Here is a 72,089-nt window from a genome sequence, read left to right on the forward strand (position 1 = left end):
TCTATGCTCCCTTTAACGTGATCAACGGTTTGAAACTTGATTTTGAGACGAAAAATAGATGGAGATTGATTGAGTTTTGGAGAGGGTTTGGAGAAGTTTTGGAGAAAAAATGATGAAATAGTGAAGGAGGGAAAATTGTATATGCATAAATGTTTTCGGAAATGAACTTCCGAAATATTCACGGTTTTGAATTTTTTTTCATACATTTCGGAAATGCATTTCCGAAAACACCACTTTTTTGGTGTTTTCGGAGATGCATTTCCGAAATGTATGAAAAATCTTTAATAAAAATAACTTCGGAGATGCATCTCCGAAGCAGGGGTAATTTTAGGATTTCGCTGGAGTGACCCCATAGGGAGGTGAGTAAAGAAATTTTCATTTAGAAATTGTCCTATTTTACTTTTAACAGCAAAATTAAGAGCATTTGTCTTGCCACCCTCCAAGTTGAACATGACAAGTTAATTTCTCTAAAATTAAGATACATGGTTATAATTTTTTAAGTAGACCATTATCATCTTTACAATATTATAATAAAATATTACATATTTCTCCTATTTTTATCATCATAAAGTTCACTTTTTATTTAAAGTAATATAAGTATATTTTTGTTCTATATTAAACAAGTTCATGTAATTATCTTCTATTCTTAACCAATTTTACGAATAATACTAACAACATTCTCTCTTACACACAATTCATTAACATGCTTTTTTTATTTGATAATGGTGTAATTGTTTCAATTAGTAGCAAGTAGTACATGATTGACACGACATTAATCATAATCTTTATAATAATACATAAGCCATTAAGATTTTGATCTCATCCATTAGGCTAAGTTTTAATAGCTAATTATCAAATCAAAAGGTGCTGAAATGGAAATAAAGAGAGCATGCGCAGGGATTAAAGGAAGATAGGTCTAAAGGCTGTGTTACACAAAGTGATATTAGGTTAGGATTAAAATAATATTTGTGCATTGTAAGTGCTTTCAATTATCCTTAACGACAAATTATGCACCAATTAACAATGACAGGACATTTGTGGAGAATAAAGATGAGCACTCAAGAGTTTAAATATTCTTATCTTTTATGGTTCTTTTGGCTTTAGAATGGTTATGAAGTTCATTAAGTCAAGCATTATCTTCTCATAAGATTCCTTCATGTATATGATTAGTCGACTTGCAAAGACTATTGGTTGAACTATGATGGAACAAGTCTTTGAGTGTAATTCACATATCATGGTTATAGTAAAAAAAAAAAAATCATTTATTTAAATTGATAAAATGTGTTATAATAATATAAATTCAATATCACTAAAGACTAATCTCTTAAATATATGACAAATATCTCTTTTGAAAAATTTAAAAGTGCAACATTTTTAGAGTTGGATTCAAACTCAAAACGTTATATTAAATTGAAAGAGATTTTGTCATATCATCTAAAGTTAATAGTATAGATCAGTAAAATTAAAATGTACACAAATGTGGCATCCACAGTTAGGCTCTGTTTCGTAAAACTAGCTGGTAGCTGATAGCTGATGACTGGTAGTTGATAGCTGGTGACTGATAGTTGGTAGCTGATAACTGATAGCTGATAAGTTAATTTGAGTGTTTGGTAAATTAGCTGTTATACTAGCTGATAAATATAAAATGACATAAAAAGATATTCTTATTAACAAATTTGTGATTTATTTATCTTATCATATTATATTATATCATTAAATTAATTTATATTTTATAAAAATAAATATATTAATACAAACTTACAAAGCAATTTTAATATATGTGAAAAATTTAAGAAACATCAAAATATTTTAAATTTGTATATAAATTATATAAATAAATTTAACAAATATATGAAATTTGAATTCATTTAAATTAATCAAAATTAATGATAAAAATAAGTTTATTATTTAATAATATTATACCATAAAAATATAATAAAAATTTTAATTTTTTCGTCTCGGTTAATCTCATTGATTCTTCGATTACGTTTCACTAACTTGAGAATTATCAACACTATTTCAAAATTTATTGTATACTTTAGATATTATTAAAAACATTAAAGATTAAAAAAACATTAAACATTGAATCATAATATATATCCAAGGGTAAAAATAGATTTTAGTTAAAATAATAAGGGTATAAATGGAAGAAAAAGTCACAAGTTAAAAGCTACTTCATATAGCTTTTCAAAAAAAAAAGACAAAAGGTAGTACAAAAGCGAAAAGTTAAAAGCTAAAACAATTACCAAACAGAGCTTTTTTATTTATATGAGCTGAAAAGCTAAAAGCTAAAAGCTCTTTTTATGGCCTTACCAAACATTAATAGTATAAAACAGCAAAATTTAAATGTATACAAATGTGGCATCCACATAAATGAGTTTGATATCACATTTTCATACAAAATTTTAGTAATGTATTTAGATGAGGTAATTAAAAAAAATTAAAAAAATTTAATTTTTTTAGTAATTCAAGTGATTTTATTACAATTTATTTATTTGAAATTATTTTCTCTGTATGAAATATTAAATGCTTCATTGTTAAAATTTTTAAGTTATTTTTATAAATTTTAAAAATAATTGGATCAACTTTTGTACCATTATAATTGTATTGGACCTTAAGAATGAACATCTCGCGTAAGAAAGGTAAAATAAACTGCCAAGGGGCAACATGGCCTACGAAACCATGGGCCGTCCGAAATGGGCCATGAGGTTGCCTGAATTTTAGTAGTTGCTTTTAGTTAGATTTAGTCCACTTCAACTAAATCCTACCCACTTGTCTAGTGAACGTGGGAGATGATGTGTCTCGTTATAACAGACTCGAAGAAAGAGTCAAAGAGTATAATCGTCTTCTCCATTATCAAAGAGAGAATAACTCTCTAACTCTCCATGTTTCTAGGGAGGAGTGAAGGCCATCACTCTCCATAAATTAAATCATTTTCTTCTAGAAATCACATAGACATAGCTTGTCATCACTCTGCGTGAGCTACCTCTAAACACCATCAACAAACCTAAATATCACATACAACCCTCTAAATACAAGACTAGCTTTATTATACTTTTTAACAAGTAGAATTGGCGTCCATCATAGGATCCTGCTAAAACTGGCTTGATACACCTTTTTATATAATGATCAACTTATTGTCCACCTCTTCAATCCTTTTAAAATATAATAAACAGGCGAGCAACTACTTCAACTCTAACTAAAATGTATATAAGCTTGATTCCACATTTTCACTCAAAATTTTAATGGTGTCTTTAAATGAGGTAATTGAATATTTTTAAAGAATTTTAAATTTTAAGCAGTTCAAATGATATGTTTGGAATTCATTCATTTAAAATTCTTTTGTCTGAATAGAGTATTATGATTCTTTTCAAGTTTTTTTTTTTGGATTTTGAGTTTGTTGAAGAAAAGACTTACCAAAAGGATCTCAACCAATTTTCAAAAAATAAATAGATTACTGGTGGGTATACAAACCAAATGAAGCAGATAACGTTAATAATTTTATGTGTATGCTTTGTTGATACGTTTTCTTTTGAATTTTCTTCTAGTACAAGCTTTCTTGAATATTCAACAACCATCACAAACCTTCTCCAAGAATCCAACCATCGTAAACCTATAAATAGGAAAAATAAGGCCAAAACAATACAGTGGAAAAAACTATGATTACCAAAACAGAACAGTAGCTAAAGAAAACCAACATAAGGAGAAAAAAAGCATGTTAGAGCTTGAAACTTCTCATTCACTTGAATTGTGGCATTTTATTGTGAAGTTCATTGTTCACCATGACCTCAAGAGATTTGTTATTGGTCTCTCCTAAATACATAAAACCAAATAATGTTGTCAAACTTTTCCAACTTACATAAATCCTAATAAATGTGTGTGGCATGGATATGTACCTCTAAGACCCGACAACCAACTATTTCCAGCAGCTGGACCATTTAAAGGAGAAGATCAAAAACAGTAATAAAAATAGATGGATACAAACCAAGACATGAAATACATCCAGCTAAAACAAATAAAAGGGCGTCTCCAAAACATAGAAAAATCATAACTTTATCAACGAAATACCTCTTATACAATAGCGGTTTGAGCAAAAATCAAAATTTTATGACCACTTCTGCTTCATGACCCAATTCCTTCAATATTTTCAAAGTCAGATATAGAACTTGAAACCTACATAAATTGAATCAATTTATTATAACGAATTCCTAAACATACCATTCATTTTGATAAAACAATATGTTTAGAGTCAAGTGATTGAACCATTCAAATCTACAAAAAGAATCTATACTTTTTCCTGCAACAAAAAGAGATTAAACATTATCAAAATCAGAATAAAAAAAAAAAGAGAAACTTGAAACCGAAAGATAAAATGAGATTGAACAAAAATACGTAAAGAAACATAACCCTAAAATTAGAACAGCACAGCCATCAAACCTATCATTGAATTAGCAGGTGTTGATTATTCAGAACTCCAACGGTAGATGCCGGTTCACAAAGGCGGCGGGAGTTTAAAACAGTTTAAAACAATTAAACCCAGATCTAAAATATATAAAGTGAAGCTTTTCTTACCAAACCACCGCAAATCTCCCCCTTTTTCGCTTGAGCTAACACCATTAAACCTGAAACAAAAAAAACTAAATCAAAATCTAAATCACCAAATCAAAACTATCAAAATAAACTGTAATAACAATTTATGGGTATGCAGAAGAAGATTTGTCATGTAAAATCAAATATCTGTGAGTAATAACAGAGGTTGACGACGAAGAAAAAATACCATTGAAAATCGCTTCGTCTGAAAGTAGAAACCATCACATCGAAATTGCCGAAACAGTTTGAAGAAGAAGCAGAATGATAGGATGGATGAGGAGAGAAAAATGAGGTCAAATTTTGTGATTATGGAAATTAGGGTTTGTCGTAGAAAAGAGATGAAGAAAGAGAAGAGAGAGATGAATTCAGACGGTGAGAAAAAGAGAAGAGAGTGATGGGAAAGGATGGAAGCAAAGCAGATAAAAATCAGTATAATAATACTTAGGGAAAAGGTATATGAAAAAGCAGATGAAAAGTTGAGAAAGAAATGTGATAGAAGGAAGTTTAGTTTTAGTAAAGAAAGAAGAAGCTATCCACGTGGATAGTGTTAGTGTTGAGTATTTGTAAAAAGGGCAAAAAAGTATTTGGTAGAACATCAAATTTTCTTATATAATAGATGGGATGCGTCTCACTTGCAACACATTTTTGTATGTATTAGGTGCATTCGGATATGCGCATCCAAAATATAAAAATAACAAAATTGAATTTTCTAAAATGGATAAAATAATTGTCTTTTGTTTATAGCTATGAATTTTTTTTCTCTGTCTTTTATTTTTCTATCTTTTTATCTCATATGTGTAATAATTAGGACATGTAATATATTTAGTTAATATATTTATTTGGCATATATTTTAGATATTACTTTTATGTATTTTTGGATATTAAAATTAATTATATGAATAAAAATAGATTTCCTAAGATATCAATATATTATTTATTACAAAGAATATTATTGTAAATTTTGTATTATAATATTGAATATATTAACATATTAAAAAAATTTAGTGGGAAATTGTTTATCTTATGTATTTGCCAGCAAACACAGTAGAATAGGGTAAAACATAAAAAATATCCTGTAACTCAAATATTTATTTTGTTTGTAATCTCTCTGTTTTTTATTATAAGTCGTTTTTGAAAAAAATTTATTTGTATTTAAGAGGTAAATGTGAAAAAAAATTGAAAATTATGCATTGTTTTGATTAAAAATTGATAATTAATGTGTTTATTACGTTTCTCAATATAAATATTTTATATTTAGATTTCTTAATATGTATTCTTAAGACACATATTAGTTTTATCCTTTAAATATAAATGACTTTACAATTCTAATGAATAATTAATTATATTTTTTCTATTATATCCTTAAATATTAATTATTCTCTCTTCTTTTAATTATATAAATTTATCATCCACGTGTCATTAATGAAAGATAATTTTGCAAGAACCTTTATAATTTCTCATTTTTATACAACAATTATTGTTTTTTTTTTTTTTTTTTGTGTGAAAAGTCTAAAACAACTTATAATAAAAACAGAGATAATATGACAGAATAGTTATCGTCTAATTCAATCCCAGTTTGTTATATCTGTATTTATTCTTTTGCAATTCAAATACATCCAAAGACTTATATAAATAAATAATTACGTTATATATATTTAATGGATTTTTATCCAAACATATCCTAAATTATGTGTAAATTAACACACTAAGTAATATGGATATAATAGCTCAATTGGTTGTTAAGTTAAATTGATTATATTTATGAATTAATTTAAATAAATTGTTGATATTTAAATTAATAATTTTAATAGATATAATTTTTTTGGCTATGTTTGAGAGTTTAGAAGGGAGGGGAAGGCTTCCAAAAACATATTTTTTTAAAATTTAAAAATATTTAACATTTTTTAAAAGAATAATTTTGTATAGAACGATAAAAGAGTGTTTATGACTACTAAATTTTTAATTTTTAGAATAGTATAACATAAAAGATATTTTAAAAATTTATATCAGCCCTCCAAAACTCTTCTTCGATATAAATTTTGAATTCTATCAAATTAGAGAATTTTTTATATTATGAATAAAATCAAATCCTCCAAAACTCTCTCGATCAAAATCTTTCAATTTTTTCCACTTAAACCTTCTCTTTTTTCAAAACCCTTCCCTATTTTCCCTTCAAACTCTCAAATTTAAAGTAAGGTATTTTCTAATGTTTACAAAAATTTCATATAGAGAGGAGAAAGGGGAAAGAGAAGAGGAGCCAGAGTGAGAGAGAGAGAGAACAAATAGAGAGAGGAAGATAGAGTGAAAGAGAAAAAGAGAGATTTGAAAAAATATTACGACATTTTTAAACCAATTTAAATTATTTAGTTTTAAAGTTACATACATATATTTTATTATTTTATTTTAAAAGTTATCTATTGAATTTAAAATATGTAGTTTACATTAATGAATTGGATCAAAAAAAAAATTTGTGAGAATTATTAATTTCTTTTTATAAACAGATAGATTTTTTGGCCTTAATAGATAGATTATTTAATGAATAGAAGGAATGAATAATAAGTTAGTGGATTCTATTACCATCCTCACAGTACAGTATAGACATCCAATGGTAGAGTATGAACTAATTTCCAATTTAAAATGTTAAATTAACTCATCAAATAGTACAATTTAAAATTATTTTCTATTTTCTATTAGCATTAGCCTAAAAATGAAATATAACCTATATTAAAGAAAATCTCCCATACACAAAGAATGTCCATCTATATATCATCTCCCCAATGAAATAGGAGTTTAGAATGAACAATTAAGTTACAAAAACACAAATCATTAATTGCTTTACACACTATAAGTTAGAAACTTACATGCACATTGCACAAAAATTTCCTTTTCTTATAACACAATATAAGGTTCAAATTTCATTGAGATCCAAAAGGCCATGATGAGAAAATGATCAACCAGTCCATATAACCATATTGAACAAACTGAACATGATGACTATGATGAGGGACCAGCTTCTACCCGATTCTGATTCTCGTTTTCTCGGCGCAGACTATTCTCTCTCCTAAAAGCAACCTTAGCACCCTCAGAAGTAAAATGAAGTAATCTTAGATAGAATACAAATTGATGCATATACATCAGAGTTCGATAAAAACACTTACTTGAAAGATGGTTCCTAACATTTTCAATGCTTTGGCTCGAGACTTCAGAACCTCTTTCGACACACTAGGATCTCTAAGAACCTGAGAAAAATAATAAGAATATTTTCTTGTAACTTATGAATTCTGATTTGATGGTCATAAAATAACATTGATCCAAGTTAGTATTATTTTCAAGCTATGGACAGAAAAGACTGTAACTTACTGCTTGGCAAACATGCGACAGAGTTGATTCAATATCAATCACGTTTATCCGCCATAAGGAATTAACCATGGCTTCCTTCTTATCTTCGAGAGCTTTCATTACATTTTCTTCTCTATTTTCTCCTTGATTTAGCTTCTTGAGTTCTTCTTGTATTTGAATTAGGGACACAGCTCCTACAGAAGCAGTTAAGTTCCGTTAGAATCTGTCAACTCTGAGAAACCCTTTCAACTTGATAGATTACGCAAATATAATAATTAGTCTAGTACCTGAGGCTGCTGTTACTTGTGACTTTATACGGTGTCCTTTGTCTCGAACCCACTCGGCAAAGAAGGGAACGTTCATAAACCGAATATCCTTTCCAATTTCTTTCGCTGCTTTTCGTGTGTAGATGTAACCAATTGTATGTAGCATGGCCTCTCCAAAAGCTGAAAACAATGTCAGATGTTAACAGAAATTAAGGAGTAGAAAAAACCAGGACTGGACAAACACTTGCACTTTGGTTGCCGTTAGAGATTAAAACTGTCGAGAGGAAGAGACAATTGATGGAAAATTAAAAAACACGTGTTAGCAATTTGGTTGACATTAAATTGATATTCTTGATAACAATAAATTTCAGTTATTAAAACTTCGAAATTCAGGATCATCATTCAATAATATACCATTAAAATTACAGGATAAACGGAAGGGATTTACCAGCTTTTGAAAGATTACTCGCTTCTGAATTTGCCCATGTTGTAAATTCTTCTTCTCGACCATCAACAAATGGTTGCAAACGGTCTTTCAGAACCGATACCAGCTTCTGTTCTCTTTCCTTCTGCCATGCCTACAGATAAAACAGTATGAAGTAGCTTTAGTTACCCAAGTAGGAAATTTAACAGTGCACCGAAAATAAAAGAAAAAAACTATTAGAGGATTAGGGAAAAAAAATAATACTTTCATCTTTTCCTGAATTTTTTGCATACGAACTTGAGGCTCCGGTGAGTCTTCCTCAACTTCTATAGATGCTAAAGAAGCAAGTGCAAGTTTTCCAATATATTCTTCAAAAAATTCACTTCCGAAAAGCATTCCAAATACAGTCGAAGGGTCCATCATGGAATCTCTGAAAAAACAAAGAAAAAAAGTGTTTTGATCGGTTTTCACAATAAATAAACATACTTGGACATTCTCTTACACAATGTAGGTATAGAGCAAAAAAATACAATTGGTAATACCCGAGAAATTTGACTCTTGACTATCCTATTTTTTTGGGGAAGGGAGAAATTTTTATTTATTAATGTGTCACTAATGGTCATTTTAAAACGATTCTCATCCCTTGAGGTTATCAGGTCAAATTTTTAGCCTCGAGCTGAGACCTCATTATTGAGTTTTCTACTTCCTTTGCAATGACCATAAAAAGAGAACCCCTTTAACTCCCTGTGCTGAGATGCAAATAGTAACCAACAAAGTAACAATTCCCAACTAATTAACTAACTATTGGGTTCCCTTGCCCCTACTCATCCAGCAATTCACAAAGTATGAACCTTTTACTCATAGTGAAAACCAGGGAAAGCTGTATGCAACTTCATCATCAATTGGCATGAATTCTCCCGATCCGGAAGAGCCTTCGATTTGACTTAAAATTCTGCTTCACCCAAGCAGATGAAAGCATATACATCACTCCCAACCTGCAAGTAATACCTTAAAACGGGTCTACGAGAAGTCCTTTGGTGTATAAATATGCCAAATCAAGCCCTAAAGGGATGTATGTTGTAGTTATAAGCCTGCTATCTAATTTTGGCTAATGAAATGTCGATCTATCTCTCTGTGTTTTGTCCAATAAAGTTGAATCTAGTTGTGTGTCAAGCTAATGGTTGTCGTATTGACACAGGATAGTTTCATAGGAGCTTATTTTTTATTGAAGTCATCAAGTATGATTTTCATCCATAACAACACACAAACCCCTTGAGCCATATTTCGAAATTCTGCCTTTGTACTTGACCTTGCAACAAAATTTTTCTTATTTCTCCATGACACCAAAATTTCCACCCAATAATATGCAATACTCTGTAGTGCATCTCCTACCTATAATCAAGCTTGTATAGTCTAAATTTGTGAACACGTCCATGGATAATTTCCTTTTTTTCATGAATAATAATTTGTCTCTTTCGTGGGTCGAGCATAAAGTGACTCACACTAGCTGTAGATGCCATGTCTAGTCTGGTGTGGGCTAGACAGATGAGTTTTCCCACAAGTTTTTGATGGTTGGCCGTTCCCACTTGTAGGGGCCTAGATAGATGAGATCCCATATTGACATTATACTCATTACAAGGGGTTTGAGAAATCCTACCCATTAAGTTAGCTTTTAGGGTTTAGTGGGGCCTAGATTCTAATGCATCTTACAAAAATAACGTTTAAAACGTAAAAGAAAAGTACCATATAAACAACACAATAAAATAAATATGTGCTAACTAACACTATATTATCATCAAATTGATAAACAAAAATAATATAAGTGCCGTTAAATCTATTCTGCCCTCTCCTCTTGCATATAATTTTCTGTTCCATTGCAATACAAAATGGGGTATTTCATTCTCTCAACATCTAAATAAATTGATGCTTAGTAAGACTCGTTGGTATCATTAGTATAACTCTTTACTAAAATGTGGATAGCTCTATATAACGGAAAGCATTCACGGGTCTGGCATAGCAAGGTCAAATTATAGTTTTTTTCAAGTAAACAGACATACAACTTTCTCTAAGTACATATTTGATTTTGAGATGAATTGCTTTCTTTTTTAAAAAAATTATCACTAAGATCACTATAAACTTACTGTGACACTCCTTCCTTTCCATTCTTGTTATATTCTTCACGTTTTTCAGGATCGCTTAAAACCTGGTAGGCCTCGCCAAGCAGCTGTTATAGATACCAAACTTAGAAAAGTATACCAAAAAAATAAATAAATAAAACTGAATAGAGATTCCCCAAAGGTATAAATATCCCTATGTTTAATATTTTTTTCTGAATATCTAACCTTAAGAAAGATGTAAATAATTTTGTTAGTAAAATCCAGTAATATTGCCTAGTGTTATGAAATCAAAACATGGGCTCTTAGTGCATACCTGAAAATTTTCTGCAGCTTTGGGATCCCCGGGATTTTTATCAGGGTGAACTATTCTTGCCTGTAAATAGGAAGAAAAGGAAAAAAGAAACGTAAAACACCAGCACAAACGTACTCTTCTAAAAATTAATGACAGGGCTACTAGGTCCTATAAAGCTCTGTATGGAAGAACCTATCGAAAGGTCAGACCCATTGCATATCTATTACAGGCGGTCTTATCTTGCATTTGTATGACGATGATTCCACATCTCAAACTGCTGACCTCTTAAAACCTTTTAGATCGGAGATTTAGAAGAAGACATATACGTAGAGTAGTATTCTAAGTATTGAGTGAATAGAAGTCGGTTGATTTGGTCCTTGAAATTAACGAAATTCTAGGGTTATCATTAACTGAAATTAAAAATTTTGGATCACATTAGTTAATCCAAGATAAGTTTAGGGATTAAATTGACCATTCTTAAAAGAACTAATGCGATCGAAGATATTAAGAGTCTCACATCTTATGAGATATGGGTTGAACATATGTTTATAAGTGGGGGCAACCCTCACATTTCAAGTTGAGTTAGGCTCAACCTAAAATTCTAATATGATATCAGAGTCTATCCAAGATTAGTTGGGCACCTTCTGTCAGATTCTTGTTGCCATCCACCATTTATATCCACAAACCAAGCTCAAAAATAATCACATATTCAATTAAATGTTGTCGGGAGGTGAAGAAATTTTCAGTTACACACTTACAGGCATGGCAAGATTACTAGGCCACATCAAGAGGCCATTCTTAGGGGCTTAATTGAATTCTAAACCTTACAAATAATTCTAAGAAGGGCAACATAGTATCTTAATAAAGTTTAGCATATGTCAACAAGTTGCAACACTTGATATATATTATCTATTAACCAAATCTAACACTTCATTAACCATGTGTAAACTCCATTATCCAATTAAAAAGTTACCCAAATTTTTCATCCCAAACTATAATCAAATTCCCAAATCCTCAAATCTCAGTTTATGATAAAATTGAAGGGTAATCAATCTTTGATGATTACCTTGACATAATAAGCTTTTTTGATATCTGCAGCAGATGCATCAACATTAACACCTAATGTATCATAGTAAGCAGTTTCCTTCACCATTGTTTGTTCTATCAAATCACAAATTCAAACTTCTAAAATCATGCAAATCAAAAACAATTAGTAACATGAAACATGAATAGAGAGAAATGGAACAACACGAAAGAGAAAAAGATTATGAAGATTTTGCTAACCGTGATTTTGGAAGCAATTCAGCAAGCAAAAAGGGAAAAAGTTTCGAACTTGAAATTGAGAAAAGGGGGTTCGAAGAAAACCAGATTTGATGTGGATCCGTGTGGCAGAAGAAACGATGTCGTTTGAAGTTGTAATAATGTAAACCACTTTTGTCTTTCTTTTTAAAGGTACTCCTCCTTTGTTTGTTTGTTTGTTTATAAATTGAAATGATTCTAACATATATCACAATAGTCCATAGATATTATCAATGAGTTGCATGGATTTTACCAATATCAATGTTGTTTAAAACATCCATAATACATAAATATTAAAATAAAATTTAATTAAGTAATTTATTTTACATGTTTCTTTTTCATATTTAAGAATAATAAATTTCAAATCTAAAGGTTAACGGTTGAAAATATAATAAAACACAAGACAATATTACATTAACTTCTATTAATAAAAAATTATATTATATTATATTTCTTATTCACAATATTATATTTTCTGTGTCCACGACAGACCCAAAAGGTCAAGGAACAAATCAATGTTAATTCACTTCAAATGATTCAAGGTATAAAAGTTATCTCATGAAAAACTTAAGGTACAATTTTTTATCTCTATTTTTATTATACTCATCTTAAATTCTAAATTGACTTAGACGTTGGAGTACTAACTTTGCAAGTTTATTCCCGCGTCACTATATCAAAGATTAGCACCACCGGTTCAGCATTCTTCGCCATCAACATACACCTAATTCAATTTCTAGAACAAAACAGTGGCATTGTCGGTGGAAAACGAATCCTAATTTTTGCAAAATTCTGCGAGTAGATCAGCTTTGATCCAAAATCAAATTTCTACCGAAAGCATTGGAGATGAAAGTAGTAACTCCATTCACCACGCAAAAGAGATATGTTAAATATTCTAATTTTGTCTTGCACCAATTATCATTTATACATGAGATCTATAGTGTCGCGACAACCAGTGTATATCCGCAATCAGAGTGTCTTTTGATGGACTAATTTTTTTACGTGCAAGTATACACGATCAAATTAGTAGCAAGTGATAAGAAATAGTATCGATCCCACAGAAATTGTATTAAGCATAATGATTTTCATACAAGAAGTTGTAAAGTAAAGATGAGCAAAGGTAATAAAATAATGGTGTGTCATGTGGTAAAGAAAATGGAAAAATAGAGAAGATAATTACAGAGAGAAAGAATATGTTGGACAATGTTCCATTTAATGAATTTATCTAATGTATGAGTCTGATAAGTATTGTCGTGACAGATGAGGTCAAAATGTGATTTAGAGGTGTATCTCTACAACATCATAAATATATACATAAAAGCCAGGGGACAAATCTCTAAGCCTCACTTGTAACCTTGGTGCATGTGTGGGTTCATTCTGAATGTTCTCTATGAGTATAGTTCTTCATCTCTAAAGTAACTAATCTAGGGAATATCTCTATCCTACTAGTTTCAACCACATTTATTATGAAATTCACTTGTTAAATATCTCTCAACATTAACAAGTTGTTATCTACTTTTAGCCGGCTAGACAAAGAAAACATATGGCATAAATTCACATGAACAAAATATATCAAGACAACTCATTCAAACATACAAAAGATTATTAATTCATTAAATTTCACATTAACTAACAAAGCAAGGTTAGCTCATAATGAGTAAAATAAGCACAACATAGAGAGATATTAAGTTACATATTCCTAAGTAAGTACATAATAATGATAAACCTAAGGATGACACTTCAATCGCTTGCAATTTGTTAATCAGCAAGCGACGTCTTCCGCCGCGCCTACCGTTGAGTCTTTGTCTTCCTTTATTCACTTCTAGAGAATTTTTCAAGTTTCAGAACATTTTTCTTCATTGCATTGCAGCTTTATTTATAAAGGTTTCTCAACTGTATATTGTCTCTCTTTGGTTCTTGGGCATTTACAATGACCCATTAACTTAAGCCCAAAGAATAAAGCATATTCCTTTGTGTTGCACTATGATAGTCCACTGCAAATGGGAGACAATATGACACTATGGCACAAATGCAATAGTAGCAGCAGACCAAAGATAACTTTTTCAGAGTTTTGTCTTGTAGTGTTTCATTCTTATCCATTAATTTTCTCCTTTATCTTGTAGTGTTTCATTCTCATCACTAACGTTAATTCTGCTCATGCACAAAACACATAAAATTGACAAAACAGAGAACATAGTGTGCTCTATCCTAAATTAACTAAAGTAACATAAAACATAAATAAATAACATTACTCAAGATATAAATTACCCTAAAATTCAAGTATAAAAGGATTATATATCTCACATAAAGTGAGTTGTCACACCCCTAAACTTGAATCATTACCTGTCCTCAGGTGATGCGACAAATAACGACATAGAAACTTCCCTTCCAAACAACCACCTTTCCAACAACACTAACTCACCATCAACCCATAAATCATCTCAAAGGACTAGTTTCAAAAATTGGCACAACTAAAACCTGGAGCTTAATCACAAGTGTGTGTGTGTGTGTGTGTGTGTGCGCACGCTATATGCATTATCGATGCTAGTGAAGGTGTGAAAAACACTAGAAAGGGGGGTTTGAATAGGGTTTTAGCACCAAAAGTTTCCCTTTAAAAAGAGGTTAATTCTTGATAATAAAGACAAATATGCAAGAAGGAAAGAACAAGGTATGTTTATACTAGTTCACTTGAAAAATATCAAGCTAATCTAGTCCACCCGCCAAGGTGATTTCGCCTTATCAACAAGGTCTTAATCCAATAATCTCAAGACTATTACAACGCACAAGCTAACTGCAAGTGACTAACGTACAACCTCTAAGACACACTAATCTTAGACTTCTTAAGAAATCTGACCAACTGGTCTCGTAAGGAAAATACCAAACTACCGTTTGAAAGAAAATTTGTTTACAATGAATGCTTCTACATAAGCTGGAGTAAACAGTAAATTCATATTCTAAACTTAAGAGAAATGAAAAGCTTATGAACAATACTTTGAGAGCGTAAGAATGATAGTGAATTAGCAGCTTTTCCTCTTCAGTCTTCAAGCCTATTTATAGCCAAATATAATAATATATCCGTTGAAGGACAAATGTGGAACTTCCAGAAAGTTAACAGCTTAAACTTAGTGGGGGACAAGATCGTACGACGCGTCTGTCCTTTTATGGTAGTGGAGCGAAACATTCGGTTTGTACCTGTCGCACGCTCGCGAAAAATGAACAGAGTCGCCACCAATATATTTATCCCATAAGGGAAAGGAATATCAGAAAACCTAACAAAGGAAGGAACAAGGTCTTGCGACCAGAGAATCAAGGCACGGGAGTCGGTTACGCGAGGGGAAGGTATTAGCACCCCTCACGCCCATCGTACTCGATGGTATCCACCTATGTTTGTTTCTATCTAAAGGGTGTGTCTATGTCTATATCTACATGCGAATGAATGCAAAAGAAATACGGGGAAAAGAAGGAATATTTACAAGTGTGCTCGTTCAAGCCCCGCGACTTGATGCCTACGTATCCTTTTCAGGAATCAGAGCGCCGTAGTTCGGCTAAAGATTTTCTGTTTGTTTTTGTGTTTTTTAGTTGGGCGGAGTTAACGTTCGCGCTCTTGCACAAGGGGACAGCCTAGGATGCAATGGAGCGGAAATAACGGTGCCCTTAAGAAAGCGAGAGAAGAGAGAGAGAGAGAGTTTGAGTGTTTCGAGGAAATCCCTTAAGCAAGGGAAACTCGAGTTACTCTTTGGTTTGTGTTTTTTAGAGGTTGGGAACTTACGCCTGAATGGAACCCTTAAGCAAGGGAGCCCCAAGCACTCGAACATCCCTTAAGCAAGGGAAGTTACAAGCTTCCATTCCCTTTTTATTAGTCAAAGTATTTATTAGTCATTTTTTATGAGTTTTCTTGGTGTTTTTTATGGGAAATTTATTCAAGTATTTTTAGATGTTTTATGTTGTAAAAGAGAAAGAAATGAAATGGGGGAGACTAGCCTAATCTCTAAGCCTAATTGTTATTCTAGTCTAAGTCTAATGTCATGATGGGATAGATTCTAAAAGGAGCATGAAAGTAATACCAAAATAGGCCAAAAATATGGCCAAAATTGAGCAACAAAGTCACACAAAAATTATACAAAAATAACATGGGAATGATACAAAAGCAATTCAAACATTAGTGCAAAAATTAACCTAAAAAATACTACTATTTTTTATTGATTTTTATGAAAGAATGATGAGTTCTAAATCAAGCAAAAAGAGAGACTAAAACAATAAGCCTAAAGACTAATATTTTTTATGAACATTTTTTATGTCGAAATTAGTATTTAAAGGCTAATAGAAAAAAAAAGTCACTTTTATTTAGTGAAAGAAAATAGAAAAAAAATCTAATGAAACCTAAATTTAGTAAAAAAAAAGAAACAGGGGGTGCATGTTGATTTTAATGGTGTAGTTAGTAAGCGCTGGGCCTAAGCAGATTGGCCCATCAGCAGTTTTTTTTTGCATTGAGTTTATCAGCCAAAAACGTGATGAGGTACGGGCCAGATGGGGAAGGTGTAAAGTTGAATTTCCCAATAAGGCCCAAGGTTTATTCAGATTTTGATCCAACTTTGTTTTTTAGATTTTTTATCATTTGAAAAAAAGAAATAACTATTAACTAAAAATACAAGAAAGAGGAATTAGGGTTTTGTGTCTTGTGGCGAATTAGCTTCTTAATTCAGCCTCTCTTCTCACTTCGTTTCTCTCTCTCTCTCTCTCTCTCTCTCTCTCTCTCTCTCTCTCTCTTTCACCGATGCAATTTCCGGCGGTGTCGCCACCGTCATCGCCTCCTCGCTCCGCCATCTCCTCAATAAAAACTTAGCCTAAAATTCATATCCGAACTCACAGCCTTCCTCATTTCGCACAAAAAACTTCTCACACTAATGGATCCGAGGGACAGATCCAAGAACAAAATTAAACTCTACAAGAAGTTAAAGGATTCGAAGAAAGAGGAACCTGAATCGATGACTCGAAGATGATGATAGCTCGGCTTCAGATAACCAGATGTGATATAATAATCTTCTGAAGAAGTCGGAGTGTGCGAAGACGACTAAATGCGCGAAATAAACGCGATAAGGAGGTGAATGCTTCAGGTAACAATCTTTGATTTTGACGCTATTACTCTTCGCGAATTCTTCTTCTCCTTTTCTCCTTTTTTATGATTTATTGAGCTTCTGATTGAGAACTCGTGAGAGAGCGAGTTGTTGTCGCTGATGAGTTGTTGAGTGTAGAGATAGATTCGGTGAAGGTGATGAGTGAGGTCTAGCTCTGTCGTAGCAAAGCTTCAAAGGCTGAAGCTCTGCTCAACAATGGAGATGAGCATTTTGTGAGTGTGAGGGAGAAATTGAGGAAGATTGAGAGAGAATTTGCAGAGGCGTGAAGGTGAGAGATGAAGGTGATGATGGAGGAGAATGTGAAGAAAGGATTCGGAGAGAGAGGGATGAAGGAGGTGGTTATGGTGGTGGAGAGAGTGGAGATGGAGAATGGTGATGAAGGTGGAGAATGGCGTGTGTAGCTTTGAATTGTGGAGGGAAGAGTGATTTTATAGGTTGAAGTGGGAAGTTCTGAGCCGTTGGATCCTGAGAAGTTGTTATGGATTGAAGGGTGAAGATTGAGTTGGTTACAGCTCTGAAAATCAGTTACAAATTCTGTTATAGGTTTTGTAGGTTGTTAGTTTAGAGGGAGAGGAAGTTAGTTACAAAATTCTGTTTTTGGTTAGTTTGAAATTCAGTTAGTGGTTAGGTTAGTTATGAAGATGGTTTTGATATGTTCTTTTCTGTTGGAGTGTTAGTTATGTGGATCTGTTTTGTTAGTTGAAGTTAGTTATGGTAGTTGGAGAGGTTAGAATTCAGTTGAAGGTATAGGTTAGAAGTGGTATAAAGTCAGTTCTGTTAGGATTGATGCAGGGCCAAGTTTGTATTTATCTGAACTGGTTTTTGAATGGTGCTGTCTTCTTTTCCTTTGCTTTTCTTTCTTTGGATAATAGTTTTGCAACTTGATGAGCCAATTTGATAGATTTGAATTGGCAGCCCCTGGACTTTGTAATTCTAGGACAGGTTTAGATGTTTGTTTTTTCCTTCACTGAACCTTGTCTTACTGCACTGTTTGGATGTCTTTGTGATACATGTTTTGGGTATATGAATTTTGGTAGTTTTTTATAATGTGCAGGGGAGGTGGTACTGAATAGCGCTGAGCTGTACCGGTTTTCTTTGGATTATGTAGGATTTTGTGGATTGTGTAGGGCTGCAGGCTCAGTATTTTGTTTCAATTTTCTGTTGTGGTTTCAAGGTTGCTGAAGGAAGTTGTCAGGACAAAACTTACTTGGAATGTTAGTTAGAAACTGTTGGAACTGTTAGGATAGGTTGGTTATTTCTGTTACACGCTGGCTGAAGTTAATTAGGAATGAAAAGTGGGTGTGAGGTTATTTAGAGGCTTGCTGCAAGTTACAAATGGTTGGAACTGATTATTGTATGTATTGATCTTGTGGGATTAAATCTGTTAGAACTGAAACTTGTTTGAATGTATGGAACATTTATTCTTGGTTAATGATGCAGGTTTGATGTTGATATTTGAATGATGACTTGATGTAGGTTGGTTCCTTTTTCGAATGCAGGGCGGACTGTTCATCAGAGTTTTTGGAGCACAGTGAGAGTGGAATATACGGAGTGTCTCGAACCGACTTTGTGGCTGCACCTGTTGGTTTCTCTTGGCTGCTGTTCATGCGTGTTATGTTGATTTTCAGGCAGTCCTGGTTCAAACAAACTTTACTTGGCACGCACAACTTTGGTGCGTATTGTTCAAAGCAAACTGATGGCAAAACAGAAACATGGTGGTATTGAAATCTCATTGGAAATAGGTTTTAGGATAGTGTACAACCTTGGTCAACTGCGGTCAAAATATGATTTCTTTTGTAATTTCCAATTTCGATCTTTTTGTAATGTATCTTAGAACTATATGATGGATCCTTAACCGTTGTAATGAAACTTGGTAAAGTAGCAGGATTTTGTTTGTAATGGAACACATTTTGCAAATGTTTTTTTTTTCATGAATGAGATTGTGATGACGTGAACCTTGGGGATGCATAAGTCAATTTAAATCTCTCCTCCAATGCTTCAATTTTGAATTTCAATTTTCTTTCACTGAAAGGAAACATGTGAAATGATCCACCAAGTCCCAAATGAGTAGTGTATCAATTCATGAGTAGTGTATCAATTTAAACGAAACCACTTGATTGCCTTTAATGAACTCCACGATATTTGCAATACTTCTGCCAAAGTCTTTCATTGAGAAATCCAAGCAAACATTAATTGAACTCAGACAACCTGTACCACAAGTGAGCACAACAAAACCCTTATGAAGATAATGAGATTTTGGCTCAATAGCGTCTAATTGAGAAGAGGGAAACCCGACATCTTGTATAATAAGTAGCAATAGAGGATCTTTAATCAACAAGACCTTTGATCCCAAGCCAAATTTATTTATTAATGATGCATGATATGTTGATGTCCTAATGGGAGGTATGTACATGAGACTATGAAATGCATAAGCCTAAGCCAGATAAAAATAAAGGGGTAGGACAAATTTGGGGTATGACAGCTGCCCCTATTTAATCGTCTTAAACCTGAAGGTGAGATTGGCGTTAGCCTTTCGAACATTCAAGGTTTAAGAAGATTAAATACCAAAACCATAAATTTGTCCTGAAAAGAAGGTGTAAGTGTTATCTTTATTTTGTTTTGATATCTGCTGGGGAAAGAGAAATTTTTGTTTTTTCTGGTGGATATATTTACAGTGAACAATGGATTTGGATGGAGATAGCTTATAACGTGGTAGCGGTGCCGACACGGGGTTTTCAAGGAGAATAGTTGTATGAAACAATGACTGAAAGGAAATAGATCTCGTGCGATCCACGACTCAACATCGACTCGACATCAGGAGAGGATCTCGTACGATCTTCAGGACTGAAAGAATAAGATCTCTTACGATCTATGACTCAACATCGACTCAACATCAGGAGAAGACCTAAGCATGATCTTCAGGACTGAAAGAATAAGATCTCTTACGATCTATGACTCAACATCGACTCGACACCAGGAGAAGACCTAAGCATGATCTTCAGGACTGAAAGAATAAGATCTCTTACGATCTATGACTCAACATCGACTCGACGCCAGGAGAAGACCTAAGCATGATCTTCAGGACTGAAAGAATAAGATCTCTTACGATCTATGACTCAACATCGACTCGACACCAGGAGAAGACCTAAGCATGATCTTCAGGACTGAAAGAATAAGATCTCTTACGATCTATGACTCAACATCGACTCGACACCAGGAGAAGACCTAAGCATGATCTTCAGGACTGAAAGAATAAGATCTCTTACGATCTATGACTCAACATCGACTCGACACCAGGAGAAGACCTAAGCATGATCTTCAGGACTGAAAGAATAAGATCTCTTACGATCTATGACTCAACATCGACTCGACACCAGGAGAAGACCTAAGCATGATCTTCAGGACTGAAAGAATAAGATCTCTTACGATCTATGACTCAACATCGACTCGACACCAGGAGAAGACCTAAGCATGATCTTCAGGACTGAAAGAATAAGATCTCTTACGATCTATGACTCAACATCGACTCGACACCAGGAGAAGACCTAAGCATGATCTTCAGGACTGAAAGAATAAGATCTCTTACGATCTATGACTCAACATCGACTCGACACCAGGAGAAGACCTAAGCATGATCTTCAGGACTGAAAGAATAAGATCTCTTACGATCTATGACTCAACATCGACTCGACACCAGGAGAAGACCTAAGCATGATCTTCAGGACTGAAAGAATAAGATCTCTTACGATCTATGACTCAACATCGACTCGACATCAGGACAAAAGAAGACATTGTGTCAGACACTCATCAGAGATTGAAGATACCTCGCCTCGGCACCGTGGTTGGAAGAGATTTGAAATGTAGTAGCAGATATCAATCAGAATTTGTAAGGACAACTTTTTGTGTGGGGATGTATCATTGTCTTGACTGGGTGCGGATTTGTATTATCTGGCTTATGCTTTGTATGCATGTTTGAATTTTTCTGTGGCGTAATGCTCCATCTTGATGGATATGCTACGCTTTTGAGGATGTAATGTTATATGCAATGAGTACTATATGCAGAATGCCAAATAAAGGCATTGGTGATGTAAACACCAGGGAGGATCCCCTTAGTGTTAAGGACCATGTGGAGGTGCCAATAGATATTGGAGTTTTGATTTGAAAGATGCACTTTTCTTTGACTTGAAGAATGATTTCTGACTTCTCACCATGTGCCACTGCTTGGAGGATTTTCAGTTGGAGGAGATTCCCTCGATTCACCATGTTAGGGATGAGAAATCCAGATAAGGAGCCTTGACTAGGGAAGTAGAACGACTCCTAGGAGGGATAAACCCTTATGCTTGAGGAGAGACCAAATTTCTAGGAGAAATAAACTCCTATGGTCATGGAGCGACAAAAACTCAGAATTGTCCCCCAGGCTTCGTGACTTATGGAGGGATTTGCCCCAGAGGATCCTTGGAGAGATTTGTCGAATCTCGACGTAACTGCCCCAGATTGGTTGAACTCAAGAGAGATTCCTCGACTTGATTGCCCCAGATTGATCAAGGCTCGAAGAGATTTGTCGACATGATTGCCCCAGATATGCTGAGTTTGAGAGGTCAAACCTCGACTTAATTGCCCCTGATTAGGTACATCGGACTAGAATCCTCAAGCCTTCATTGTTTTGAAGTTAAACAAACATGGAAACAACTTTACCACGCTCAACGGAGTCTTCAAACTCTTCCCCTCAAGGTAATCAAAGAAAGCATTAACTGTGCATGCCCAACGGAGTTTTTAGAGAATCTGCCCCTTGATGGTCAACCTTTGAAATGATTAGCCTTTATTCCTCGGAGTTCTCAAGTCTCTTGTACTTCGATATGATCAAGTTGCTCACTGATTCTCATCATAGTAATTTCCTTGATGTTAAGCACATATTTGTATGCAAAAGAATGTTAATTCTAAGAATGATAATTCTAATGCAAAGCTATGTTAGTCTTGAAGTTATAAACTTTTTATGAAATGAGGTTGCGACACAACCTCGATTTTTGCATGTGGAAGATAAAGCAAGCATACGATACCAACATGGATATGAGTCTCGCTTCATTGGGAGTCAGTTGAACGCTATCTCATCGGAGTGTGTTTTCAAAATAAACCCTACTTCAATTAGGACTTTTAAGGGTTGTAATTTGGCCAGGTTCACGGTTTTAGAAACAAAGGATTTTTAGGCTCAAAATTATTTGTACCCACCCCCTTCGTGATGTTCTCCAGCCCTATGTTCAATTTAGCTTGATACGAGTGTTCATCCCTCACAAGGAATTTGAAATGGTTGAGGAATCAATGAGGTTCTTTGGACTTGGCGGTCACTCACCTTTTATTCTTCTGATCACACGACTTTGTTCTTGCTTGGCAATTTCATCGTTATTTTTTTTCTTTTGCCATTTTCTTTTCATCTTTTTTTTTTTATTTTCATTATTCTTTCGCCATTTTTTTTTTGCTATTATTTTTTCTGAACAAGTCGTGCGACTTCGCATTGTCTTTGATTTGTTGGAGGTGATCGCGACCGCCTCACTCCTTTGATTTGATGAAGGATTACCATTGTGGCATCGTCATCTCTTGATCTTTTGATGAAATAAGGATAATCATTGCGGTTTTGACATTCCTCAACCTTTTGGAGGATAACCATTGTTGTATCCTTAGATGCATACCTTTTTGGTGAGTTTTGAACACTCGATCAAGTTAAATGAACACTACCCTGCCCCAAGGTTAAAATAAGGGTTTTTATGATTAGAAAAGAAACTCCTTCTCCAAGGCTCAAAGGGGTTAACGAGGGTCTATCTCCCTTATATCTCCGGTGTTTGGGGATTTGAAACAATGCCTGTACATCCTCAGTAGGGTTTTATTTAAAGGCACACAATTGGAGGTTTTGCATTTTTGTTTTTCATCATTCTCCCTCAGCTTTTTGCCTAAGCAAGTGATTAGTAAAGTTGGTATCGTAATGCCAAAAACATTTATGAGTGAAAACGAATGGATTTCTTCAAAACAAACATAAACAATGTATTTATTTTCATTCAGAAATTAACAAGTTTTTACATGCTATAAATGCTTAAACAAACAAGTGAAAAATTACAATGAGAATGCAGTAAGAAACTAAATGGGTGTCGTTGTTGAGGAGACTTGACTCCGTCTGGACTTGTTGAGCTTGAATACTTTCTGCAGTTCCTTCCAAACACTTCAGATTACTTCAAAAGAGAACTCCAACAAAGTCACCCATGAGTTGTAAACTTTTGCCTTACTTTAGGGATTCGAGCAATGCGAGGGATGCAATGCTCAAGATAAGAGTACGTCTTGCTTATCCCTCGTGCGGGAGCCCCAAGCATAGATGTTGTAGAAGTATTCATTATCAAAAGTGGAGGAACCTTGCATGGTCATCAAACTGAGAACTTGTGGTGAAGAAGACCTTGAGAATGAGGAGCATTGTGTAGAATACTCTTGATTACCACATGGAAGAAAATTCTGACGAAGTCACCCAAGAATTTGTAATGCTTTAGGGATTCGAGCAATGCGAATGATGCAATGCTCAAGATAAGAGTGCGTCTTGCTTATCCCTCGTGCGGGAGCCCCAAGCATATTCATTGAAGAAGTATTTGCCATCAAACATGGAGGAACCTTGCGTAGTCACCGAACTTAGAGAAGCTATTTGTTGCAAAGAGAACTCAAACACCAACTGAAACACCAACCCCCACGGATACAACTGAGCATAAGAACCTTGAGAATGAGAGATGCTTCTACAAGACATTCTTGATTACTACTTGAAAGAGATTCTGACAAAGTTGCTCGAGAATTTGTGGTGTTTTTATTATTATCATACCAACCAACTCAGACAAGGAAGTAGTCTTCAACAAAATAGGGAATACTGAAGTGAGAATATGGAAATGAAATGATGATTGCCAATGTTGAGGAGCCTTGACTCCATTTGGGCTTATTCTTTTTTTTTTTTGTGATACTTTCTGGAGTGCGGGCATTCACTTATGCATGAACTCTTCGTTTTATGCGCAGGCCATTTGGAGTGAATGATATTACTTTGGAGTCAATGAGATCTTGGACTTTGTGTTTCAAAATATTACAATCCTCAGTTGAATGTCCAGATGTCCCGGAATGGTACTCACACTTTGCATTTAAGTCATATCCTTGAGGAATTGGTATTGGAGGGGGCTTAAACTCCCTTAGTTGGACCAAAGAATCCTTGAGCAAACGAGAAAGCAGCTGACTATAGGTCATAGGAATTGGGTCAATCCTTCTTGGTGGTCTCCTTGGCATTTGTGGACCCTGCTGATGGCAATGATTCCAGTACCCATTCTGTTCAGGTGTCTTCCTCTTTTGATCTGGCTGTGAAACAAATGGAGCCTGATGAGGTGGGAAACCTGGAACCCAAGATGGTGCATTATGCTTCTGATTTGAAGTAGATATGACATAGAAGTATGAATCAACCTTTTCTTCCACCGCAGTTGGAACCCCATTTCCTCGAACAAACATACCCTCGGGGGTGAACAAAATTACTTTTGAATCAATGAGATCTTGAATTTGCTGCTTCAGCGCCCTACAATTCTCAATATCGTGACCAGGTGCCCCAGAATGGAACTCACATCTAGCATTGGCATCAAAGGTGGGGGGAAGCTTTTCAGGCGTAGCCAATTCTCGTAGCTCAACCAACTGAAGCTCCAGCAAACGGGGAAGTAACTGAGCGTAAGGCATCGGGATAGGATTGAGAATTCTCTGAGGTTTCTTAGGCTTTTTTCCACACATTTGGCCTCCTTGAAGAACAGATTGGCATGGAGGTAATGGCACATGGAGTTGAGGAGGGACTTCCTGAGGTATTCCATGAGTGGGAAGGGATCCTACTGAAGAGAAGGGATCAACAACTTCTATTGCAGCAGTAGGAACAACATCCCCTTCCTTTCTTAGTACTGTTTTTAGAACTTCCATGACCAAGCTCAATTGAGTCTTCAACTGATTGTTTTCCTCTTTTAGTGCATCCTGATTATGGACCAAGTCTTGCATCTCCAACATAAGATGACCCATTTGTTCCCTCATCTCATCCATTTCCTCACGGAGTTGTTCCATAGTTGATTTTGGGGTCGTGGCGGTGAGAAGTCAAATTTGTTGCTGATCTTGAAATCTGAAGAGAAAGGGTCCCATAAGTATCTGAGAGAACCATGAAATGCATGATAGTATGAATGCATGTTTCGTTTATGAGAGATCCTAAAGTCTTTTCACACTTTTTGTTCTCTTTTGGAATCAAAGTTTTGTTTTTTTGTTTTTTTTTTTATAGAATATCTTTTCTTTTCTTTCCCTTTTTTTTGCTTTTCCATTTCTTTTTTTTTTCGTTCTTTTTTCGGAAATAGACTTTAGGATCCCTCACAAATGAAGTGGATGAAACAATGATGGTATGCAATGCAAAGGCATGGGATCAAGGTCCATATAATCTTAGTAACCACTGTACAATCCTCTGAATAACTGATATGAAACCTCTGTACAGGCCAAATGTCACAGGATCAAAGGTTCGACGCCTTTTTGGAATACCAGAATATCAAGAGCCATGAGAACGGACCAAATAAAGGTCCGACCTCAGATATGATGAGCCAAAGGTATGTAGGAGTCAAGGTTTCCTGTCCCACCCCAATCTCACGGGTATGAAGTCTAGACACGGACAAGTGGTCCCTAATGGTCACTAGGGTCTACAGTTCCCATGGGGTACAAAGTGTTTGAGGCAACAAGCGTGCCAGACACAGTGTTCCATGAAAGAACCTCGCCCAGTTGTGGTACCCCATATTGAACTCATCCATAGCAAGCGCTACGGTAGTCAACATGAGCATCCACGCTAATCCTATGTGTCACTTGGCCTGGGTAGTGGGCCTTTTACCTCACACAAACCCCCCACCTGCAAAACAGAACAGAAGACCCCAAGGAACACAAAATATAATCCATATGCATGATGTGCAAGCAGAAATAAACATGATATGTAAGCAGAAAATAAACATGCAAACATATATACAAGATATAGACATAAAACAAATAAACACCCAATAAAATAAAACAAACAAAGGCTAGGATCGACTTGCTTAGGTAATCCCCAGCAGAGTCGCCAGCTGTCGCACGCTCGCGAAAAATGAACAGAGTCGCCACCAATATATTTATCCCATAAGGGAAAGGAATATCAGAAAACCTAACAAAGGAAGGAACAAGGTCTTGCGACCAGAGAATCAAGGCACGGGAGTCGGTTACGCGAGGGGAAGGTATTAGCACCCCTCACGCCCATCGTACTCGATGGTATCCACCTATGTTTGTTTCTATCTAAAGGGTGTGTCTATGTCTATATCTACATGCGAATGAATGCAAAAGAAATACGGGGAAAAGAAGGAATATTTACAAGTGTGCTCGTTCAAGCCCCGCGACTTGATGCCTACGTATCCTTTTCAGGAATCAGAGCGCCGTAGTTCGGCTAAAGATTTTCTGTTTGTTTTTGTGTTTTTTAGTTGGGCGGAGTTAACGTTCGCGCTCTTGCACAAGGGGACAGCCTAGGATGCAATGGAGCGGAAATAACGGTGCCCTTAAGAAAGCGAGAGAAGAGAGAGAGAGAGTTTGAGTGTTTCGAGGAAATCCCTTAAGCAAGGGAAACTCGAGTTACTCTTTGGTTTGTGTTTTTTAGAGGTTGGGAACTTACGCCTGAATGGAACCCTTAAGCAAGGGAGCCCCAAGCACTCGAACATCCCTTAAGCAAGGGAAGTTACAAGCTTCCATTCCCTTTTTATTAGTCAAAGTATTTATTAGTCATTTTTTATGAGTTTTCTTGGTGTTTTTTATGGGAAATTTATTCAAGTATTTTTAGATGTTTTATGTTGTAAAAGAGAAAGAAATGAAATGGGGGAGACTAGCCTAATCTCTAAGCCTAATTGTTATTCTAGTCTAAGTCTAATGTCATGATGGGATAGATTCTAAAAGGAGCATGAAAGTAATACCAAAATAGGCCAAAAATATGGCCAAAATTGAGCAACAAAGTCACACAAAAATTATACAAAAATAACATGGGAATGATACAAAAGCAATTCAAACATTAGTGCAAAAATTAACCTAAAAAATACTACTATTTTTTATTGATTTTTATGAAAGAATGATGAGTTCTAAATCAAGCAAAAAGAGAGACTAAAACAATAAGCCTAAAGACTAATATTTTTTATGAACATTTTTTATGTCGAAATTAGTATTTAAAGGCTAATAGAAAAAAAAAGTCACTTTTATTTAGTGAAAGAAAATAGAAAAAAAATCTAATGAAACCTAAATTTAGTAAAAAAAAAGAAACAGGGGGTGCATGTTGATTTTAATGGTGTAGTTAGTAAGCGCTGGGCCTAAGCAGATTGGCCCATCAGCAGTTTTTTTTTGCATTGAGTTTATCAGCCAAAAACGTGATGAGGTACGGGCCAGATGGGGAAGGTGTAAAGTTGAATTTCCCAATAAGGCCCAAGGTTTATTCAGATTTTGATCCAACTTTGTTTTTTAGATTTTTTATCATTTGAAAAAAAGAAATAACTATTAACTAAAAATACAAGAAAGAGGAATTAGGGTTTTGTGTCTTGTGGCGAATTAGCTTCTTAATTCAGCCTCTCTTCTCACTTCGTTTCTCTCTCTCTCTCTCTCTCTCTCTCTCTCTCTCTCTCTCTCTCTCTCTCTCTCTCTCTCTTTCACCGATGCAATTTCCGGCGGTGTCGCCACCGTCATCGCCTCCTCGCTCCGCCATCTCCTCAATAAAAACTTAGCCTAAAATTCATATCCGAACTCACAGCCTTCCTCATTTCGCACAAAAAACTTCTCACACTAATGGATCCGAGGGACAGATCCAAGAACAAAATTAAACTCTACAAGAAGTTAAAGGATTCGAAGAAAGAGGAACCTGAATCGATGACTCGAAGATGATGATAGCTCGGCTTCAGATAACCAGATGTGATATAATAATCTTCTGAAGAAGTCGGAGTGTGCGAAGACGACTAAATGCGCGAAATAAACGCGATAAGGAGGTGAATGCTTCAGGTAACAATCTTTGATTTTGACGCTATTACTCTTCGCGAATTCTTCTTCTCCTTTTCTCCTTTTTTATGATTTATTGAGCTTCTGATTGAGAACTCGTGAGAGAGCGAGTTGTTGTCGCTGATGAGTTGTTGAGTGTAGAGATAGATTCGGTGAAGGTGATGAGTGAGGTCTAGCTCTGTCGTAGCAAAGCTTCAAAGGCTGAAGCTCTGCTCAACAATGGAGATGAGCATTTTGTGAGTGTGAGGGAGAAATTGAGGAAGATTGAGAGAGAATTTGCAGAGGCGTGAAGGTGAGAGATGAAGGTGATGATGGAGGAGAATGTGAAGAAAGGATTCGGAGAGAGAGGGATGAAGGAGGTGGTTATGGTGGTGGAGAGAGTGGAGATGGAGAATGGTGATGAAGGTGGAGAATGGCGTGTGTAGCTTTGAATTGTGGAGGGAAGAGTGATTTTATAGGTTGAAGTGGGAAGTTCTGAGCCGTTGGATCCTGAGAAGTTGTTATGGATTGAAGGGTGAAGATTGAGTTGGTTACAGCTCTGAAAATCAGTTACAAATTCTGTTATAGGTTTTGTAGGTTGTTAGTTTAGAGGGAGAGGAAGTTAGTTACAAAATTCTGTTTTTGGTTAGTTTGAAATTCAGTTAGTGGTTAGGTTAGTTATGAAGATGGTTTTGATATGTTCTTTTCTGTTGGAGTGTTAGTTATGTGGATCTGTTTTGTTAGTTGAAGTTAGTTATGGTAGTTGGAGAGGTTAGAATTCAGTTGAAGGTATAGGTTAGAAGTGGTATAAAGTCAGTTCTGTTAGGATTGATGCAGGGCCAAGTTTGTATTTATCTGAACTGGTTTTTGAATGGTGCTGTCTTCTTTTCCTTTGCTTTTCTTTCTTTGGATAATAGTTTTGCAACTTGATGAGCCAATTTGATAGATTTGAATTGGCAGCCCCTGGACTTTGTAATTCTAGGACAGGTTTAGATGTTTGTTTTTTCCTTCACTGAACCTTGTCTTACTGCACTGTTTGGATGTCTTTGTGATACATGTTTTGGGTATATGAATTTTGGTAGTTTTTTATAATGTGCAGGGGAGGTGGTACTGAATAGCGCTGAGCTGTACCGGTTTTCTTTGGATTATGTAGGATTTTGTGGATTGTGTAGGGCTGCAGGCTCAGTATTTTGTTTCAATTTTCTGTTGTGGTTTCAAGGTTGCTGAAGGAAGTTGTCAGGACAAAACTTACTTGGAATGTTAGTTAGAAACTGTTGGAACTGTTAGGATAGGTTGGTTATTTCTGTTACACGCTGGCTGAAGTTAATTAGGAATGAAAAGTGGGTGTGAGGTTATTTAGAGGCTTGCTGCAAGTTACAAATGGTTGGAACTGATTATTGTATGTATTGATCTTGTGGGATTAAATCTGTTAGAACTGAAACTTGTTTGAATGTATGGAACATTTATTCTTGGTTAATGATGCAGGTTTGATGTTGATATTTGAATGATGACTTGATGTAGGTTGGTTCCTTTTTCGAATGCAGGGCGGACTGTTCATCAGAGTTTTTGGAGCACAGTGAGAGTGGAATATACGGAGTGTCTCGAACCGACTTTGTGGCTGCACCTGTTGGTTTCTCTTGGCTGCTGTTCATGCGTGTTATGTTGATTTTCAGGCAGTCCTGGTTCAAACAAACTTTACTTGGCACGCACAACTTTGGTGCGTATTGTTCAAAGCAAACTGATGGCAAAACAGAAACATGGTGGTATTGAAATCTCATTGGAAATAGGTTTTAGGATAGTGTACAACCTTGGTCAACTGCGGTCAAAATATGATTTCTTTTGTAATTTCCAATTTCGATCTTTTTGTAATGTATCTTAGAACTATATGATGGATCCTTAACCCTTGTAATGAAACTTGGTAAAGTAGCAGGATTTTGTTTGTAATGGAACACATTTTGCAAATGTTTTTTTTTCATGAATGAGATTGTGATGACGTGAACCTTGGGGATGCATAAGTCAATTTAAATCTCTCCTCCAATGCTTCAATTTTGAATTTCAATTTTCTTTCACTGAAAGGAAACATGTGAAATGATCCACCAAGTCCCAAATGAGTAGTGTATCAATTCATGAGTAGTGTATCAATTTAAACGAAACCACTTGATTGCCTTTAATGAACTCCACGATATTTGCAATACTTCTGCCAAAGTCTTTCATTGAGAAATCCAAGCAAACATTAATTGAACTCAGACAACCTGTACCACAAGTGAGCACAACAAAACCCTTATGAAGATAATGAGATTTTGGCTCAATAGCGTCTAATTGAGAAGAGGGAAACCCGACATCTTGTATAATAAGTAGCAATAGAGGATCTTTAATCAACAAGACCTTTGATCCCAAGCCAAATTTATTTATTAATGATGCATGATATGTTGATGTCCTAATGGGAGGTATGTACATGAGACTATGAAATGCATAAGCCTAAGCCAGATAAAAATAAAGGGGTAGGACAAATTTGGGGTATGACAGCACCACGTACTATGTACTACGTAAACATTATCTTCTATTTTTCTTGAAATTCAGAGGCTTTGCTGAGCATGAGTTAGAAGAAAAAAATAAGCTTGGGGTCTTCAGAGTCTTCAGAACTGTGTCTTTAGAGTCTTCAGCACTTGTATGGAATGGCCCCGTATGAAGCCTTGTATGTAAGGAAGTGTCGATCACAATTGTGTTGATCCAAAGTAGGTGAGAAAGCAATACTTGCACCAAAGATAATACAAGAGACTACGAAGAAAGTTAAGTTGATCCAAGAAAATTTAAAGAAGGCACAGGATCGCCAAAAGAGTTATACGGATAGACGGAGGATACCCTTGGAATTTGAAGAAGGAGACCATGTGTTTTTGAAGGTCACCCTGAGGTTAAGGTTGAAGAGACCCTTCAAGACACACAAACTTAGTCTGAGATATGTGGGACCCTATCAGATTATAGGCCAAGTCGGTGAAGTTGTGTATCAGCTGGCATCGCCGCCTTCACTATCCAGATTACATGATGTATTCCATGTATCACAGCTTCGAAAGTTTGTTCATGACACTTCTCATCCTATCCTTCCGAATACAATTGAAGTAGAACCAGATCTTTCCTTTGAACCATAACCAAGCCGCATCTTGGATCATGCTAGTAATCCCTAAGGAATAAGGAGATACCTCTTGTGAAAGTTCTATTAGAAAAGTTGCATCCTGATGAAGCTACATGGGAGCTCAAGTCAGAAATGCGAGAACTATACCCTCATATATTCTGGTAAGTTTTTGAATTCGAGGGAGAATTCTAATTAAGGGGGGGATGTAATAACCCAACCTTCTAACACCGGTAATTATCGCCTAATAGTGAATTAATGATATATTACATGAGTGGGTAATACCTAAAATGCCTTTTTAGACAAATTTGGACTTAATTGAGGAAAAAGGGCATCATGGTCATTACACCTTTAAGAAAGGACTTAAGACTTGTTTGGCTAACCCTTCCATTTATTCTTTTCCCTAAATCAAAATTGTGAAAAGAGGAAGATAAACACGTGAAAACAAGGAAGAGAGGAGAAAGATCACTTCCAAGCTCACCATCCTCACCTCGCATGCTTCAAGAACTCACCCAAATATGTTATTGCTTTTCATCGCCATTCTGTTCCAGCATCTTCATCATCATCAACGTGAGTCTCATTAGTTAGAAACTTGGGGGATTAGGGATTCTATGATTTGGGAACAATTTGTGAGAATATTTCATGAAATTCTTGTGATAGAAGTGATTCCTAAACCCCATTATGTTATGATAATTATATGCATGTGGGAATAGGGAATGATAACTTGAATTGACCATCTATATAGCATGGTTAAATTAATGTTTTATGTTGTTAATTCATACATGATGTTGGTACATGTTGGAATTGAGTTTAGATTAAAGGAAATGTGATAAAATGAGTGATTTTGGGATCTGATTAGTGGTAACCGGTTACATGCAGTCGGTAACCGGTTACATGAAGGAAAAATGGGTTTCAGGGCTGTTTTTTGCGCCAGTAACTGGTTACATGCATGAAAAATGGGTTTCGGGGCTGTTTTTCGCGCCTGTAACCGATTACATAGTTGAGGTAACCGGTTACCACTGTTTGTGTGCAAAAAATCATAATTAAATTGGAAAGCTATTCCAATGCTCTATTATGTAGTGAAGTAAGAGAATTGTTTAATGCCAATGATTTTGGGTCAAAAATTGATATTCTAACATGTATACTATGAATGGAATGATATGGTATTTATATGTGTGCTTGTTGAAATGCATTCTGGTTGTCTAATGGTATAACATGACAAAACCATTTACTTATGCTTCTTTTTACATGTGTGCTTATTGTAATGCATTATTGATGACCGATGGTATGATGGGATCACTTGTTTTGTTACCCGTTCGTTCCGGTTGAACGTTTGGATATGATTTGTTTGTGTATGCTTGAGGCGAAGTAGGCCTAGACCTGAGGTGGTAAATCACTTAGGATACTAGACAGGGTTTGGATTTACACATTTGAGCTATCGATCGGTGGGTTGTGGGGCCTGACTAGGCAAATACTCACTCCGGTGATTTGTATGGTGTGGTCATAATTCCATGTAGGCAATGTCACTTCGTTACTCACCTCTAGCGAGCTTGTGTAGCAACATAGGCGTAATTCACTTGGTTCCGAAATTCGTTATGAGGTGTACTCACTAGTGCTTTTTCCTAGTGGACTTGTGCAGTCATGTAAGCGTCTTTGCACTTGACGATAATACATATGTGTATTAATGATTGATGGGGTTGTGATGTCGCATAGGCAATGTCACTTTGTTACTCATCACATATGGGGTCTTGTAGCCACTTAGCCGTAAATCACTCCGTTTCGGACATCATTCCAATGTGCACTCATCTGATTCCGTGTTGTGTGCTTGTTCAAGTCTCTTGACGCTAGGCACTTGGTTACTCATCGAGGGTGTGCTTGTGTGGTCTAGGTCGGAAGGCATGAGCTACTTCTGGATTCTCCGTACATGGGTATGGGTTTGCATACTATATTGGATTATTATATTGTGTGCTTGTTAATTCTCAATTGAGTGGTCAATGGACTCCCAATTGGGATGGTATGTGATGTTTGAGTATTCTTGTACTTAACTGTGAGGAAACCCCGAATCAATAGTGGATCCGTATTAATGCATGAACCCTGTAGTACCGAGAGAACCTATAATATAGGGGAACTAACTGAGATTTAGAAATCTCATCCAAATTCTATTATCTTTTACAAGTTGTTCGAGGCAGGACAAAGGCAAAAGTAGGATGACCTAGTTGCTTGAAGATATTTCTTGGCTAGATCTTTATCGTGTTTTGAGCCTTTGGCTTATGTACTTATGGATTATGTATTAGTACTTATGGGATTGTACCATTTTGGCCATAATATATTTGGCTTTTATCAGTTGCACTAATACTTCTCCTATTCCGCTACTTATGTATGACATTCATGTACCATATTATAATACCATATGAATATTATTCTAGACATATATGTATGGGGTGTTACATATAATATTAAAAACCTTTGATCTCCACAACTATCATATTATTTTTAATTTTTTCCAAATATATGCAATGCTATGAAAACAATATTTAAAAACAAAATTATAAATAACAAATATTCAAAATATGTTATGTTATATTTGAAAGTGTTCTTGATTTTTAAATAATATCTCTATTTTGAATTTTTAAAATATGACATATTCTTATAAAGGTAGTTATATGACACGTTGTTATAAAATTATTTTAACAATATTTGTATTTGTATGATATCTATTTGTTTATTATAGTTTTTTTAAATAATTTTTTTTAAACACTACATATATTTAGTTGAAAAAACTACTACTGAAAAAAACATTAAAAAATAGTTTAAATTGACTATCACTAATTTAATTTAAATATTTTTTTTATCTTTTTGCTATGCATTCTTTAGTAAGTTTTCAAAATAATTAAAATTCAAGTTATATTGCATAGGTTTTCATAAAATCATTATAGAGAAATATGTTTTAAAGTAATATATGATTTTATTATAGTAAATATCTTTAAAAGAATAATTAACAAATGAATAGTGTAAATAACTTATTTAAAGAATTTATTTCATTTTAATAAAGATATAATTTTTATTAATATTAGGATTTAGAGTAAAGAACTGTGTATAACCATTGGACGCATGTTTATTTTGGGTAAGATAAAGTTTAAACTACAAATTTCCATTAATATTATATAAGATCTATAATTTTTTCTATTCTCGTTTCTCATATTAACAAAGTGATATATATATATATATATATATATATATATATATATATATATATATATATATATATATATATATATATATATATATATATATATATATATATATATATATATATATATATATATATATATATATATATATATATATATATATATATATGATTGAGGAGGGATTAAATTACACCCAACGAGTTACACATGTTCGTAATTTCATTTCGAATAAATACTTTTTAAAATAACAGTTGGATTGAAAACATACTATTATATTGATCATACCTATAAAGTTTGAGATTAATCTATAATGATTACTATACCATCAAGATATCCAGAGATTAACATTAAAATGAACTTTCATATAACGTAATTTTGATATAATTCAATGACATAGTAAATCATTATAGATTAATCTCAAACGTTATATGTATGATCTATATAATATTATGTTTTAATTTAATGGTTGATTTTAAAAAATATTTATTCAAAATGAAGTTACGAGCGAGTGTAACTCGTGGTATATATATATATATATATATATATATATATATATATATATATATATATATATATATATATATATATATATATATATATATATATATATATATATATATATATATATATATATATATATATATATATATATATATTTACATTTTAAACAATTTATTCACTATGTATTATTTCCATTTTATAATATTAGATACAAATTAAATTTTCTATATATAACGAGCCATAGAATTTTATAATTATATTTAAAAAATTCTATAAAAAGACTGGTCAATAAGATATTAACTATAGTAATATTAATAAAATAATGAAGCGTACATGTATTATTGTTATTGTTATTAAAATTTAAAGTTCGTTGATGGTATTACGTAGTCTTAATCACTTTTTTTCTTAAAATTGCCTATATTAGGCAATTTAATCAATGATAAATAAATAGATAATTGTAAGTAACTATTAACTTTTTATATTAAATCATTTGTATCGAAAAAAATCATTTTTCTCGTCATTACTTCTTCAAAAATGCCTTAATATATCTCAAGGGTTGGAATAGGTCGGGCCAAAAAATAGAGGCCTAAGGCATAGTTGTCACAGGAGCAAGCTATCATAGAATTTTTCCTAAAGAAAAAAGGCTTAGTATTTTTTTATAAGTCTATATTTAGTTAAAAAGTCAAGTCTCAGGCCATCAATTTTTGTTCAAACCTATATGGTCGGCCTACTCATATAAATCATAATAATTTTATTATTATTAATATTATTAATTGTATATTGAATAATACACTTTGTATTAAAATACAAAAATAAAATTAATTATCTTGAAGAACCTTGTAAAAATAGGGTGGAAACACCTTATATACAATGTCATAAGTTGTTTTTATAAATTTTCTCTAACAAATAGGCTAACAAAACATATGCTATGTCATAAGTTGTTTTTATAAATTTTCTCTAACAAATAGGCTAACAAAACATATGCTAATAGGTATGCTCATATATGTCAATGCAAAAGAAATGTTACTATCATTGATATTTTAGTTTTTTTTGTCTATATAAACTTTATTCGAATGAAATAGTCTTTTAAGTAAACTAATTGGTCAATCATGCATTTGAAAAGGATAGACTCAAACATAAAATTAAGCATATGATAGACAACATGCTAAACTTAGTTTTTTATATTTTTATTAGGCTTGACTCAGGCTTGGCAAAACTTAACATGACCCTGCTTAATTCCACCCCTAATGTATTCCCCCTCTATTTCTAATTAGAAAAAAAATTTCAAGATTTTTAAAATGCATTGAATAATCAACGTATATGACTTATATATAAACTAAATACAATGCTCATTCACTTTATCTAGAAACTATAAAAAATTTTATATTAAGGACTAGAAGGAATATTTAATATGAATATTTTCATATATTTTTAATAAATTTCCTAAAGTATAATTAATGAATGATAAAGATTTTAAGAAATTTTAGCTATAAAACAAGGTCTAGTGTTAAACATTTTTCAATGAGTCTTATCTAAGAGCTGAAACTTTATAAAATTAAAAAAATTTATTTGAGTTTGAGAAAATAAAAATATTGAGAAAGAAATGGCAGGTTCTATGATGAAAGTTTTTGTTGTGATGATGTTGATGATTCTGTTAGTTATAATACAAGTTGAATGCTTATCAGACCCTTTTTGTGAAATAAAATGTGAGGGCATATGTATCGGAAAGCGTCTAAATGATGATTGGGATAAGTGTGTGAAAAATTGTAAAGCAACAAAATGTTAAAAATTTTGTTGCTATGATTATTATCATAAGCAATGGTATTTTTTTTAAACTTTCTCATTATCTTTTATTTACTACATTTTTAACAAAAGAAATATATTTAATTATTTATTTATTTTTACCGTGTAGGTTCTCCGGCAGGTGGTACATGAATAAATTGCATCAAATATGGAGTGTTGCATCCCTAATAAATATACAACATGTATCTTATGCAAGACTCTACGTAATAAAATGTAGTTGTAAAATTGGCATTGTGTCAAATTCAAATAAAAATATTCTATTTTATTAAGTATAAATTTTTTAACAATCAATTTTTGCATTTATTTTTCACTTTTTGTCTTGTTTCTATGATCGTTGACTCATAAATTTGGTTGCTTGCATATGATTGTTATTAAGAACGAACCAATTTACTACCTTGATTTGGCAAAAAATCACACAAACCGATATTGTGTTCAAGATTTTTCAATTATTTCGTATTGTGTAGTTACCTACCTCTAGGATTTTAAACATGACACCTTTTATGCTCAAATTTTTTTGTTGGACTTTGGTGGTAGATTCATTAAACTCTGTTATGATGATATTAAACAATTTTTTTTATCAATATGATATTTAAGATTGACTCTAAACCTTGTTTTAAGACTTACTTTTAGAATTTTAAAAGAGCAGAAGTTAGGGAAATATTCCTTTGAATAAAAGTTTTTTTTTAATTTCTAAATCTTTCATTAACTACATCTAAAACAAGCACATTGAATTATCTACCAAAATTAATTTTTAAATTATGGCAAAATGTTGCTTTTGTTATAAAATTACTCAAAAGTAATTAAGTAGAATAGCAAATGTGAGTTAGAGATAGAGAAGATAAATAAACAATATTGTATTATTTAAAGTCTATTTTTAATAGATCATTGATGTTTTCATCAATAAGCAACTCATCTTTGGTCTAAAGTATCTCATCGTATTCAATATTATGTACGTTAACCATAGTCCTCAAATGCAATTCCTTTTCCACCTATATCATGTTTTTCATTCTCTTCATCGTCTCTCTTTTCATATAGAGAAATTTTATCTTGAATTTTGTTTTCAGGTGTGTAATATTATCTCATTCTTTCTTTGGTAACTTCATTATGTTGTTCTTTAAGTTTTAAACTTCGATCAATGTTATGACCTATACACATACAATGACTACAAAATAAAGATAAGTTCTCATACTCTAATTACGGATAAAATATTAAAAACCTTCCATCTCCACAGCTATCATGTCATTTTTAATTTTTTCCAAATATATGCAAAGCTATCAAAATAATATATTAAAAAAAAAAATTATAAATAACAAATCTTCAATATATGCTATTTTTGAAAGTGTTATTGATTTTTAAATAATATCACTATTTTGATTTTTTTTTTATAAATATGACATATTCTTATAAAGGTAGTCATATGACATGTTCTTATAAAATTATTTTAACAATATTTATATTTATATGATATCTATTTGTTTATTATAGTATTTTTAAATATAATTTTTTAAGCATTACATATATTCGATTGAAAATGCTACTTTTGGAAAAAACATTAAAAAAGTAGCTTAAATTGACTATCACTAAAATTTAATTTAAATATTTTTTGTCTTTTTTAATGCATTTTTTATTAAATTTTAAAAATGATTAAAATTCAAGTTATATTTCATAGATTTTCATAAAATTATTATAGAGAAATATGTTTTAAAGTGATATATGATTTTATTAATATTAAGATTTAGAGTAAAGAATTGTGTATAACCATTGGACGAATGTTTATGTTGGGTAAGATAAAAATTAAACTACAAATTTTTATTAATATAAGTTTATATATATATATATATATATATATATATATATATATATATATATATATATATATATATATATATATATATATATATATATATATATATATATATAAAAGCTTGTTAATACGAGATTGAGGGGGATCAAATTACACTTAGGAGTGGGAATAAGGCAGGTCGACTAACAAGGGCCTACGGTCCAACCTATATGGACCAAGGTCAGGCTAGGCTTTTTACATAAATAGAAAAGACTTAGGCTTTTTTATAAGCCTATTTAGCTAAAAAGGCTAGGCCACAGGCCATATAAAAAGCCTTTTAAGACTATGAGGCCGACCTATTTAAATAAATTTAAATAATTTTATTAATATTATATTGTATTTTTATTTTGAATTAAAATATAAAAATAAATATTAGTTATCTTAAAAAAATTATGAAAATAAGATGAAAAAAAATCTTATGAACAATGCATAAGTTACTTCCATAAGTTTTTTCAAACAAATAATATCACAAAATTTATACTATTAGGTAAACTCAAATAAGATAATGCAAACAAACATTTAATCTTACTGGTCATTTAATTTGTTAGTCTATATAAAGTTGATTTGAATGACTTATTTATAAATGTTCAAATGAAATAGGCTTTTAAGTAGGCTAACAGGAAAATCAGGCCTTCTAAAAGGTTAGGTTCAGGCCAAAATAAGCTTTTAAGTAGGCTAACAGGCCAATCAGGCCTTCTAAAAGGTTAGGTTCAGGCCAAAAAAATAAGCATACGATAGGCTACAGGCCAGTCTTAGGCTTTGAATTAATTAGAAGGCCAGGATCAGGCTTGGCAAAGCCTAGCTCGGCCCAGCATATTCCCACCCCTAATTACACGACGAGTTACACTTGTTCGTAACTTTATTTCGAATAAATATTTTTTAAAATCAAATGTTGGATTGAAACATAATGTCATATAGATATATATTACCTATAAAATTTGAGATTAATCTATAACAATTTATTATACCATCAAGATACCCAGAGATTAACATTAAAATGAACTTTCATATAATGTTAATTTTAATGTAATTCAATGACATAGTAAATCATTATAGATTAATCTCAAACGTTATAGGTAGGATCTAGATGATATTATGTTTTAATCTAACGGTTGATTTTAAAAAATATTTATTCAAAATAAAGTTTCGAGCGAGTTTAACTGATATAACTCTTCGAATGTAATTTGATCCCTACTCATATATATATATATATATATATATATATATATATATATATATATATATATATATATATATATATATATATATATATATATATATATAAAACAATTTATTCACTATGTATTCTTTCCTTTTTATAATATTAGATACAATTTATATTTTCTATATATAACAAGCCATAGAATATTATAATTATATTTCAAAATATTCTATAAAAAGACCCATCAATAACCTATTGATTATAATAATAATATTCATAAAATAATAAAGCGTAGATGTATTATTATTATTATTATTATTATTATTATTATTATTATTATTATTATTATTATTATTATTATTATTATTATTATTATTATTGTTATTAAAATTTAAAGTTTGTTGATGGTATTACGGAGTCCTAATCACTCTTTATTTTTTAAATCACTATATTAAGCAATTTAATAAACGATAATTAAATAGATAATTATAAGTACTTATTAACTTTCAATATTAAATCATCTGTATCGAAAAAAAATCATTTTTCTTCATTACTTCTTCAAAAATGCCTTAATGTATATCAAAGGTGGGAATAGGTCGGGTCAAAAAATTTAGGCCTAAGGCATAGTCGTCACAGGAGCAAGCTATCATAGAATTTTTCCTAAATAAAAAAGGCTTAGTATTTTTTTATAAATCTATATTTAGTTAAAAAGTTCGGTCTCAAGTCATAAATTTTTTTGTAAGCCTATATGGTCGGCCTACTCATATAAATCATAATAACATTATTATTATTTTCTTATTATTATTTTATTATTATTAATATTACTAATTTTATATTGAATATTACACTTTTTATTAAAATACAAAAAATAAAATTAATTATCTTAAAAAACCTTGTAAAAATAGGGTGGGAACACCTAATGAACTATGTCATAAGTTGTTTTTATAAATTTTCTCTAACAAATAGGCTAACAAAACATATGCTGATAGGTATGCTCATATAAGTCAATGCAACAGAAATGTCAGTATCATTGGCCTTTTAGTTTTTTTTTTGTCTATATAAACTTTATTCGAATGAAATAGTCTTTTAAGTAGATTAACTAGTCAATCATGCCTTTGAAAAGGATAGACTCAGACATAAAATTAAGCATATGATAGACAACATGCTAAGCTTAGTTTTTGATATTTTTAATAGGCCAGACTCAGGCTTAGCAAAGCCTAACTTGACCTTGCTTAATTCCACCCCTAATGTATTCCCCCTCTATTTCTAATTAGAAAAAAAATTCAGCTTTTTAAAATGCATTGAATAATCAACGTACAATGCCTTGTTCACTTTATCTAGAAACTATAAAAAAATATATATTAAGGACTATAGGGAATATTTAATATGAATATTTTCATATATTTTTAATAAATTTCCTAAAGTATAATTAATGATTGATAAAGATTTTAAGAAATCTTAGCTATAAATCAAGGTCTAGTGTTAAATATTTTTTAAGTGAGTCTTATTTAAGAGCTGAAACTTTACAAAATTAAAAAAAAAAAAATTCAGTTTGAGAAAAAAAATATTGAAAAAGAAATGGCAGGTTCTGTGATGAAGTTTTTGTTGTGATGATGTTGATGATTCTGTTAGTTATAATACAAGTTAAATGCTTATCAGACCCTTTTTGTGAAATAAAGTGTGAGGGCATATGTATTAGAAAGCGTCTAAATGATGATTGGGATAAGTGTGTGAAAAATTGTAAAGCAACAAAATGTTAAAAATTTTGTTGCTATGATTATTATCATAAGCAATGGTATTTTTTATAAACTTTCTCATTATCTTTTATTTACTACATTTTTAACAAAAGAAATATATTTAATTATTTATTTATTTTTACCGTGTAGGTTCCCCGGCAGGTGGTACATGAATAAATTGCATCAAACATGGAGTGTTGCATCCCTAAGAAATATACAACATGTATGTTATGCAAGACTCTACGTAATAAAATGTAGTTATAAAATTGACATTGTGTCAAATTCAAATAAATATATTCTATTTTATTAAGTATACTTTTTTAACAATCAATTTTTGCATTTATTTTTCATTTTTTGTCTTGTTTCTATGATCATTGACTCATAAATTTGGTTGCTTGCATATGATTGTTATTAAGAACGAACCAATTTACTACCTTGATTTGGCAAAAAATTACACAAATCGATATTGTGTTCAAGATTTTTCAATTATTTCGTATTGTGTAGTTAACTACCTCTAGGATTTTAAACATGACACCTTTTATGCTCAAATTTTTTTGTTGGACTTTGGTGGTAGAGTGGATATTCATTAAACTCTACTATGATGATATTAAACAATTTTTTTATCAATATGATATTTAAGATTGACTCTAAAACTTGTTTTAAGACTTAATTTTAAAATTTTAAAAGAGCAGAAGTTAGGGAATCCATAGAAGTAAATATTCCTTTGAATTAAAGTTTTTTTTTATTTCTAAATATTTCATTAACTACATCTAAAACAAGCAATTGTACATTAAATTATCTACCAAGATTAATTTTTAAATCATGGCAAAATGTTGCTTTTGTTATAAAATTACTCAAAAGTGATTAAGTAGAATAGTAAAGGTGAGTTAGAGATAGAGAAGATAAATAAACAATATTGTATTATTTAAAGTCTATTTTTAATAGATCATTAATGTTTTCATCAATAAGGAACTCATCTCGTGTCTAAAGTATCTCATCGTATTCAATATTATGTACGTTAACCACAGTCCTCAAATGCAATTCCTTTTCCACCTTTATCATGTTTTTCATTCTCTTCACCGTCTCTCTTTTCATATAGAGAAATTTTCTCTTGAATTTTGTTTTCAGGTGTGTAATATTATCTCATTCTTTCTTTGGTAACTTCATTATGTTGTCTTTTAAGTTTTAAACTTCGATCAATGTTATGACCTATACACATATAATGACTACAAAATAAAGATAAATTCTCATACTCTAATTACACATAAAATATTAAAAACCTTCCATTTCCACAGCTATCATGTCATCTTTAATTTTTTTTCCAAATATATGCAATGCTATCAAAATAATAATTTTTTTAAAAATTATAAATTACAAATCTTCAATATATATTATTTTTGAAAGTGTTATTGATTTTTAAACAATATCTCTATTTTAAATATGACATATTCTTATAAAGGTAGTTATATGACATGTTCTTATAAAATTATTTTAACAATATTTGTATTTGTATGATATCTATTTGTTTATTATAATTTTTTAAATATAATTTTTTAAGCATTACATATATTCGATTGAAAAAGCTACCTTTGGAAAAACATTAAAGAAGTAATTTAAATTGACTATCACTAAAATTTAATTGAAATACTTTTTTTCTTATTTTTTTATGCATTTTTAATTAAGTTTTCAAAATAATTAAAATTCAAGTTATATTTCATAGATTTTCATAAAATCATTATAGAAAAATATGTTTTAAAGTAATATATGATTTTATTATAGTAAATATTTCTAAAGAATAATTAACATATAAATAGTATAAATAACTTATTGAAAGAATTTATTTCATTTTAATACAGATATAATATTTATTAATAGTAAGATTTAGAGTAAAGAATTGTGTATAACCGTTGGATGCATGTTTATTTTGGGTAAGATCAAATTTAAACTACAAATTTCCATTAATATAATATAAGGTCTATAATTTTTTCTATTCTCGTTTCTCATATATGAGAATGGTATTGACTAAAATTGTCAAGGTACTCAATCTCTTTTCCAAACTCTTTATCTTTGTGCTTAGTATTGTTAAAGCTTTGCACCCCACTTCTTTTTGAAAATGATTTTGTATTGTTAAAGCTCAACCTTTTTAAAATCAACCGTTGGTTTTGTATTGTTAAAACTTAACCAACTTCTTTTAAACCCTAGTCTTCTATTGTTAAAGCTTGACTCTCTTTTTTAAAACTTGTTAAGTATTGTTAAAGCTTAACATTTTAAAAACCCGTTGAGTATTGTTAAAGCTCAACACCCAAAAAGATTTTGGCCACTTGACTTTTTTATTTCCCTTTTAAGAGGAACTACAAAAGCTCTGAATTCTCTACTGCATTTAAGGGGTATGTAGGCCTGAGACGAAATGTCTTGCCGAGCTCACTTTTAAAATCTTCTTTTCTTATTCTCCCACTATATTTAAACAAAAACACAAAAAAGGCATTTTATAACAATAATAATAATAATAATAATAATAATAATAATAATAATAATATTTTCAAAGAGGTTCCTATGGAGTACCATAGATGTGAGGGGTGGTTAAAACCTTTCCCTTGCATAACAAACCCCCCGTATCCAAATCTTTGATAAGTTTATTAGTTTTGATTTTAAAAACTTCCGTGGGTTTTATTCGCTCTTTCTCTCATTTTCTTTGGAAACTATAAAGCGCGGTTACAACTCTATTTAAAACATATGAGCTAAGTCAACTCATTGGCTCTAGTCTCACAAATTTCATTGATACACGAGTGGACCCATAAGATAGGGGAACTCACTGAGATTTAGTAATCTCATCCCATTCATTTTATTATTTTTTCAGGTACTATGCAAGTTTGAGGTTTCTCTAGATGATTGGTTTGAGAATATCATGGTCAAATGACGTGAAGACCGTACCTGATCTTTTCTTCCATTGTGTAGTATTATTTTGTAGACATACTTATTGTATCCATCTTCGAGATGATTTTGAAATGTATACAATTTAATTTATTTTCATGCCTTTTGTATGTACTCAGTACCAAACTTTTAGTATTTTACCGATATGATTCTAGATACATATTGGTAGGGTATTACATTCTTCATGAGATCTATCAATGGCTAAACTTTTCATCTCTTTGAGATTATTTGTATTTTCACTCTAGATATTGTTCTTTGTATTAGAATTTTTTTTATTATTATATGAAATTTTCAATGTTTTGGAAAAAAGTTATAATATTTAAAATGCAATTTTTATGAGAAACTATTAAAAAATCATTTTATTTAAATCTATATTTTTAAAATGTATTTTTTAAATTTTTTTCCAAATATATGCAATGCTATGAAAACAATATTTTCTTTTAAAATTATAAATAACAAATCTTCAATATATGCTATTTTTTAAAGTGTTATTGATTTTTAAACAATATTTCAATATTTAAATATTTTTAAATATTACATTTCTTATAAAGATAGTAGTTATATGACATGTTGTTATAAAATTATTTTAATAATATTTTTATTTATACGATATCTATTTGTTTATTATAGTTTTTTTTAAGTATAGTTTTTTAAGCGTTACATATATTCGGTTGAAAAGTCTACTTTTGAAAAAAAAAACATAAAAAAATTGTTTAAATTGAATCTGACTAAACTTTAATTTATATATTTTTTATCTCTTTGCTATGAATATTTTTATTAAATTTTCATAATAATTAAAATTCAAGTTATATTGCATAGGTTTTCATAAAATAATTATAGAGAAATATGTTTTAAAATAATATATCATATTCTATTATATATTAAATATTTTTAAAAGAATAATTAACAAATATATAGTATAAATAACTGATTGAAAGAATATATTTCATTTTAATAAAGATATATTTATTTTGAATCAAAGATACATATATTAATTCAAAAAATAGAGAATACAAGGTGATCTATAGATCAAACCGTCCACAAACACTAATCATAAAGAGCCCACCCTATAACATCAATCTAGCTATATGGCTTCTCAACCTAACATTATGCTAATCCCTATATACAATGTTAACAATTATCATATGTTATATATTTATAATATTCACAGTCTTCCCAAAAATCAACTCATTTCTACACTTCCATATAGTGTAAACCGCTTCAGCCACTGTCATCTTTAAAATTGCAGCTTTCCAAACTTTTCCTTGTGTTTTGAGTAATCCAATTGAGTTCCTTATCCCATCCTCTTGGATCATGCACCACTTCTAACCAATTGAGAACTTTTATCCATATAGTTTTTGATAGCCTACACTCAAAGAATATATGCTTAATGGATTCATCTTCAACCATACACAGTTTGCATTGGATATCCTATACATAAGCTAGCCAACCACAAACATAAGCTAGATCGAGGTCTAGCTCTATTTCCATTGAGCAGCTTTCTCCAGGGCACCCAAATATGATCATCATTCAACTTGTCTTATATAATTTTCATGAGAATTTTTTGTTGAAGCAAAGCCTTATCCCATTGATGCTGCATTCCTCCAGTGATCTCCCTTTTACTCATTATGTTCTTAATAATCCAGGAGTAGTTTTTCTTGGATTAACCTCCATTACATCAACACCTTTGAAATAGTAGGTATGAATCCATTTTACCTAAAAATTATTTGTTTTTCTGCAAAAAGTTCAGAGGCATTTCAACATAGCAACAAAATTCCAAACAAACAAATCAATTATATTTAGGGCCCCTCCTTATTAGAACTACACACTCTATTCCAGGCTACATGACTCTTCTTCCTCACCTAATGACAACCTGTCCAAATAAAAGTTCTACATATGGCATTAATTATTTGTATAATAAATTTTGGAAGTGGAAAACACTGCATCCAATATTGGGCTATGGTATAGGAAATACTCTTGACTAGTTGTATTCTACCAGCATAGCTAAGAAGCTTTGTGGTCCAATGCTTTACCTTTAGTTTCCTGCTAGTAAGTGGCACGCCTAAAATACTTGTCTGGCAGAATTCCTTCTTCAAAAGCTATTATTCTCCTCAGATTATCATTAGCAGACATGCCCAATCCTCCAAAATAAAATTTTCACTTTGAGGGATTAAAAGTGAGCCTTGTTGATTTTGAAAATTTTTTAAAAGCCTCAAGTATCATCTCAATAGGCATAACATCACCTCTGCAAAAAGTAATACATCATCTTCAAAGATGAGATTCGTAAGAGATAGTTTTTCACATTTCACATGATGATTGAAATTAGGATCCCTATGCATCTTCATCATTGTTATTTTCATGTATTCCATGATGATGACAAACAGCAAGGGGGAAATAGAATCCCCTTTCCTAAGTCCTCTCTTAGCCTGGATAATACTAGAATGATTCCCATTGATGTTAAATCTGAAGGTAGAGAAAAACACAAGAAAAGGGGGTGAATTGGGTTTTCAAAACTTTTCCTTTCTTAGAAAAATATTTATTTAGATAAACATTAGCGTATGCAATAAAGAGAAATATGACACATTCATTTATTTAGGTTCCCCTTAGAAATGGTTAGTCCTGTCCACCCGCCAAGGTGATTTTTCCTTAGAAAAGGACTTAATCCACTAATCATTGAAATGATTACAATTACACTGGCCAACTGTCGGTGACTAAAAACAAAACGTTGATCCATTCTGTTAGTGATCCCTTAAGAACTTTGTCCCTACTTCTTTAAGAATTCTGACCCAACTAGTCCCCTAAAGAATATTTTCACTAAAGCACATTGACCAATTCTGTTAGTGGTCCCTTAATAATTCTGACCCAACTAGTCCCTTAAGAGATATAACGATCAATGACTTCTTTAAGAATTCTGATCATACTGGTCCCTTAAAGAAGATTTCCCATGATGACAAACTGTCATCGTCTTCTTGAGTATACAGACTAAGACTAGTCACTCAATAAACAATCAATAGAAATTAATTATCATTGTGTTTACATGAATGCTTTTATGAAGCAGATTACACAAATGTTTAAAAGTACAAATAACATAAAAGTGTTGGGTAAGATATGAGCAATATCTCCTTGCTTTTTACAAGATTCTACAAAGATGTTAATGATAAAATATTGATGTGCATCTTGTAGTAATCTTATCTTCTATTTCTTGTCCTCTTCGGCTTCAGCTTCATGATGTTGCAACAGCTTTTGATTTGCTTTGATTGAGCTTTTCCTTCTTTACATTTGAGTATTAGCATTGCAAATTTAGCATTTACAAGCGTCTTCTAGGCTTTTGTAACAACAACCAGTTTTTGACATTGAGTAACAAACCTTGGCTGTGTTCCAGCAACATTTCTTTTTAAGTCTTGGTCTTCATTTATAGTCTTCAGAGAAAGATACGTTGAGAGAATAAAAGATTATTTTCTTAAAAGCCAACAGTTAGTTTCCATTGGATATAAGTGTATATGTTGGATATAGGAACATGTTACTCCTTAGCCTTATAGCTTGGAGCTTTGACGTGATGGCTTGGAAGACAGATTTTGATTAGTACGAACATCTTTATATTTGTGATTTGTTGAGCAGATCGTTGTACTGAATATATCTTCTAAAGAAAGTTTCTTGATCTTATCTTCAAATGATGTACTTCTGATTTTGAAGTAGTAAGCTTGGAAGAGATCACTTTCTATTCTTTGTTCTTCTGATGATATATCTGACGAGTAGTTCAGAAACTACTTTGTTGGATAGCATAAGATCATCAAAAGAAAAATAGGAGCAAAACTTTTTCTTTCAAAAATAATGACAGCAACCTTTCTAAAAAGCGACGCAGAACTTCCTAGATCAAATACGTATTTGAGATAACTGATTTGATAATGAGACAACACGAGAAATATAAGCTATAGTGTTTGAGTCCATTCAGAATAGAACAATGTCTTCAAATAATAATGCAACAACATATCTGAGGAACACGTCTAGAAATGTGAACAAGAGTCATCAACTAAACTATATTTCTGATTTGATCCTTTTTAGTTGATCTTTGACTACGTCTTCAGAGTAATGAGCAACAGCTCTTCTGATAAATATATCTTTGACATATGAACTTGAAGTGATATCTTGCATATGATGTAGACTTTGATTCTGATTCTGGAGCAACAACTTCTTGTAGACTTTGTTTCTTCCGGAGATACTTGAGACTTCTAAAGCAGTAGCATGTTGAGAAGTATACTGGAGATCTTCTTTCGGAATGACGTTCAACATTCCATTGAATTTATGATGTACCTACGAAGATGAAAGAGAGTAGTCTTTCTGATGATTCTTTAGACAACAGTCTTAAATCATACAGAGCTTTCTAATCTGCACCCTAAAGAAAACATTATAAACAAAATTGTTTACATATAAAATATATGTGTTGTTATCATCAAAACTTAGAGGTGAAGAGTAGAAACAAATCTTGTTCTAACAATCTCCCCCTTTTTTTATGATGATAAAATCATGTATTTTGATGTCACAATTTTATAAGGTAATATCATAATCGAAATTTAAAATACAAAATAAAACAACATTTGTTTAACAAAATCTCCCCCTGAGTTAAAGACTCATACTTTATAATGAAGGGATATCTGAGAATTGTTTGAAAAAACTCCCCCTGAGTTAAACAATTTCCCCTGAATCTAAAACTTAATACTTTACCGGAAATAGGATTTTCTTAGCTAAATTTTCAAAGATTAGAATATTCTAATTAAAACAAGTGGAAGCGATTTTATATTGTTAGCTCATCAGAAATTCTTTCTTCTAAAGTAATTACATTTTAAATTATTCAGAAATTCTTTCTTCTAACGAAAATTTCATTTTAAATTCTTTTGCATATATATATATATATATATATATATATATATATATATATATATATATATATATATATATATATATATATATATATATATATATATATATTTATTTGATTCTATTTTAATTATACAAGCAGATTTTTAGAGATTTCATCAAAATGACATCTTAACTCCCCCGCCCCTTTTTTGTCATAATCAGAAAGTTTAAGATATGAATAATTGATTTTAACTTTGATTAAGCAAAAAGATCAGTGAGAGAAAAATATAAACTCACAGGAACACACATCAATTTCATTAACATAAACAGAGATAATAAACAGAAATACAAACAAGGTGACAAGAAACATACATTTCCAATGGCTTTTGAGTTAAATTCTTTCTTTGACAAGGATTAACCAGTTTATATTTTGTGAAGAAGTTATATTAACTTGCATTTTGTTATTATTTAGAAGCAGAGATAGATAAATAAGCTCAAAACACACAAATTTCATTCATTAACTTAAAGATAGATACGATAAACATAGTAAAAAAAACTTAAGGACAAGGTTCAAAGCACAGAGATGAAACAACCCAACTAAACTTGTAGAACTTCACATCTTTAATCTTCAAGTGCATTGTTAGGTCTATTATATCGAATATCTCTAACCATTTGAGCTTTGTAGAATAGTGCAGATAGAACTTTTCCAAAAGGAATAAAGGATTGATGTTGATTTTTGGATATTATGATTGAATCCTTTAGATAATTGAAAATGGTTTGGGGTAGATTTACCCTTACATGATTCACAAGGAAGTAGACAAGAAGTCTGTCATCAAATGTCAGAGAGTTCATGTGAACACCTCTCGGACGGAAGTTACACAACACAAGTTGGAACCATATTTTAGCAATGGGAAGAAGATTACCGGGGCTTACAGGTTTAGACAGGATAGATGAGTCATTAATGGTGTTAAGTTTACCAACAAGAGAGTATTTGAACCGATGGAGTTTAGCAGTAGTTCTAATTTGAGCACAACCAATTGTAGTAGCAATGGTTGCAGGAGTGATGGTGATGAGATTACCGAAGACATTCGAGGAGATGGAGGTACCATCGAATTTCCAGAGGCATACTTACAATTTTTTAACTATATTTGGATAAATAGGACCATGCAACATGGAGATATATCTAGACCATCCTTGCACAATGATTCTCTGAGTCATACAAAGCTCATCACTACCCAAACGAGGAACATTAGGATGAAGTTCACAGAGAACTTCAAGGAGATTTTCATCACTGTGAAATATTTTAGAACTCATTAAAAAAAGAAATTCTTAAAGCAGATAGTTGATAAAAGATGAATGAAGGATGAACAGAAAAGAGGACTTTAAATAGAGAAGGATAAAATGTAATTTGAAATTTGAAACGTCATGGAAATAAATGAAGAAAGAAATTTTTACTATTTTCAAGGCAGATGATAAGACACCAAATTAATTCCAAACATAAATTTTAAATGTAGCGTGCAAGCAATTTTACCAAATAAATTGTTTATCGAAACATCAATCAGTAATATAAATGACTACTAACTTGGCAGGATAATTAAATGAGTAGCGGGACCGATTATACAACAATAAATGTTAAGAAGACTCTTTAAATTAAAAATAAATTACTTATAGAGATTTGGTAGTCGGTATGCTGAAGAGATGCACTTTATCTTCAGATAATCTTACCCTTTTCAAATACTCAATGTTCTGATAACATGAGTTCTTGATCAAAAACCAAAACTTCAAACATCATTCTTGCAGGCGTTTCTTTAGAGATAATCTTGTTCTAGAGCCGGTCGATCTTTCTTCTTGTAACTATATCTTCATGAGGCATCATCCTTTGAACCCATGGAACGTCAGATGATCTTGATACATTATCTTTTCAGAAATGTTTCATCTTTTAGAACCCTTAGTTTCATCTTTAGATTCATCAGAAGAAAAACTAGAGATCTGGGAGAACATTAACCAGCTTTATTCTGCTAGTCAAAGTTATCATAAAATACACAAGTTGATTATTTTACCATGAAGGTTTCTTGTATGTGTACCTTAAAGCCTTTAGAGCCTTTAAATCATTCAAGTAACATAGAATCAAATATGTGTTAAAGCGTCAAATATTCCTTACGCTTTTTAGAACATCCTTAAGTGAAAACAAGATATTGGTCTTTAATTAACACTCATGTTCTTTGAATTTAGTCAAACATTCTGACAAGTTCATATTTCTTTTCATTGATAAGAGCAAATTATCAAATTACATTCATATGAAGTTGTGTTGATACATTAAGATCTTAGTATCAAATGTTTTGGATTATTCATGAAATAATCAATGACGATTTCTTATAAGAAAAACACTAATAATCACATTCAATCAAATAATAAACGAGGTTCATTGATTTAGATGGTAATTACAAACAAAGTAATGAGAATAGAAACATTTTAACTATGATTACTCAATATAATCAAATGTTTCACAATTTTCAATACTTAATACATTATCATGCCCTTCATTTCTTATCCTATTCACTATTGTTGCTTTGATGAGAATTTCAGATATTACTCTTCCTTATGGAATGAGAAATGTTATCTAGTTCCTCGAAGCAAAGATAGTTTCTTTGAGATAGTCAAATATGATCTTGGGAAGGTTGATACAAATGTCACATGAGAGAAAGAATATAAGATATTTGTATTCATCCTTGAGTTCTCCATATCAGTTTCCCTTGGACACAAGTTTGCTAGGATAATCTGAAACCATACTTTGAAAGTAGGTTAAAGGATTATCGAATAAGAGGATTGAGAGTAATGCTTAATCGAGTGCAGAAACCTATGCATGAGATTTGCATCAAACTCGTAGTTGAATAAATAATCATTAAAAGAAGCGCCAACATCTTGACAACCAATTGCATCAACAATTGTTTTCTTGTTGATCCTTACAGAGTATCCACATACAGAGGATCTAATCTCGTTTCCTGAATTCATTCATCCAGAATTTCTTCACTAAGTAGGAAGGATCTAATCTTGTTTACCTGATCTCACTTGCTTTAGGAGATCATAACCTCTGACTTTCAATTTTCTGAAAATGATTCTTTGCTCGTTGATAACAAAAAGTAGTTTTTCATCGCCTTGAAAGGTTCTTTCTGCCATGATTAAAGAAGGAGATAGAATATATATGTTGAATATGATGTGGATAACAAGGTTGTGACTCAAGTGATATAAATAGATGGGAATGAAACAAAGGTGGAAATGGAATGGTTCTGTTTCGAAAATGCAACTCTTTACAGAGATTCATAATGAAAATAATGACCGAAGAATGAGTCATCAATTTAATCACAAATTACAAGAAATTCATGATGATATGAAGAGGCCAGGTTCATGAATCAGATTAACATCACTGTTTCCAATAAATGTTACCCGATAAAGTTTAATTCAAGAATGATTAAACATTATGTTAAACGAATGGAGACAAGACATTAATGATATGAGATGAACTCTACAGTTTCCAAAATACCATACAATGATTATGAGAGATAGATATTATGGATACTTAAATGTAAGAGAGCTTCATACAATGCATCATGCTTAGAATATAAAGTATACTTGCGTACATTGAGATTATTTTCCTTGGATAATGATGGTTTTAGGTAAACATCATTCTGATTTAGCCATTGATCTTGAGAAGGCGTCAAAAAATCTTGCATCTATATTTTATGTCTGATTCCGCAGTCTTTTCCTTGAATGACATCTTCTCTGATTCTAACTTCTGAATCTTGTTGAATAGTGTCAATATCTTTGATAACTTGAGGATCTATTCACACTGCAAAGGATTCACTATCGAGAATTTTATCAAATATAGTTTACTTCTGATTGACTCCAAACCATTCAAACATGACTTTTAGGAAGTGAGCATTTCACTCTTCTTTACACGAAAGAGTTCCTACTAAGCAATACTAAGAAAGTCAATGGTAAACTAATATGATTGTTGAAAACATCCCATACTCAGAAAGAATTAACTTTTTGCAAACAAGGTTTTTTGCTACTGAGAATTCCTTTATCATGAAACGCATAATTTTCATATATTGACTCTGGTGAAGATTCAATGTTTTAGAACATAAATCATTTCTTTCATTGCAGCTAAACATTTTTCTCAAGATGGATCTCTCTACATGGTTAAGTGTTTGATTCAAAAATCAATAACAGAGTCAGGCTCTAATACCAATTGAAGGTAGAGAAAAACACAATAAAGGGGGTTTGAATTGGGTTTTCAAAACTTTTCCCTACTTAGAAAATATTCGTTTAGATAAACATTAGCGTATGCAATAAAGAGAAAGATCACACACTCATTTATCCAGGTTCCCCTTAGAAAAGGTTAGTCCTGTCTGTTGCACCCTAAAATTTTCCCTCCATTTTTTAACGTAGAAGAGGTTTGAAATCATACTCATATGCATATCCCACTAGGTTATGACCAAATGTTTGCATCCATAGCATAGTTTCTTCTCCAAGAAGTTGGCAAGATATGAGCTTTTCTTGAAAGAATATCTGATAAAAGGAGGAGGTTGAGGTCTCACTAGGTCACAGTACCTTCATCATGCTCCCTCATGAGCTAGGGTTTCAAAGTCATAACCTTTATAGTCTTTGATTTGAAGTTGCAAGCTATGAGTTCATCTGGTCCTCAAAATTAGGGTTTTTGATCAAATTCAACTTAGTTGACTTCTTGATCAAGGTCTGTACTCAAGATCCTGGAGATTTTATGAGGTATCATGGGGTTCATCATGTGTCACTCAATTGATTTCATTGGTTGATTATTGATGGAAGTCAGATTGAGGGTTATTAGTTAGAAATTCATCTTGGGCAATAAATTCAACAATTGACTTTTTCAAGAATTTGGTCAAAGTTGGGGTCAATACTTATAATCTCAATTTTTGATGAAATTTGATCACAATATGTCATGGTTAGTCAAGAAAATCAAGAAACTGGTGGAAATTAAAGTGCTGACTAAATTTTGACTTTTCTTACAAAGTCATGTTCATGTACTAACCTTTCAAGTAATATAAATTTCTCATTTTTGGGCACATAAGACATATGGTTAAGGAGCTCATTTCCCACTCCAAATTTTTTAGTTGGAATATCTTCAAATGGGACTTGGAATCAAGAGTTACAAGAGGACAAGTTCATGTCTCTATATTATTAAAATTCAAACACTTAGAAAATATGGAGAATTTGCAAGTCATCATGGGTTCATGACCTTGAAGGTATATTATATTTGGTTCCAAGTTTCCAATCAAGACAAGACCAACATAAAAAATGTCCTATGATCTTCCATCTTTCTATTTATCTCAAGAAATTGACATTTGAATGAGAATGCATCAAGACATGGATGATTGAAGTTGTTGACATGAAGTTGTCAACATGCTAAGAACTTAGGGAAAATTTCTAAGTAAAAGTCAATAGTGAGTGAGTAAATTCAAAGGTGATCCTCATGATGATACATGCATTATCTCCGAGTGATTTCAATACCAATTCTCCTTTCTTTTATTTACTCTTTACAGGGACACTAAGATCAAAGCAAATGGTGCACTAGGGATTAAGTTATGTAGTAATAAAGGAAACTACATAATAATTTTCATCAAGAATAGGGGTACTATTTATAAACTGCACCAAGAGAATAAAATCTTGCCATGCACATGGTTTCTTACATACTCCTTATAGCTTCTTTTTTTATAGTTACAATATTAGGATTATATCATCCAAACCAACCTAACCCAATACATATAATTTTACATGAACTCTAAAGGACTATGGTTCCATTCATAAAAATTACAAGATACCTTAGGTTTTATATCCATAGCCAACCACCAGCAAGAATACATTTTCACACTATGGACTATTTCCTCAATATCTCCTACAACATTCTTGAAAATATTTCCGTTGCGCTTTTTCCAAATGCACCAACAAGTCGCTATCCAAACAGTTGCAACACTCCTTGATGAACATTGTTTCCTAATAGCTTCCTGTAATACGATGGAACTGAGTTTTTGAAAATTTTGCGGATAGAAAGAGTCGCCACCGACTTTTATTTTATCCAATTGGAAAGGCAAAAAGAACAGGAAAGACCTTTGAAAGATTTTGAGTTCGGGGGGTAGGTTATACAAAGGGAAGGTATGTGCACCCTTTGTATCCATGGTTATCCATGAGCTCTTAATTGCTTAGCTCACTTGTTTGTTTGAAAAGAAGTGTAGTGTGTGAATTGGAAAGATTTGAATAAGGACTTTAACTTGTAAATAAGTGTAGCCTTTTGGAAATTGTTTTGAAAAGAGGTGTGAAAAGTATTTTTGAATGTTTGAGCAAGCAATTAAAAGCACCTACCCTAAGAGTGGATCTTTCTTGTTATTTAAGTCTTTTATTTGAAAGGGCTATCCATACCATAAGGAGGGTAGGTAGTCTTTTCATTGGATGTATCGGGTCATCGAGGGTCATCGTTTGCCATAAGTCTATCCATACCATAAGAAGGGTAGGAAGTCTTAGGAAAGGATATGAATAGTAATTTGTAGGCAACCAGTAAGGACACCTTAGCATTCGAAGGGACTATCATCATTTATCGAGACGACATCGAGGGACGAGATCATTTTAATCGTAGGCAACTCGAAGGGACTATGATCTTTATTCCGAGGGACTATGATGATTTGAATTGAAGGCAGCAGGTGCTAAGGTATCCCTACGCTCGAAAGGACTTGACTATTATAATCAAAAGGCAGTAATAAGAGGAATTACCCTAAAGGTGGGTGTGTGCATAAAAGTGGTTGATTTATTTAATCCTGAAAATTAGGGTTATTCTAGTTTGATTTTATCTTGCCATACAATCCTATTAACATACATCTAAACAGTTTATAGCAGTTTATAGGTGCGGAAAGTAAAGTGCGGAAAAGTAAATCCTACGCTATTACAAGGCTTCGGGGAGGGGGATTACATAACCAAAAACGGGGGAAGTGCGGAAAAGTAAATCCTAAAACTATTACACGGTTTTGGGGCAGTTACATAATAATTAATAAAAATATGCAGAAGATAAAAGCCTAATTACTATTACAATCCTTAGCAGTTACATAATATGAAAAACTATGAAGAAATAAAATACGGAAATAAAAATCCTAATTACTATTACAACCTCGAAACAGTTACATAATAATAAAAATCCTAATTACTATTACCCCTGTTCAATCTTCTTAAACCTGAGGATGTAGAATGGTTTGTATGCCAATCGGTATCTGAAGGTGGAAGAGGATTGAACACTAGAATACCCAGAAATTTTCCCTCGCTGAGATAAGGACTTTTGCCAGAGATGGGCTTGAAAATGCCATCTAGGTGTTGGCAAGGTATTTTCAGAAATGGGCTTAAAGATGCCATCAGGTTTTGATAATATGAGAGTCAGAATGAGTCGTACATTAGACTGTATCTGAGCTCGAAGTATTGAGAGGTGATTGTTAGATATGGGCTTAAAGATGCCATCTGGATGAAATATTTGTCAGAAGTCTAGAGGGTCATGCTTTCAAAATATGCACCTAATAGGAATTTTTTATAATGTCTGGGATTCGAGCTTCCAGAGCATATACCTGGTGTAGAGTTCAGACCATTCGAGGTTCAAGCTTCCGGGGTGTAACTTGCATAGATATCAGATTATTTGGGATCCAGGCTTCCAAAACATATCTGTCGTAGGTTTCAGATCATTCAGGGTTCAGGCTTCCGACACATATCTGGCATAGATTTCAGATCATTCGGGGTTCAGGCTTCCGAAACATATCTGTCGTAGATTTCAGAACATCCGGTAGTCAGGCTTCCCGAACATTTCTGTCGTAGATTTCAGATCATTCGGGGTTTAGGCTTCCGAAACATATCTGGCGTATATTTTCAGATCATACGGGGTTCAGGCTTCCTAAACATATCTGTCATAGATTTCAGATCATTCGGGGTTCAGGCTTCCGAAACATATTTGGCGTAGATATCAGATCATTCGGGGTTTAGGCTTCCGGAACATATCTGGCGTAGATTTTCATATCATTCGGGGTTCAGGCTTTCGAAACATACCCGGTGCAGATTTTCAGATCATCTGGGGTTCAGGCTTCCGGAACATATCTGGCGTAGATATCAGATCATTCTAGGTTCAGGCTTCCGAAACATATCTGGCGTAGATTTTCAGATCATCCGGGGTTCAGGCTTCCGAAACATATCTGGCGTAGATTTTCAGATCATTCAGGATTCAGGCTTCCGGAACATATCTGGCGTAGATATCAGATTATTCGGAGTTCAGGCTTCCGAAACATATCTATCGTAGATTTCAGATCATCCGGGGTTCAGGCTTCCGGAACATTTCTGTCGTATATTTCAGATCATTCGGGGTTCAGGCTTCCGAAACATATCTGGCGTAGATTTTCAGATCATCCGGGGTTCAGGCTTCCGAAACATATTTGTCATAGATTTCAGAACATCCGGTAATCAGGCTTCCGGAACATTTCTATCGTAGATATCAGATCATTCGGGGTTCAGGCTTCCGAAACATATCTGACGTAGATATCAGATCATTCGGGGTTTAGGTTTCTGAAACATATCTGGCGTAGAGATTTAGATCATCCGGGGTTCAGGCTTCCGGAACATATCTGACGTAGAGATTCAGATCATCCGGGGTTCAGGCTTCCGAAACATATCTGGCCTAGATTTTCAGATCATCCGGGGTTTAAGCTTCCGGAGTGGATTTTTCCAAGAATCTGGGGTTCAAGCTTCCATATTGTACGTTTGATAGTGATTGTTTGATGATATCTGTCTGGCCAGTTGGTCGACCTGAAAGATAAAATTAGTTCTATGCGATGTCATGATGCATGTATTGTATTGTGGTATGAAGTTCTCAAAATAAATGAGAATTTTGTATGTTGCGTATGTATTTGTAATATATGAATGTGTTTATGACATATGATGTATGAATGTGATTTATGCTATCTCCATATCACTGTGATTTTGATGTCTGATCTTTGTTTTGAAGATGCCTAGCTGTGGATTTCTGATCTCTGCTTAGAGATGAAAGAAATTTGAGTGATTGATCCTAATGTACCCAGACTAGGGATAAAAGAGGTGAATAACCCTGTTTGGAGAAGGGATTGAAGATAGCTACTTGAGGAATACCCTGTGGGGATATGATCTTGTGAAACCGGCTCTGTGGGAAGACATGGATGCCTTGAACATTGCCCCCAATGGTTATTGTAACTGTCGTACCTGGACTTGTATTAATTGGGACACACCAATGAGTATTTGATCGAAGTGTCAAACGGGCCTTGCATAGCTTTGCCCCAGCTAGTAGGGACTTTGAAGAGATTCGCCTCGTGAGGACCTTGTGAGGTGTGTACTATGGGTGACATGCCCCTAGTACTCATAAACTTAGTATAATGCCCCTGACTGATCGGGAAGCAGCTTCAGACCCACTTGGGTGCATGCCCCTAATTGTTTGGCATTCTTGAGAGATTATTGGAATCTTGACTTAATTGCCCCAGATTGATTGGACAAATCATGTCATGCCCCTTGTATTCATTGACTTCTAATCAACTAAGTCAGACGTAAGAGATGTTGCTGGTGAATTGGTTTCGTCTGTCGGGATGACTTTTAGTCATTAGTCGTACCCTGTGCAGGTTCTTCCTGATGCTAACACTTAAAATTATGTAGCATAAAATGTTTAATAATGAATTCATGAGATGCAATTCATATGTCTATCTTGAGTTTTTTTTGAAAAACATTAAAACAAAGGTGTAAAAGCGTGATATTTGTAAAAACATGATATCAACTCAGCGTTTATGGCAAACCTTAAGGAGTTAGGATACCTTTTTGGTGACAATATGCTTTCGAACTAACCATGCTTCAGTTAGGACTTTCAAGGGTTGTATCGTGGTTTGGTTCACGGTTTCAGAAACAAAGGATAATGGCTCAAAGTTTATTTGTACCCATCCCAATCTTCGTGATATTCTTCGGTCCTACGCTCAGTTAACTTTGTGCTTAAGTCCTAGCAGGGTTTGAAGTCGTAACACTGACATTTGATGATGGTTAAAGCACCGACAGTTTATTTGGACAGGCAGTCATCCTTTTTTGTAGTGTTTTCTTTTGTCGAGGATTTGTAGCATCCTTCTTTTTTGACTCTGTTATCCCTAACTTTTTCCTGAACTGTTTATTTTGAGATTATAGTCAGCGGGATGTTTCAGTTTATGATAAGTCTCCTTCATAGGTTTTGACTTAACAGTTTTTTTCCTTTTGATAGATATTGACTGCCTGACTTAGTGGTTGCGGGAATCCCTCATTATTTGTATAAACAACGGCTAGTATAATTGAGTTAACTAAGTAACTACCCTGCCTCAGGTTATGATTAAGGGTTTTAAATTGTACAAGAAAGAAACTCCTACGCCTTAGGCTCAAAGGGGTTGACTAGGGATTAACATCCTTATATCTCCATTGTTTAAGAATTGAAACAATGCTTGTAAATCATCAGCACAATCTATTCAAAAGCATACTATATGAAATTACGATATCGTTTTCGTCATCCTCCCTCAAAAGGCTTACAGCTTAGAAGGAGTTGAATATCACAAAACATAAACAAAGTAACAACACAGTTTAAATAACGAAATAACTTATTCAAGACAAACATATGCAATGCACTAATGATTTTTATTAAAACAGATAATGTCTATCATAAGTCAAATGTTTAAACAAACAAAAAAGAAATTGCCAATGAAAGTAAATCTAATGATCTAAAAGTCCATCCTTCTAGACATTAATCAGCCTTGTCGTGATTAGGCATGGGAGCAATGATCATCGCAGGAGTCTTATGAGGGTTGAACTCGATTTCCCCAACATCGATCATGTCTTGAATCTTATTCTTCAATGTCCAGCAATTGTCGGTGTCATGTCCAAGACTATTGGAGTGATACGCACACCTCGCGTTGGGATTATAACGAGGAGAGGAAGTGTTGGGATTATTAGGGGGATCCTTTAAAGTAATCAACTCTGACTTGAACAAGTATTGTAATGCCTGAGCCAGTGACATATTAATCTGGGTGAATTGATGCTTAGGCGTGTCTGGCTTACATTGTTGTTGTGAAACTGCCCCATCAGATAGGTTGCGCTCATTACGACTTTTCTGGTTGTACATAGCATCAACCATATGAGTCTTATAAAGTGAGTTGAAATCAATGATCTTGTCGTCAATTAAGTCTTGAATCCTATGCTTCAATGGTCCACAATCTTCGGTATCATGACCAGGACTGTTTGAATGATAAGCACATCTTGCATTATACTTGTACCCAGGAGCAGGATTGGCGGGAACAGAATATGGAGGCAATAGGGTTATCAAGTTCTGATTGAGTAGTTGTTGCAGAACTTGAGACAGCGGCATGTGCAACGGAGTAAATGATCGCTTAGGTTTGGATTTCCGATTATCTTGACTACCTTGCTGCCTATGCTGATCGTTTTCCTTCTTGATCAGCAGTGCCTTTAATTCTTCTTGCCCCTTGGCCAAGTTAAGGATCATCTCTTGGAACTGGGAATTCTGGGCTTGAAGATTTCTGACAGATTACTCGAGATTCATGATGCTGAAATAAACAGCGAGAGAGGATGAGAGTCCTATGGCAGGAACCTGTTATGTAATGTTATGAATGCAATGTTTTCAAGGATCTTTAGGAAATTTAGTTTGCAACATTTGTAAATTAGATCGGTCACAGCTTTGTCTAAAGAATTTTGACTTTCGTCTTGGAACGTCCTTCTTTGAGAATCAAGCTCACCATATCGAGTGGGTCATAGCCTCTGATTCGGGATACCTCTGAATTTGAAGGTACATGGCTAGAGGAAAATAAATCCTCTTGCCCTTTGATAGGTATCGTGTCTCTGAACTGGAAGTCATATGACTAGAGGAAAATAAATCCTCTTGCCCCTTGATAGGAATTCAGTCCTTAAAAAGAGCACCTGAAATGGTGCGCCCTAAAATCCCTAAGATCCTTGAAAGGGTTAGTCAATATGCTATGTTATGATGTCCTGATGTCATGATGTCATGCGAATGTAATGCATTGGGCAAACATAAGGTGAGTAAGGACAAGTGGGTCATATAAATAAAACCTGCAAGGAAATCAAAGGATTAGTAACACACACAAGCAAGTCACACAAATGTCCCCGGGTTTAAAGGCTTGCATGGAGTCTGACCAGGTAACTACCCTTCCCCAAGGGTACTTCTAAAGATAAGGATGAAATTAGAAACGGGTTCTACAAAGTTACTCAGAATTGTTAGCCCTTCTAAAGTACCCTCGAACATGATACATTCATACCATGCAATGATACTTTATGAAAGAACCTATATAAGTTGTAGTATCGGGTAGCGACTAAGCCCCCAACATAAGTCGAGAGTAGTCCCCCCACTACGTTCCTAAAGGCCAAGATGGGTTAAAGGTAACTAAAGGTCCTTAAACTCCGACTCACCCAAGGTACATACATAAACCTCCCTCATGCAAGAGAAGTACATACATAACCATGGAGGCCTAACTTAAGCGTGAACTCTCATATTGACCAATCCCAAGCATGCACAAGGGAGGTCTCCACGACTATGCCACTTCCTATCTTAAGGTGTACTCGAATCTGGGTGTATGATTCATCTTCCATTCAATTCCCAAAACAACCTTGAAAAGTAAAGCAATCAAAACAAACAAATATTAAGTGATCTAAGCTCTAAGGTAACCCCTCTTTTTATTTATCCCCAGCAGAGTCGCTAGTTCTGTAATACGATGGAAATGACTTTTTGAAAATGTTGCGGATAGCAAGAGTCGCCACCGACTTTTATTTTATCCAATTGGAAAGGCAAAAAGAATAGGAAAGACCTTTGAAAGATTTTGAGTTCAGGGGGTAAGTTATACAAAGGGAAGGTATAAGCACCCTTTGTATCCATGGTTATCCATTGGCTCTTAATTGCTTAGCTCACTTGTTTGTTTGAATTGTTTGAAAAGAAGTGTAGTGTGTGAATTGGAAAGATTTGAATAAGGACTTTAACTTGTAAATAAGTGTAGCCTTTTGGAAATTGTTTTAAAAAGAGGTGTGAAAAGTATTTTTGAATGTTTGAGCAAGCAATTAAAAGCACCTACCCTAAGAGTGGATCTTTCTTGTTATTTAAGTCTTTTATTTGAAAGGGCTATCCATACCATAAGGAGGGTAGGTAGTCTTTTCATTGGATGTATCGGGTCATCGAGGGTCATCGTTTGCCATAAGTCTATCCATACCATAAGAAGGGTAGGAAGTCTTAGGAAAGGATATGAATAGTAATTTATAGGCAACCAGTAAGGACACCTTAGCATTCGAAGGGACTATCATCATTTATCGAAACGACATCGAGGGACGAGATCATTTTAATCGTAGGCAACTCGAAGGGACTATGATCTTTATTCCGAGGGACTATGATGATTTGAATTGAAGGCAGCAGGTGCTAAGGTATCCCTACGCTCGAAGGGACTTGACTATTATAATCAAAAGGCAGTAATAAGAGGAATTACCCTAAAGGTGGGTGTGTGCACAAAAGTGGTTGATTTATTTAATCCTGAAAATTAGGGTTATTCTAGTTTGATTTTATCTTGCCATACAATCCTATTAACATACATCTAAACAGTTTATAGAAGTTTATAGGTGCGGAAAGTAAAGTGCGGAAAAGTAAATCCTACGCTATTACAAGGCTTCGGGAAGGGGGATTACATAACCAAAAACGAGGGAAGTGCGGAAAAGTAAATCCTGAAACTATTACACGGCTTTGGGGCAGTTACATAATAATTAATAAAAATATGCAGAAAATAAAAGCCTAATTACTATTACAATTCTTAGCAGTTACATAATATGAAAAACTATGAAGAAATAAAATACGAAAAATAAAAATCCTAATTACTATTACAACCTCGAAACAGTTACATAATAATAAAAGTATGCGAGAAATAGAATAGCGGGTGAATTGAAAAGTTGAGAAAATATGGAAAGAGAGAAGAGGAGGAAGAATTAGAGTTAGAAAGGATTTAATGTTATTTAAAATATAAATCTAATTTAATTATGAAAATTAAACCTAATTCTAATTAATTAATCTAATTAACTAATTATGTACAATTAAATCGAATCAAATATAATTATATCCTAAATGTCAAATTGATTTTAATTGTTAATCCTAAAAAATCTAATCAAATCCTAATTGTCAAATATGATTTTAATTACTAAATCTAAATCTAATTAAATCCTAATCAAAATTAAATCAATTAAATCTAAACTAATTATTTTGTTTTTTTTTTATGATTTTGTAATGATTAAACTAATTAAAATATCCTAATTAAATTAAAATAAATTAGTTGAAGAAAAAAAAGTTTATTTGGTTGAAAAAAAATCCTAATCCTAATTAATTAATGGAAATAAAGGGTTAATAAATAATTAAAAGTTAAAAGGTTAATTAATAAAATAAGATAAATAGTGAAAAAAATGATGAAAATTGGGAGAAAAAAGGTTGAGTGGCGTCGACGTTACCGGCATGACGGTTGTTGGACTGTTGCGTTTTTGCGGTGCTGTTGGAGGGATTGCCGGCGGTTGAGGCGTGAAGGAGTGATGCAGATCCGGTTGATTCGGTGGTTCTGATTGAGTTCCACTTCTCTTTTGTTTTCCTCTTCAATTCTACGTCTTTGGTAGATTATTTTCCATGTGATTTCATCTTCTTCCCCATATGTATTCTCTCTTCTCCATTCACACAAAAGAAAAACAATACTTTCAAAATAATAATCATGGCCATCAATTGAACCAATAAAAAGCTAGCAAAAATAAAAAAAATAAAAAAAATAAACAACACCACCTAAGGGCTTCGATGGCGGTTTGTGGAGAAAAGATGCGCGTTGAACCGCTCGGTTCTACGGTGAGAGGAAGATATAAGTTCATGAGTTTTTTGAAAGTGTTCTTGATGTTCCTCAATAAGCTATGAAGTTGTTATGATATTCATGAGAGAAAGTGAAGTTTGATCTTAGACAGAAAGAGGAGAAAATATTTTCTGTATTTGTGAGAAGAGATAGAGAGAAGGAGGAGAAAATATTTTCTTTATAGCGTAACTTAGGTCAACAAATATGGAACAAAAAAATCAAATATTAACTATTCATTAAAAGCTTAAATAAAAAATAATTTGATTGTGATCTTTTAAATGATTAACTAATATTTTCTTAAAAAGATCTTTACTTGTTATTCAAGTTGTGAAAAATGTTAAAAATAGAACAAATAAAATTAAAAACTTCCTTTTTTTTGGATGTTTTGAATATTTTATGATTTTTGGTGATTTTTTGACTAAAAAAAAAGCATAAAAGTGAAAACTGACTACTTTAAAAAATGCCTATTTAATTAGTGCGAAAGTTAAATTAAAATAATAAAAAAATGAAATTTTTATGATTTTTGAATAATTGAAATAAAGTTAGAATTAAAATTAGAAAACAAAAAAAATAAAAAAGGAGAAATGTTAGAAGTAAGATTCGAGCCTGGGACCTCTCGCTCAGGTACCTTTTAACCTCAATTCCTTACCAACTATACTACGTCACTTATTCGAAATAAAATGACGTTTGCAAATGTACGAGGGCAAATTTTGGGGTATGACACTTCCACCATCTACAGAAAATGGGTGCAGCAATGTGTATCAGAAAGAGGTTCAAAGCCTAACCAAAGCAATATTTTCTCCCACATCCCTCTTAATGATGTACAATTTAGGAAGAGATGGTTAGAATCTTCAACCTACCCATAATCAAAAGCACATAAACTCGCATCATTGTTCTCCAGTATACCTTTTTTAACCAGCTAAACTTTTGTTGCTAATTTATCCTTCAACAGTCTTCAACCGAAAATTTTCACTTTCGATGGCATCCTTGAATACCACAACACTTTCAATGCTTCCTTTTCAACAGGCTAATCCTCCATCACATTTCTTTCCAAAAGCATTTAGTATAATACTCACTAACCACAAACACCCCCGCACCACCAACCGACCAAAAGATCCTGTTCATACCGTTTCTATTTGGAGCAAATTCTGACAAAATACGCCGTAACTTTACTAACTCCACACCAGCCTCATAATCCTGTATTAGGTTAAACTCATCCAGCTTCCATATCCAATTATTTTTCTCCCACATCCCCATTTCAAACACACTTTTGCTTACATTTCCAACAACATAAAACAACGAAGGAAAAATACTGCATAAAGGTCTATGACCAATCCACCTACAAGGCCAGAACGATATTTTAGTACCATCACCTATCTTAACTAATAAAGTTCTAGAAAAACTTGCTTCCTCCTTAATATCACCTATTTTCATTAAGTCTCTCCACCATATGGACTTAGAATAGCTATTTCCGACTTTCCTCTTAAACAATACCCTCTCATGTAATACACAATGTCTTTCCTCCAAGATTCCCTTCCAAATTGAGTCCTCATCATTCAAGAATCTTCATAGCCATTTTGTTATAAGAGCCTTGTTGAACACCGCCAAGTCTTTAATTCCTAAGCCACCTTCATCCTACTGCTTGCATACCGTGCTCCAACTAATCCAGTCCACACCTTTCTTTTCCTCCACATTATGCCACAGAAAATTCCTCTTCACTTTTACAAAGGATTTCTTTACATTGTTAGGTAGTTTAAAGAAAGATAAATAGTATACCAGAAGGTTCATAAGCACAGAGTTTATGAGGGTAACTCTACCACCTATAGACAATAATCTTCCAATCCATGGTGACATTTTTTCCTTCATCCCATCTAGAATCGGATTCCAAAAGCTGGGCCTTCTCGGATTCCCGCCACTATGATACCAAGAAATTTAAACGGAATGCTATCCAATATGCAGCACAAGAACTGACTTGCTGCCTGGAGAAAATACTCATCCACACCAATTCCATACATCTTGCTTTTCCACATATTCACTCTTAGCCCCGACACCATCTCAAATCCTCACAATATTACTTTGATAGCCCACAAATTACTCCACGACCCTTCACCCACCATAATGGTGTCATCTACAAATTGTAATAAGTCATAGACCACCTACCTCTTCATTCATTCTGAACCATTTAAATTTGCCTCTTCCCGCTGACTAGCGCATCAGACCTGCCATGACTTTTGACACAATCATATACAAAAAGGGAGATAGTGGATCCCTTTGCTGTAACCCTATACGTGCTTGGAATTCATCAGTGGAGCTGCCATTCACCAAAATTAACAAATTTCTATTGAACACACCCGCTATCATCCATTTCATCCATCTGTCACCAAATCCCATTTTAACCATCATTTCTTTTAAGAACCCCCAGTCAACCCAGTCATACGCCTGAGCAAAATCTACTTTAAACAATAAACAACTTTTCTTCCTTCTTCGAGCGAAGTCTACAATCTCATTAGTAACCAACACTCCATCTAATATCTGTCTACCCGGTACAAAAGTCGTTTGAGTATTTGAAATCAACTTCCCAATCACCTTTCTCAACCTTCCAGCCAATAACTTTGAGATAATTTTGTATATGCTTCAAATTAGGCAAATTGGTCTAAACTCCTCCAAACCTCGAGGACGCACCACTTTGGGAATAAGGGCGATAAAAGGTGCTGACATAACTCTAGGAAGAGATGCCTTTTGATGGAAATCTTGGACACGTTGTATTATCTCGTTTCCCACTATATCCCAATAATTCTTTATAAATTCAAGATTAAATCCATCAGGCCCTGGACTTCTATCACCCTCACAACTAAACACCACATCTCTAATTTCCTCCCTTGAAAAATCTTCCTCTAAAGCTGCTCTCTCTTCATCAGATAATCTGTTAAAATCAATCCCCTTCAACCTAGGTCTTGAAATTTCCTGCTTGTTGAATCTTTTCTCAAAGTGCTCCTTTACCCCTTTCTTAACCTCGTCAACACCTTTTAGATTCCCTTGATCAGTTTGTATCGAGACAATAATATTTTTCCCGATTCTTGTTCTCAAAGCAGAATGAAAATACTTAGTATTGCTATCACCTTTCTTAATCCATTTCAGCCTTGCCTTTTGTTTTAACATACTCTCTTTATGATGTAAATTCCTCCAGATATTTTCTTGAATGTGTTTCCTTCTAGCATTGATTTCCTGACTTAACTGACTTAAATTGTTGTATCTTCATCCTCTAATTCGTTCAACTCCTCCACTTCTTCTTCAAGTTTCAAATCCAGCCAGCCAAATACCCTATGATTCCACCCTCTCAAACTATCCCTCAACCTTCTGAATTTTTCCTTCAAGATAAAGGCGTTATTACCCTTTACTTCAAACGACTCCCATTGTTGCTTCACATAACAGAAAAACTCCTCATGTTTGTACTAGCTATTGAACACTTTGAATAGTTTAGGACCCAAATCAAGATTGCTTGATTTCACCCAAACCGGCCTATGGTAAAAAATATCCTTGTTGCCTGTAACTTGAGCCACAACCTTCCACTGATTAATAATCCCTTCTGAAAGTAAAATCATGTCTATCTTGCTTCTTGCTTTGCCATTAGAATTAATCCATGTAAACTTTTCCCTATAACAGGTATATCTAGCACCTCCATAAGCTCTATAAACTTTGCGAACTCCTCCAACTCTACCCTACTCGACTGTATTTTCCCTTTCCTTTCTTCTCCTAATTTTATTGCATTGAAATCGCCCCTAATTAAATACTCTTCTAAAGGCAGTTTGTATTTCCAATCCAACATTTTCTCCATAACACTCTCTTTTCAGTGATACAACATGATGAATAAACATTAAGAAAATAACAGTTTGTACCTTTCCAGATTGCATTAACACAAGGAAACCTTTTTATTTGAAGCTGAAAGTAGGCTCTACAATGCCTTTTTTTCCATATTGTTAACATTCCCCTCGATAGTCCTTCAGATCCTACAGCCGACCATTCACAATCCTCCAAACCCCACAAACTTTTTATAATTCTCTCCTCCATGATTTTAATTTTTGTTGCCTCAATAAAGCAAAAATCCGCCTTCGCCTTTGCTAGGATTTGACAAATTCTTCTTCTTTTGACTGTATTGCCACCCCCTTATGTTGAATGTTCCAAAATTCATGGAATACCATCAAATTTCTCCTTCCCTGATTCAAAGAAAGATCTTTCCCGTACTTCCATATTCCTAACAATCACTTCAAAAACTTCATCGTCTTCATCTCTTTCAATCCTCAAATCTTTGATTGATTTCTACACTTTAGCCGGCATGCTGTCTAACAACTTCCATATACGACGATTAGCTTGATGCACTCTTGAATCCGCCACAGAATTGCCACATAACAACGACCCCATTGAACTCCTTGAGTTAGTTCCTCCCTTCTCATTCAACACAGGTGAGAGATTCATTGATAATTGAAAATTAGGGTTGCCCTGAGAGTGTAATAGGGAAGAGAAGTAAGACGGTGCAAATGGGATTTGGATATCCTCATAAATCTCTACCACAGGTTTTGTCTTCTTGGGCATTCTCACAATGTCTAGCCTATAAGGTGAACACGTGATTGGGTAAGATATATGAAGCCCCCCATCCAGCCCACTAAAATTATCTCCCCTCTGGCCCACTTCTTTGACCCTACCATCCTGGAAGAAATCTTTGACAGGTTTGAATCCAGCTTTTACTTGTCCCTTTATTATTATTACGTTACTATCAACATCGATAACCCTAACATCTTGTCCCTTATTTATTACTCCCTTACCATCAACAATTAATGTTGACTTCTCACCAAATGCATGTTGGTCAACCTTTGTATGCTTTTGTATAAGATTCTTTTGAATTATCTAATTATCCCCTGCCTCCAAGCTTTTATCCTTCGAAATAAATCTAGGTTCCTCCCTACATGTATGAACTGTTCCATCACCACTTTCCTTCTGAACCTCTGAGCCCATATTACTCTAAATAGACAACAACCTTTCGTCTGACACACTTTTGTCATCCTCAGAATCAACTCTGTCGTCGTCCTCACCACTATCCTCCCACTCACCATCTTGTTGCTCCGACGATTTACCTTCCTGATCACCTTTTCCCTAGCCCTTCAGAATCACTACTCGCTTAGGCCCATGAGAATCTTCCATTAGTTTAATGCAATAAACCTTATCATTCACACCAACATTAACAATCTCATTTAAAACCATTGAATACTTGGTTCTGATGAAAAACCGAGCAACATCCATCCTCGTATGCTTCCTTGTTTCCTTATCCATGCAAACATATTCACCCACCGTTTTTGATATGAACTCAAAAAAATTCTGGTTCCATACATGGCAAGGTAATCCAAAGCATCGCATCTAGGTCAATCTTTCGTTATCAACATCACCCGGATTCCACGGGTGAATATCCGAAAAACATTTACCTACCCATTCTACATCTTCTTTTATCAGCATTTGAATCTCTCCCGCCTCAAGTTCTTCAAGTAAACACAAATTTGCACCCAGCAGCGTAAATTTGATCCTGAAACATCCTTCTACGTGTAGGGTTACTTGTATGTTGTATGTCATTCCAAGTTCTTCTATTACTCCAACATACGCCACTTTGAAACTTCTTAAATCGCATACCTCCACGTCAAATTGCAAGTGTGTGAACTTTGGTCTGTGTTCTTTCATATTCCAACCTTGATCTTTTCTATCCTGCAAGCCTACATTTTTCTTCATCACTTGTGCATATGTAACATTACCCTTGATTTCTTGGTATTGCATTATCTTCTTTCTATTTCCTCCTTCATCAACTTTCGCCTTAGTTCCCTTATTGTGTTTGCCATGTTGTGGTTCTACTCCTCTTTGGAACCTTGGTACATTTGCACGAATATTTCTGCCTCTAATGAAAGTATTGTTCATCTTTACCTCCAGCAATCTTGTATCCGTCACCTTCCTAAATCTGAAAAACCCATATTTTCTCCCCCATTTATCTCTCTTTGGTGGAATTATCACTTCTGCAACCAACCCAAAGTTTACAAAAATGTTGAACATCTCCTTTGCTCCAAACTCCTCTGGAAACTCCGAGAAGAAAAAACTTGTAAGTTGCTCACCATCTACACTTCCTTTGCCTCTCTGTAAGTCCCAACGGTTTTATATCCTTCTCAGTTTCCATTGACGTTTTGAAACTAAGTTCCACTCACCAGTTTCTCCCAGCTCTCCCTTCACTCTTTCTCTCTCATGTTTCTCTCTCATACTCACGTAAAACTTGTCCACCTAGCCATACTCCTTATAGCTATACGAACCCTTATTACATGCATGACTTCAAAAGAATTTACTACAAAAGCATGCAACATGGAATCTTGAAATTGTTTTTGGAAAGAAAATATGAGGGCAGCAAAACCAATACACCTCTTTTCCCATTTTTATAATACATGATACAAACGAGGACCCCACCATTTTCTCTTCTATTCTCCCTCTCCACATGGATACAATACAAAGGAGGACACATTTTTCTTTGCTCGTGACACTAAGTAAAGAGAGTGCATACTCCAAATACACCAAACTTGCATATTAAGTTTAAGAGGAAATAATCTGCTACAGTCACCACACTACACTCTATGCACCATCATACATAAGAAACTCAACTTTGAAGACACAAAAAAAAAAGGGGGGGGGGGTTGGATTGGTTTTTTAAAATAAATTAAAATATTTGACACATTTAGTTATCCTAGTTCGTTTGAACTCAAACTACTCCAGGCCACCCTGCCAAGGTGATTTTGCCTCTCTCTTACGAGGTCTTAATCCATTAAATCAAAAGTTTGATTACAATGACACGAAGACAGCCATCAACTTCTTCTCGAGATCAAACCGCAACACGGTTTTCTCAAGGAACAATAATTACAAAATAATTCTTTAGTGTTTACAAAGTTGCTTCTATTAAGTAGTATCACAACTGTGATGTATACACGAAATTATAGCACAATAATAAGAGATAAGAAAATATGAATATTTTATGAGTGCTCTATTTGTACTTACGTGCGTGAGAGTATCAAATTCTTCATCATTGTCTTCTTTATATAGAGTGGGCTTGAAGAGTCATTGAGAGACATGATGACTTGTTTTAGAAGGTTGATAAAATGAGAATTGAATGTTCTTTCTAAATATAGAGATTCTGTCTGTAGTAATGATGTTCCAGCCGTTAATTTTTGATCTTGTACAAATGATTATAACGTAAAGAGCATCTTCTAATTATCAGAATATTGAATGCAACTTTGGTTCTTGAAGCGCTTTCTGTATCAGAACTTGACGATTGTCTTGTTTGTCTTCAGAACTTCTTGTTCTTGTAAACTTCCTTTAGAATCTTCGAAACTTCTCGTTCTTATAAACTTCCTTCAACGTTTAGATCTTCTTATTCTTGCAAACCTCTCTCAACGTAGCCTT

General features: G+C 33.2%; 1 protein-coding gene across 4 annotated transcripts; it reads right to left on the reverse strand.

The window, feature by feature from the left end:
- Nucleotides 1-7,331: 7,331 nt before the first annotated feature.
- Nucleotides 7,332-12,489, reverse strand: LOC131616745 (chaperone protein dnaJ 10-like). Of its 4 annotated transcripts, none has more exons than XM_058888172.1 (10): nucleotides 12,313-12,489; nucleotides 12,095-12,189; nucleotides 11,050-11,109; nucleotides 10,761-10,843; nucleotides 8,884-9,049; nucleotides 8,644-8,773; nucleotides 8,217-8,375; nucleotides 7,951-8,123; nucleotides 7,749-7,829; nucleotides 7,332-7,662 (listed from the first exon to the last, which is right to left on the reverse strand). In XM_058888172.1, exons 2-10 carry the CDS (start codon nucleotides 12,179-12,181, stop codon nucleotides 7,585-7,587), a joined length of 1,017 nt encoding a protein of 338 aa, XP_058744155.1. In that variant the 5' UTR covers nucleotides 12,182-12,189; nucleotides 12,313-12,489; the 3' UTR covers nucleotides 7,332-7,584. The 4 variants fall into 4 exon arrangements, with proteins under 4 accessions (XP_058744155.1, XP_058744156.1, XP_058744154.1 ...); XM_058888173.1 differs by having other exon boundaries at nucleotides 7,332-7,651; nucleotides 12,313-12,488; XM_058888171.1 differs by having other exon boundaries at nucleotides 7,332-7,671; nucleotides 12,313-12,486.
- Nucleotides 12,490-72,089: the final 59,600 nt, after the last annotated feature.

The sequence above is a fragment of the Vicia villosa genome, linkage group LG7 (assembly GCF_029867415.1).
Source record: "Vicia villosa cultivar HV-30 ecotype Madison, WI linkage group LG7, Vvil1.0, whole genome shotgun sequence".
Classification (NCBI taxonomy): Eukaryota; Viridiplantae; Streptophyta; class Magnoliopsida; order Fabales; family Fabaceae; genus Vicia; species Vicia villosa.

Coding starts and splice junctions, on each gene's coding strand:
- LOC131616745 (XM_058888171.1), bottom strand. CDS start 12,181: ATGGTGAAGGAAACTGCTTACTATGATACATTAGGTGTTAATGTTGAT. Junction 11,110..12,094: donor AAAAAGCTTATTATGTCAAG/GTAATCATCAAA, acceptor TCCTATTTACAG/GCAAGAATAGTTCACCCTGA. Junction 9,050..10,760: donor GGAAAGGAAGGAGTGTCACA/GTAAGTTTATAG, acceptor TTGTTTTTTCAG/AGATTCCATGATGGACCCTT.